This window comes from Perognathus longimembris, chromosome 23 (assembly GCF_023159225.1).
Source record: "Perognathus longimembris pacificus isolate PPM17 chromosome 23, ASM2315922v1, whole genome shotgun sequence".
Classification (NCBI taxonomy): Eukaryota; Metazoa; Chordata; class Mammalia; order Rodentia; family Heteromyidae; genus Perognathus; species Perognathus longimembris.
In genome coordinates this window covers 7722676-7794436 of record NC_063183.1, presented here as the reverse complement: position 1 = coordinate 7794436, position 71761 = coordinate 7722676, and the positions used below count along the sequence as shown (strand labels likewise).

The 71761-nt window shown below is 47.0% G+C and overlaps 1 protein-coding gene across 1 annotated transcript; it reads right to left on the bottom strand.

Annotated features, from left to right (window-relative positions):
• Window positions 1-22152: 22152 nt before the first annotated feature.
• On the bottom strand, window positions 22153-57936 carry Gpr139 (G protein-coupled receptor 139). Its single transcript, XM_048333016.1, has 2 exons — window positions 57822-57936; window positions 22153-23087 (listed from the first exon to the last, which is right to left on the bottom strand). The coding sequence occupies exons 1-2, from the start codon at window positions 57934-57936 to the stop codon at window positions 22153-22155; spliced, it is 1050 nt and encodes a 349-aa protein (XP_048188973.1).
• Between the last annotated feature and the right edge of the window lie 13825 nt (window positions 57937-71761).

Sequence of the window (71761 nt, the reverse complement as noted above, 5' to 3'; positions counted from 1 at the left end):
GGAAGTGAGGCCCTCTCAGAAAACAACCAGTGTGTCCAAACCATTATCATTATTGTTATTATTATTTGTTTTTGTTCTATGTAATCAAATAAAATTTGAGTAATGCGCGATGTTATAAATTAATGCATGGCTATTTGGGCCAGAAACACATGCATGAATAGACCAAAAACTCTTTTAGTTGAGGCTAGTCTGAGATACTTTATTAAAGCAATAAGTACTTCTTACATTCTTTTCTTTTGGTTGGTCACTGGGCTTGAACTCAGGGCCTGGGCGCTATTTCAGAGCTTTTTCACTCAAGGCCAGTGCTCTACCATTTTGAGCCACAGCTCCACTTCCAGTTTTCTGGTGGTTCATTGGAGAGCAGAGTCTCACAGACTTTCCTGCCTGGGCTGGCTTTGAACCACAATCCTCAGACCTCAGCCTCTCTGAGTAGCTAGGATGACAGGCGTGAGCCGCTAATGCCCGGCTTCTGAGGCAAAGTTCCTGGCCCAGGTTAACAGCTCCTGACATCAGGCTTTGATTGCAGACACTGGCTCCTGCCTTTCCACCCTCCCCATGCCACTCTCCCCGCCCCCCCCCCATTCTTAACCATCATGCCCTGTCCTCCACTTCCCAGAGCATCAGCAGAAGGTCTAGGTGTTCCCTCCCCACCACAGAACCTTGGACTTCCCCCAGCCTGGTGTAGGAGACTCTGATTCTGTGGTGAGGTCCCAGGCCCCAGAGTCCCCCCATTTGCATGCCGCCAGTGCCTGTGCTGCCCCAGGGAGCGACAGCCTTGCAGTCACGTAGCGCGGGACCACAGGTGTTCTGCTCCAGACTCTCTTTCAGAAGAAAATGCAATTAGGGTTGTGCAGTAGTAGGCTGGCTTCTTCTCCATTCCTGCCTTGGCAGTGGGATCAAAGGGCAACGTGCAGAGCTGTGTGTGTGTGTTTGTGTGTGTGTGTGTGTGTGCGCGCACATGCCTGCCCCTGTGCATCTGTGCATCTTGGTTAACCCTTGCAGGCCTGAAAACAGCCCCCCCCTCCCGTAGGATTCATGGGGACAAACTGACTGCTCATTTGTGCTGTGCTGATGGCTCAGTCCTAGGTCATACGCCTTGTGACTTACCCTCCCAGGTACTCTGCAAAGCACTTTGTGTGGATAATCTCATCTCAAACCCATCCCAGAATTACTGTTCCCCTCGATCCATGCACCAGATGAGAAAGTGGGCATTGAGAAATGACCTCCACCCAGCCGCCAAGTGTCCAGGACAGACATGAAGCCACATGGGTCACCTTCCGACCTGACCTGGTGCTGCTTGTCTATTTGTTTTTTTAAATCTTTTTTGGTGCTAGTCCTAGGGCTGGGACTCAGGGCCTGGGCGCTGTCTCTGAGCGATTTTTGCTCAAGGCTAGCAACTCTCTACCACTTTGAGCCACAGTTCCACTTCTGGTTCTTTTGGTGATTAAATGGAGATAAGAGTCTCACAGACTTTTCTGCCTGGGCTGGCTTTGAACCTTGATCCTCAGGTCTCAACCTCCTGAATAGCTAGGATACAGGAGTGAGCCACCAGTGTCCAGCTGGCTGTCTAAATTTAAGCAGACTGAACAACCATTGTTTTTTATTTTATACCCACATGTAGACTTTCCTATGCAAATGTTGTGTGTCTTACAAACACTGCTCAGTCACTTTTTCAGTCATTATCGTATCAGCCAGGGCAGACAAAGTTATGCTGCAGTAACAAATACCTCCAAAATATAATTGTTTACCATTCATTTATTTCTTACTCATTTAATGAAAAGAAAGTTAAGCACATTTACTTGTGGGCCTCAAAGTTTCTTATTTATAATGACATGGCTAATTCAATGCCTCTTAATCCATGTTGTCCCAGAGAGCACATAGGCCAATCCTTCCTTCCTTCCTTCCTTCCTTCCTTCCTTCCTTCCTTCCTTCCTTCCTTCCTTCCTTCCTTTCTCTCTCTCTCTCTCTCTCTCTCTCTTTCTTTCTTTCTTTCTTTCTGTCCCTCCCTCCCTCCCTCCCTCCCTCCCTCCCTCCCTCCCTCCCTCCCTCCCTCCCTTCCTTCCTTTTCTTTTCTTTTTGTGCTGGCCCTGGGGCTTGAACTGAAGGCCTGGGTGGTGTCCATGAGCTTCTTTTGCTTAAGGCCAGTGACATAGTGCCACTTCTGATTACATAGGTCTTTTCTGAAAAGTACCTACAGCCACTATATAGCTAGGTGATGGAAAAATATACTAAACAAGGAGTGAAATTCCAATACTTCAAAAGCATTATGCTATGTAAAGGGATGCAGAGACCACTAAATGTACAGAGATTTGTTACTCAGCATCAGAAAGCTCCTATAAATAAGCCACAGGAGCTCCAGGTGACTGGTGGTGTCAGGGCTATGCCTAGCTCTGCCTCTTGACAGATGTGTGGCCAAATTCTGATGGAGCTGCATGGATTGGCCATCCCTGACCTCAGCCTTTGGAGCATTTGTTTGTTGAAGTACTTCCTTTTTGAACCATGGAAACACCAATCACAGTTTATGAATATTCTTGGAATTCCTGCTTCTTTCTTTCCATAGAAATCCGATTTGCATTCGCTTTCTGATACAGATGAACAAAAGACGCTCTATTTAGTGTTTTTCAACAACACACACTCAGGAACTCAGTTTCTTTTAGTCCTGGGTCTGAGAAGGTTCTGCTGTAGTTTGGAACATGAATGTCCCTTTCACTCCCCATCTCCAAAAACAAAAAGGCTCACATGTTCCAGACCTTCTTTCCAGCCTGTAGGAGGTGGGGGAACCTTAAAGAAGTGGAACCAACTAAAAGGAAGTGAGTTCATGGAAGAACATTCTCACAGGGACCCTGGGACCCTGGAGTCTGAACTCTGCTTTACTTCCTGGCTGCCATGAGCTGAGCAGCATTGTCCACCAAGACGTTCTGTTTGGTCTCAGCTTCCCAAAACATGGGTCAGTCACCCAATGACTGAAATCTCCAAACGTGTGAGCCAAAATTAAATATTCCTTCCTTTCAGTAGATTTTTTTTTGTCTTTTTTTATTGGTCACATCAGTGGAAAGCTGGCTAATGCAGGATGGGGTTGATGAGCTGGGCTGCGTTCTCATCTGCTGTCTTGACTGAGGACAAATTCCATCCCTAGTTGGGTCAGGATGCAGCTAGAGTTTATTTCTCTCTAGGCTCAGGGCTGAAGGCCCAGGTTTCTGGCTGCTGTCCATGAGGGGACAGCTCTTAGGTCCTAGAAGACAGTAGCCATCTTATTTTTTCAAAGCCAGAAAGAGTCTTCCATCCAGTCTGTTAAGGCAGAGACTCACAAATCAGAAGGCAATCATGGGAGGGGCAGCCTATCTTCTTCCTTCTATGCAATAACCTAGCTCTGGGAATGATTGCCTTGACTGTGTGGTTAGAATGAAGTCACTAACACCCGGCTGTTCCCACTTAGGTGGAGAAGAAGGCAAAATGTTGGTGGACGGAAGCTTATAGATGTAGAGAATAGAAGGGTACTTGCCACAGCCTAGCCAGGGCGTGGAGGAAGAGGATGGTGAGGAGGGGGTTAATGGGTACAGGGAGGCAGCGGTGTGGGAAGAAACAACCACTAATGTTCTATGGCTTGGTAGGTTTAACTACGACTGACAATAACTAATTGACTTATTTCAAAATAGCTCGTCGAGATAGTTTTGAAATGATAAATGTCTGAGATGATGGATGTGCCAATTACCCCGATCTGATCATTACACGTTGTATACATGTACTGAAATCTCATGCTGTAGCCTAATGCGAATAAAAATAATACATATATGAAAACCCATCTAGTCACAGGTTCTGTGTGCGTTCAAGGGGCAGTGGGTAATATTGTATAAGACTCCCTGGGGATTACTTTCAGATGTATTTGCCACATTGTTGTAAAAAAAAATGTAACTGCACAGAGATTCACAGGAAATAAGAGACCACTCACCTATACAGTATCTTGACACTTCTTTTTCGGTTGAAGTAATGAAACCTGTCAGAAGGAGTTGCTGCTCTGGTGTGTGTCCATTCTCTTGTTATTTTTCTCTCTTGCCTAATAAGTGATCACTATCAAAAGTTTGACATTCAGCATCTCCTTTTGGGCTCTTAAACTATCTCTGTAAAGACTTGTGGACCATCCAGATTTTCCCATTTTATGACTCGACTCTTCACACTCATGACCATCATCTATATTTAAAAAAAAGTCTCATGTGTGCCAAGGTGACCAGCTCTGAGAGAGGGGACGTTTTCCCACCTCTGCTTGGAGGTGATTTGGCTTTGGTCCCCTGGTGGGTTTTTCCTGGTGGCCTTTGTCAGGTGTGGCAGCGAGAAGGTCCTGACAGGTTCTCGATGAGGAGGAGACACCAGCGAGGGAGACCTTGGGAAAGAGGAGACACGAGGAGCAGCCCACATGGAGATGAGAGAGGAATACTCCACATGAAGACAAGAGAAGAGGGATGAGGAACTACCCAAATGGAGACAAGATCGGGCAGATGGAGAACTCGTAAAAATAAATAAATATATCCCATAATCACTTCCAGAAATATCAGCAGGGGACCTGCATGAGACCTATGAACCTGGAGGAAAGAGGGAAAAGTGTAGCCATCGTGAGTAATGGAACATTTTTACTATAGCTCTTCCTGAGCCCAAGGCCCTCTATGGATGATGGTGATGATGATGATGGTTGCCAGTCCTGGGGCTTGAACTCAGGTCCTAAACACTGGTCCATGAGCTTCTTTTGCTCAGGGCTAGCAATCTACCACTTGAGCCACAGCGCCACTTCCGGCTTTTTCTGTGTATGTGGTGCTGAGGAATCGAACCCAGGGCTTCATGCATGCTAGGCGAGCACTCTACGGCTAAGCCACATTCCCAGGCCCCCCACCTCCATATGGATTATTACATTAAAACATTCTTTTCTGGACTGTGAGAATCAGGCTCCTCAGTCCAAAGCAGCTGGACTAGGAAGCTAGGTCCACCCAGTTCCAGACTGGCTTTCAATCTGAAATGATGCAGCTCACCAGTGGAAAGAGCAACAAGCAGCCTGTGTGGGAACGGAGGATCCATTTGTCCATGGCATGCATGCAACACACTCATCCGTGCCACACCCTTGCACGCATCCACCCTCACACTCACCCACTGCACGTCCAACCTTGCAGCCATTTGTGTGTCTATGCATTTATCCATGCATCTGTTTGTTTATTCGCCCCCCCAAAACATGTCATCAGGGTGACTACTGAGAGTCGGGATCAAGGTCTTCAGGAAAAAAACCAATACTATTCTTCTGAGTGATGCAAATGTACTAGAGAATCTTATACCCTCATTTTCAGGCTTACTCATGAATCATCCAGGAAAAAAAATCATAATAAAAAACCAAACTGTAAGTGTGGTTGTTTGGATAATAAAATGGATGCATTACCACTGCATAAAGCATGAACTAAATTGGATATTTATGACTTATATAGTGAAAGTCACCAGCATGTTTTATAATTTTACTGGCTCATGTTTGCATTTGAGGTTACTTTTTAGGCATCTAGGTAGGTAGGTACGCCTACACCTACACACACACACACACACACACACACACACACCACACACACACATACACACAGAGCATTTTTTTCCTTAAAAGCAAGATGATATTATATTACATAAGATACATAATGTAGCTGTGAGGATGGTTGTGTGATCTAACTCCTCATTTTTCTGTTGGCTGTGCACTGTTCTATTTTATAGAGGTTACAATAACTTATTTAGCAAGTTACTGATGGGCGTTCAGGAGAGTGCTGATTCTTGGTCATTACCAAATAAGGCTGAGCTATCTTTGTAGGTCAATCAACAATCACAGAAATACGAATGCTGAGTCAAATGAATGTGCACATCTAAGATGAGAATATCTCTGGCCAGCTTCCCTCCTGAAAGGGTTCTCTGAATATCCATCATCCCAAATAACATAACTGACAGCACACACTTCCCTCATGCCCTCACATCAGGTGTGTGACACAGCAGCAACACACAACACTCAAGAACCATTATCTGTTTGTTATCCTTACTTTTTCCTTTTTCTGTCCATCACCTTGAATGTATCAATTCCTTAGAGTGGGACATGAAAAATATTTGCTTTTGGCTGTTTCAAATGTATATTATTATTGACCATACCCACCAACCACACAGTAGAACACCGGAACATGCTTCTAGCTAGCTATATTTTTGTACTATAATTTCTTACCACACTCTCTCCCTCCTACCATCTCCTCTGCTCTCTCTTGTGGTGAGATCAACATTTAAAAATATTCCTCCTACCCTCTTCCCCCTTCCTTTGCCTTCTTCCCTTCCTCTCCTTTGTTTTGTTTTCTTAGACCGTCTCTTGCCATGTAGCCCAGCTCTCCTAGAACTCAGTCCTCCCGCCTCAGCCCCTGGGATTGAAGTCAGGCACTATTGTGCCTGACCCTTAATTTCTGCCAGTGGGTCCAGCACTATTGACATGACAACCTGGGAGGCCAATGGCTGGGTGGCAAGTAGGGCACAGGGTTTAATAGTAGAGGATGCAGTTTTCTGGAAGGAAGCAGCAAGGCTGGGTGACATCATGGCGGTGACAGGGGCAGGCTGATGTCTCACTACATGTGATGTTGTCAGGAACCACTTTCTGAAAACATCCCCAGCAAGAAGTTCATCCGAGACATTGTTCATCCTAAAATGCTCCAAACAAGTCGGGTTTTTCATGTGTTCTGGGAACAACACAACTTTTTGGAATTGAGCAAGCTTCCTACTGAGTCATTCTTCTTCCCCTTCCCCCCAAATGCCAAAGCCTTCAAAAACATCATTGATTTCTCACAGCGATCATTGTTTTCTGAGGTGGTTAATTGTCTGCACAGCCCTTGAAAAGTTATTTTTTTTTCCTCAAATAATAATCAGAAAAAAGATAGTGTATTCAATGTCCAGAATGTAAAAGTAAAATGTTAAATCTATTAGTGTGAGCAGCATTGTTCTTTTCATCGAGGAAATGATTAGGAGCATAATCAACAATGCCTACTCTGTCGTGATGGGGGAACAAATCAACATTTAGAACCTGTTTACCATCCTCAAAAGAGAAAGCAGTTCCTCTGGTGAGAGTTATCTTTGAATTAATCAAGATTTTCCTTGAGGGAGGCTGGGCTACATAAAATATGATAGTAATTGCCATTAATAGAATGATACATGAGCAAAGAGCCACCATAACCTTTGACATCAAAACAACTATCCAATCAAGGACCAGTGTGAGTAGTGGGCTTGTGTTCAGGGACCAACTTGGAGGAGAGTCTCTCCCGGTGGGTTGGAGGGGTGTTGGTATATGGAGCTATGAAGGGTGGGGTGGGGGGGGTTGATTGTAGCTGTGCCCATCCAATTTCGTCCTCACCCTGCTATCTCCCAGTGAAGGAAATAGAGCTGTACCCCCAGCTGAGGGATACATCCTTAACATTTCTTTCCAACCGATGCATGGTAGAATATTTAAACAGGACTTGGCTAATAAGACTATAGCTGGATGTCAAGGTAGATAGGTCTCTCATTAGCGGAGTCCCTGGAGAAAGATCTTGTCCCATGCCTTTCCTTTGGCGGGGGGGAGCCCTGCTTTTTGGTATCCTCAACTCAGGAGAGCTCAGGGAGGCACCTAGACTATCCATGTCAAGAGAGAGAGAGAAGCTGAGCCTTCTCTCCTGCCTTTCCTCCCTGCCTGCTGACCTGTCTCTCCCTCTGGTGATTTGCCATGGTGACCGCACTCCTTGGAGGAGGGGGAGACCCTGCCCTTTCCCCTCATGGTTGTGGCCTTTCTAAGTCATGTCACGGCACCTCATCACAATGCCCTAGACAAGCAGATACACAAAGAGTCATCCACATCACACACACAGAGTGGCGAGGAGTCATGTCCTCACAGCCTCCTGGAAATCAGATGTTCATAAGATTAATTTATAGCAATAAGGAGCCCTTGTCTCTGGCTGGGGAATATTTCTGTCCTCTCTCAGAGCTAAGGTGCACTTGACCCAGGAAAGGCAGGCGACCTGTAGCAACATTCACCTACCAACAGGGCTATTTCCTTTTTTAAAAACATTATCACAGGAGCCAGGTGAAAGTAACCCCAATAGGATGTGGTAATTGCGCCCCCCCCACTTCCTCCCCAGGGCTAGACAGGGGCTACTGGTGAAATCAGTTGAGAGGAGGAGCGAGGAGAAAGGTGGGAGCCACGTTATTTTTTTTTAATGAGAGTGTCACTGGCCGGCAGCAATGCATGATGGGAGAGATGGCAAGAACAGGACATGGCAGTGTTCTTCCTGTACCCATTCTAGGGATAAGGAAGTAATAATGGATTCTCATGGGCCCATTATGCAGAATTCCCACCGCTTGCTGTGGAAATCAACGCTGTCGTTCCCAGTTTACAGATGGTGTGGCAGAAGCTCAGAGGGCAACTTCTCTAATGTCACTCAGCTGAAAAAAGAAGTGGAGCCGGGATTTGAACTTGAATCTGCATGACCCCATACCCTTTCAAGCTAAGAGCCTGCGATGGTTCAGGCATCTGATTTGAGAACCATCTTGGTTGCTCCCATTTCCCTTTTTGCAATACTGGGGTTTGTACTCAGGGCCTCATGCTGGCAAGGCCAGTGCTCTACCACTTGAATTTGAGCCACGTTCTTAGTCCTTTGCTCTAGTTATTTCCCACATGGGGTCTTGTGGGTCTTTTCTTTACGTGTTTTTTTTTGCCAGTCCTGGAGCACTGTCCCTGGCTTCTTTTTTTTTTTTTTTTTTGGCCAGTCCTGGGCCTTGGACTCAGGGCCTGAGCACTGTCCCTGGCTTCTTCCCGCTCAAGGCTAGCACTCTGCCACTTGAGCCACAGCGCCGCTTCTGGCCGTTTTCTGTATATGTGGTGCTGGGGAATCGAACCTAGGGCCTCGTGTATCCGAGGCAGGCACTCTTGCCACTAGGCTATATCCCCAGCCCCCCTGGCTTCTTTTTGCTCAAGGCTAGCACTCTACCTACCACTTGAGCCACAGAGCCACTTCTGGCCATTTTCTATATATGTGGTGCTGGGGAATCGAACCCAGGGCTTTTTGTATACAAGGCAAGCACTCTTGCCACTAGGCCATATTCCCAGCCCTTTTCATTACTTTTTAAGCCTGAATTGGCTTGGACTTTGGCCTTAGGCTTGTCTTGGACTGCAGTCCTCTTACTTCCACCTCCTGTGTAGCTGGAATTATAGGCAATCTTGACATGCACAGCTTGGTGGTTGAGATGAGATCTTATTAACTTTCTACCTGGTAAGCTCTGTCTCTCAAGTGGCTGGGATTACAAGCATAAGAAGCTGCACCTGACCTGTCAACTTCTGTTTCCATCAAAGAGGAATAGACTGCCAATTCAGACAGCAGTATGTGGTAGGAATTAAGGCAGTCTTTGGTCATCTGCTTTAGTGATTTCCATCTGTCTATGGCAGATAACAGGCCTCCCATTTATGGGAATGATATACTTGAAGAAATAAGCAATTGTCCATCTTGTGTGTCTGCTGGAATCATCTGAGCAGCTTTAAACAGTATTGCTGGCTGGATTCTCTCCTGGGCGTTGAGAGGATTTCTAACACTAATTTAAAGTGTAGGAGAAGCTGCTTTAAACTTTAACATGTGAAGGAGTCAACTGGATCTGGTTAAAATACAGATTAAAAAATTTCTTTTAATGAGGTGGATGGGGAGCTGGGATTTATGGGTGAGGCAGCTGCTGATCAATGATTAGGATTTGAGGTGCAAAATTCCAGTAGAACTTGATTCTGTGATACATCTTGTTTGAATGATTCCCACACAATAAATAATGCTGTCTGAGGCCTTCTTTCATGGGAAGAAGTAGTGTAAGTCAGTGTGTTCACATATAACATTTTCTTTTTTTTTCATTTTTTTCAAATCTTTATTGTAAAGTTGATGAACAGGGGGTTACAGTTACATAAATAATTTAATGAGTACTTTTCTATTTAAACACTGGTACACTCTCACTCATTTCTCCCACTTAGTCCGCTCTAGAACTCCCCCCCAAGTTGTAAAGTTCTTTTCCAACACAGTGTTAAGTGAGTATCATTGTTGCATTATTTCATCCTTTGTCCTGCTGTTTCTGTGATGCCCTTTCCCTTTCATGTATCAGGTAAGCTTATATACAAGATAAAGGGTACAGAAAAATAAAAAAGAAAAAGAAAGAAAGGAAGGAGGAACTGCATACAGGAAATAATAAGAACCTGTTGTTTCCAGTTCTTGCAGTTCATGTTGATATGCTTCATTACACATGATCCTATATACTTAGTAATTGGGCCTGAGATTTCCTGTTAAGAATATCATAATATATTCTACTTATTACAAATGAAGGGAACTATGTAATCTACTTTTCTTTGGGCCTGGATTACTTTGCTTGATATAATTTTGTGCAGGTCTTTGCATTTCTTTAGGAATGGGGCAATGTCATTCTTTCTGATAGAGGCATAGAACTAAATTGTGTATATAGATAACACATTTTCTTGATCCATTCTTCTACTGAAGGGCATCTGGGATATCTCTCTATCTTAGCTATGATAAATAATCCTGCAATTAACCTGGTTGTGCTGGTAGCTTAAAGGTCCTGTTTGTGGTCACTTGAGTATATGCCCAGGAATGGGATTTCTGGGTCATAGGAGAGCTCTCTGCTTAGTTTTTTTGAAGAACCTCCATACTGCTTTCCAGAGTAGTTGAACAAGTTCACACTCTCACCAACAGTGCTCCCTTTTGGCCACATCTTTGCTAGCATCTGTTGTTACTAAATTTCTTGATATTGGCCATTGTAACTGGGGTTATGTGGAATCTCAATGTTGCTTTGACTTGTATTTCTTTTGTGGTCAGAGATGTTGAGCTTTTTTCATGTGTGCATTAGCCATTCTTATTTCCTCTTCAGAGAATTCTCTCTTTAAGTCTTTAGCCACTTGCTAAGAGGGTGGTTGTTTCTTTGAGGATATTTTTTCTCTTTTTATTTATCTATTTATTTATTTTTTCAAATTTTTATTATCAATCTGATGTACAGAGTGGTTACAGTTTCATACATTAGGCATTGGATACATTACTTGTACTGTTTGTTACCTCGTCCCTCATACCCCCCTCCCTCCTCTCCCTTTCCCTTTCCCCCCATGAGGTGTTCAGTTCACTTAGACCAAACAGTTTTGCAAGTATTGCTTTTGTAGTTGTTTTTTTCTTCCTTTTTTTACCCTGTGTCTCTCAATCAGATCGATCTCAAAGTCACGGCCTAATGGTTTCAGAACCCTGGATAGAGGCACTGATCCTACTGTTCAAAGAGCCAGTGCCTAAACTGGAGAAAGACCAAGAATTCAACTTGGTGTTAGGAAAGCATTTGCAGGGCTAGGAATGTGGCTTTGTGGTAGAGTGCTTGCCTAGCATGCATGAAGCCCTGGGTTCGATTCCTCAGCACCACATAAATAGAAAAATCCAGAAGTGGCATTGTGGTGGAGTGCTAGCCTTGAGCAAAAAGAAGGTCAGGGACAGTGCCCAAGCCCTGAGTTCAAGCCCCAGGATTGGCAAAAAAGAAAAAAAAAGAAAAAAAAAGAAAGGGAAAACATTTGCAAAATGATGGCACTGACGACATTTTTGATGGTCATGCAGCAGAGTTTTAAAGCAGCATTTACCTCGTGGAGGGAATCTGTCTTAGGGGATCTACAACCTGTCGGGACATACTCGGCCCGGTTTCTATCGGGGATGGTTGTCCTCTTTAACCTAGCACATGGCTCCGGGAGGGACACACATGGAGTGGTGAGGGATGAGGGGGAGACCCGCCTAGCCAGCCAGATCCACAGAATCAACCCTGGTGATCAATGGGGTGACAGATGTCGCAGCCAGATCGCCCTCACACCCCAGCCTGATTCTTTCAAAGACATAAATTGAGTCATGAAGTTGAACCAGGCAGCATTTTGCCGGGATTATTTTGGATTCCTCATTAACGGCATTAGAGGATGATGTCAGCCTGAATATCAACCTCAGATGACAAAAACAAAACACAAACAAAACCCTTGAGGACCAATTCAGGTGAGAGAGCATGAGATGTCAATGAACACATAGACAAGGCTGTCTATTGAAATGACTCTGGGCTTAAATAAAATCTCAGTTGTTTCCACTGTGATCTTGAGCAAGTTTCATTGACTCTTGAAGCTCAGTGTACCAGCACCCCTTCCAGATGCGCTGCGGGGAGTTAGATGAGAAGAAGAACTTACTGGGTCCTTAGCTGAGACACATCTAAAGCTTTCTCTCAAAGCTGTGAAGGAGTGATGACAAAGCTCTATGCCATTTGGTTCTTGCCTGATCTGCCCTTTTTTGTTTGGCTGGGTCACAAAGACTCAGTAATTCTAAGTCTTTTCTATTTGTCTCACCCACACTCGAGCTCATTCCCATTTCAGGGCCTTTGCTCCGTTTGCCTGCAGTGTTCTGTGCCTGCCTCTCTCCTCTCCCTCATTGTGGGTTGTTTGTTTGTTTGGGTTTTTTTGGTCTTGTCAGTCATGGGGCTTGAACTCAGGTCCTGGGCGCTGTCCCTGAGCACTTTTACTCAACACTAATGCTCTACCACTTTGAACCACAGCAGCACTTCTGGTTTTCTGGTGGCTAATTGGAGATAATAGTCTCATGGACTTTCCTGGCTGGGCTGGTTTCGAACCACAGTCCTCTTATCTCAGCCTTCTGAGTAGCTAGGATTACAGGCATAAGCCACAGGTGCTTGGCTCCCTCTCTCTGTTCTTTTTCTTTTTTGCCAGTCCTGGGGCTTGAACTCAGGGCCTGAGCACTGTCCCTGGCTTCTTTTTGCTCAAGGCTAGCACTCTACCACTTGAGCCACAGCGCCACTTCCAGCTTTTTCTATACATGTGGTGCTGAGGAATCGAACCCAGGGCTTCATGTATATGAGGCAAGCACTCTTACCACTAGGCCATATTCCCAGTTCTCTCTTAACACATAATCTCCTGTGCTACATTATGACGTAGTGACAATGTCCTCCCTTTGTTCCCACTTAGGACTTCCTGGGCTCTAGAATCATAAGCCAAATAAATATATTTCTATCTCTATCTCTATATTACTGGAGCTTGAGCTCAGGGTCTCACATCCTCCCTGGGCTTTTTGCTCAAGACTGGCATGTTCACACCACCACTTCTCCTTTCTCCTTTTTATTTGGGCTCCCTCGGACCTTCTGCGAGTGATTTATCTAATGTTTGTGATGCTGGTTATTTACTGTTATTCCTTCCCAGCACTTATCAGTTCCTGAGATCCCCTCATTTGCTTCCTTGCCTGTGGTTTCTCCCCGCAGAACGTCACTGCTGCCTGTGTTTGCTAACAAATCACGAAGGCTAGAAGAGATCATGGCACACAGGGTATTTTAATAAACATCACTCAAGAAAATAAATGACCAGAGGATTCCGTGGGAACACCGTGGTGATTCAATAAGCACTGCTGCTTGGGGTCCTCTTCATTTCCATCCGTCCACCGATTCAAGGTGAGAGCCGGATCATCGGAAAAGCTGAGAAGTACTGTGAAAAATTCAACCGTGAAGAGTTCAAGCAAGCTTATGAGGGCACAGGACATATCACCCCCCTCTCCTTCTCTTTTTCTTTCTTTCCTTTTCCCCTTCCTTCCTTTCTTCCTTACTCCCTCCTTCCCTCTTTCTTTCCTTCTCTCTCTTTCTCCTTTCTTCCTTTTCCTCTCCCATTCTATTTTTACTTCTTTTCCTTTTCTTACTCCTTTCCATTTTTGTTTTTTCTCCTTCTTTCCTTCCTTCCCTCCCTCCCTCCTTCCTTCCATCCTCTTTCTCCCTTTTTTCTTTTCTTTCTTTCTTTCTTTTCCTTCTTCCCTCCCTCCTCCTCCCTTCCACCTGCCCCCTCCCTCTCTCCTCCCTTTCTCCCCCTCCCTCCCTCTCCCCTCCCTCCCTCTCCCCTCCCTCCCTCCCTCCCTCCCTCTCTCCCTCCCTCCCTCCTTCCTTTCTTCCTTCCTTCCTTCCTTCCTTCCTTCCTTCCTTCCTTCCTTCCTTCCTTCCTTCCTTCCCTTCTTCTCCTTTCCTTCCTCTCTCATTTCTTTCTACTTTTTAACTGTGCAGAAAGATCACTGGAGAAAGTGCTTGCCTACTAACATTTAGGTTGTGTGATTTTGGGGTAAGGGGACCTGGACCCCTTAGGTCTTGGTTTTCTTTTTTTCTTTTTTTTTTTTTTTGAGTGAAATGTGTTCTAAGATTCTCTTTGGCTCTTTAAGGATTTGATGATGGTGACACAGGGATCCAACCTATTCTGGCTATTCTGAAATTGCTCCCAGTCTCCTTCTATCCCTGGTCTGTCCTCCCACAGGCTGGTGCCTTGGGGCCTGGCGGCCATGGGCTGTGCCACCTGCTCTCTCCTCCTGGCTGACTTCTGTCTGAGCCCAGCCAGCGGGAGGCCTCGGCATCCTATCTCTGGTATCCGGTGCCTGACTGCAGGGTGTGGGTCCCCAAGCTGGCAGCCCCTCTGACAAAACTCCAACACACTTCAAACTCCAGAAGCATCCTTTCCTCCACAATCGCAGCCAAGGGAAGAGCAGTGCTCCCTCACTTCTACTCCTAGATGCCCCAGTAGCTCTGCTGGGCTTCCTTCCTCTGTCTCAGAACATCTTTAGTAACAACCACTGGGTTAAAGTCCTGGCACTGAAATCAGCTGAGTGTGACCTGGGACCCTCTAAGCTTCTGATTGATAATGGAATCCATCCTGAAATGGAGCCAGAGCAGCCAGTTCTGAGAACTCCCATAGAAAACCATTGGTGGAGTTAGCCACCCGTGGGAAGAGTTCTTCTTTGGGATCAGTCCAGATTTTTCCTGCTGTTGCCTTTGCAACTCATGTCCTCCTGTTTCAGCTGCAGTGGAGAGAAACAGGTGGCTGTCACTCAGAGCACCATAGCCAGGTGAGACCCCGTGCCAAGAGCTCATGCGAAGGCACCTCTCTCCTCAGTGGCCTATTACTACTTTTAAAAGTAAGAAGTAATTCTTTTCTTCCTCCTCCTCCTCCTCCTCCTTCTTCCTGTTCATCATCCTCTTCCTCTCCTCTTCTTCTTCCTCCTCCTCCTCCTCCTCCTCCTCCTCCTCCTCCTCCTCCTCCTCCTCCTCCCCTCCTCCTCCTCTTCCTCTTCTCCTCCTCCTTCTTCCTCTTCCTCCTCCTCCTCCTTCTCCCAGCACAACAGTGACACATTTCTTTCAACAAACCTAGGAGAGTCACAGTATTTGTTTCTCCCAGGAGACCCAAGCCTCTTGTCCCTTGTTCTGTCTGGCAAGTGCTCAGATTAACTACACACTCTCCAAAGAGGCCGAGTCATCACATTTGGCTGGGTGCCTGGATGAAAGGATCGTTGCACTGTTCAGCCTCCGTCAGCTCATGGTTATCCCACCTCTCTGAGTTAGTGAACAAAATTAATGAAGATTCTCATGGCCATGGCCAGCAACTTCCCTGTGACCCTTCAGCCATGTCTCTGCGTTTCTGTTCTTCCCCTCAACTTGCAAGTCACTTTCAGGCCCTGAGTCGATGCCAAGATGGGTTGTGATGGATCATTTGTGGGTGGCTGTCAGGATTGATGGTGGCTTGTGTGGGAAAACGCACAGTGAGTTTGAGAGCTGATAGAATCCACTAAAAAAAACAAAAAGCTCTACCTTATGGAGAAAGGTCAAGCAGACTGTTTTAATTACAATGCTGCTATAATCTATCTCATGCTTGGATGACCTAGGTTTGAAAAGTTGCAGAGCGATGCAGCATTCTCAGCTCTTCAAAGGACATAAAAAGAAGGTGATCTTTCGGAGAATGACTCAGACTCTTGCAGAACTGGCAAGGAGGCAGAAGAAAGTGTTGGAAAGGGTGAAGTGTTGAGTGATCTGAGCTTCATTTTGGACCAAAATCATTCACCTCTTTGGACTCAGCACCCTCACTGTACATCAAGGGACCACAGGAGGCTTTAAAAAGTTGTGCCACTGTCAGCAGCCAAAGAGCTTCTTACAGAAATTACCATGCACTTCGTTGTGTGGAAGTTGAAAACTCAGAGATTAAGAACGTTGAAGGGTGGGCAAATGCAGTCATTATATTCAATATGTGAAGATGGAATCAGGTAACTTGAGGAGATGGATGGGATTGAGGGAAAATGGAGGAGGATGATAGGGGGTGTGTGATATTAACCAAGATGCACTGTACTCATGATCTGACATGTTGAATGATGGAAACCTCCTTTGTATAACTACTTTTTTTTTTCCAGTCCTGGGGTTTGAACTCAGGGCCTGGGCACTGTTCCTGGTTTCTTTTTGCTCAAGGCTAGTGCTCTACCTCTTGAGCCACAGCGTCACTTCTGGTCTTTTCTATTTATGTGGTGCTGAGGAATTGAACCCAGGGCTTCATGCATGCTAGGCAAGCACTCTACCACTAAGCCACATTCCCAGCATTTCCCAAGGTGATGCAGCTTGCAAATGCAGAGCCTGTGTCTTCAGTGTGTGACCACGAGGACACCCATTTGTCTTGTAGGTAACTGGGAGGAGAGTAAAAGAAAATGTACAGGGTTTTCTAGATGAGGGCAATCCTGCAGAGATCTTCAAGGACTTGTTCAATGACACATATCCGATAAATCTGGGTGGGAATGTGAATCACTGACAATCGGACATTGATGTCTAAGCAGTAGCTGCAATGCTAGATTTCTATGTGTGATTACAGCTGTCCACTGTCTCAGAGATGTCCAGAGGATCGGAGCAGAGGAGAGTCCAGATGTGTACCTACAAATGACCCAGTTTAGGATTTCAGGAGGTAGATCTCTGTACTCTTAAATTTGGAAATGCAGTTGGTGAATTAGGAAGCAGGTGCTTCTCTGATTTCATTCTCACTCCCAGCTTAAGGTTGTAAGTGAAATGTCCATTGGAAAAACTATTGAAGAGTTTTAAAGTGTTCTGAAATTTGGAGGAAATTCTACAAAGTGACACAAGACAGGTACAGACAGACATATGTTATCTAAACGATATGAAAAATCTAAAACTTGAGTGTTTGTGTGTGTGTGTGTGTGTGTGTGTGTGTGTGTGTGTGCCCGTCCTGGGGCTTGAACTCCGTTTCTGGGCACTCTAGCACTTGAACCACAGCTCCACTTCTGCCTTTTTTTTTTTTTGGTAGTTTAGTGGAGATAAGAGTCTCACAGGCTTTCTTGCTTCTGGCTTCAAATTGCAATTCTCAGATCTCAGTCTCCTGAGTAGCTAGGATTACAGGTGTGAGGCACCTGTGCCTGGCTAGAATCTGATACTTTTGAGCTCACAGAAGTAGGAAACAGAATCCTGGTGTCAGAGGCTCAGGAAGACAGGCAGTGAAGGTGTCGGGAGCTGCTGTCCAAGAGGATAAAGATCCGATTAGACATGAGGAATCTGTTCTGCAGTTGCTTGTGTGGTAGGGTGACTGTGGCCAATGATATTGTACTATAAATGACAAAACAACTAGGAAAGTAAATTCCAGCTGTCTCATTGCAAAGAAATGATCGGTGAGGTGAGGTGGTAGGTAGGTTAATTATCTTAATTTAATCATTCCACATTAAATACATATATCAAAACATTACACTGCACCCCATAAATGTACACAATTATAACTGGTCAATTAAAAATAATATTCATAAAAAAGTCAGCATTCTGTAATTGCTTGAATATATATACATATATATACACACACATATATATGTATATGCACAAACCAAACACCAGTGTGCACCATATTAGATTTTATTATAATACAAACAAGTCCACAAACACGATATATGGTCTACTTAGGAAAATATGAACATTTACTCATTTTTGGTGGTGTCCTTCTATTCCATCCTTAGAGCTGCAATGGCTAACATTAGTCACTGATTTACTTCAGATAGACTTCTCATGCTGGACGAATGAAAACCGACTGGGCTAAATATCTTTCCCAATTGCCAAGTGTTTGTGAGATCCATGCCTAGGCCTCTTTCATGGCCCATGGTCTGCCTGTCATCCTCTCCTTCCCCTCCCCACGGCACCATTCAGCCTTCGAATGGTTCAAGCAAGCAGGTCTGGCACACGAGTGAGACTCACCTCAATGTCCACACCAAGGACATGGATCACACAGAAAGGAAGACGTCGCTGAGCACTCTTTAATGGAGGCACCACAAAAACCCAGGCTAAGGCAACTGCGTAACCTCAATAGCAGCTGTTTGCACTTTATTTCTAAAAACTGGCCTAAAAGAAAAGGCCTGCAAATATGTAAAGCTAAAAAAAAAAAAAAACCACAACAAAAAACAAACCCCAAGTGGAGCTGTGGCTTAAAGTGGTAGAACACTAGCCTTGAGGAAATAAAGAGCTCAGAGACAGCTCCGGGCCCTGAGTGCAAACCCTACAATCAACCAACCAACCAATCAACCAACCAAACAAACAAAAAAACAACTTTTCATTGCAGTCCCTAACTATGAATATAAATAATAATAAATTAGATGAGTGTCCGTGGCTTATGCCTATAATCTTAGCTGCTCAGGAAGCTGAGATCTGAGGATCCCAGTTCAAAGCCAGCCCAGCCAGGAAAATCCATGAGATCCTTATCTCCAGTTAGCTACCAAAAAGCCAGAAGTGGAGATATGGCTCAAGTGGTAGAGTGCCAGCCTTGAGCTAGGAAGCTAAAGGACAATGCCCAGGCCCTGAGTTCAAGCCCCAGTACTGGCACAAACATGTACACAGGCACACACACTCATACACACAAAAATAAATTAAAGGTCACTATATGATCTGAGATAAATTTTAGGAGACACCTATTCACATCACATGGTACACATTCATATATATTTTCAGTCAAAGACAGCAATCCACTGGAGTGCTTTCAAAAATCAGTCTTTTTTTTTTTTTAAATGATTATGCTCTCAGAAGGAAAAAAGATGAAAATGCTACTCTTACTCTTTAAGAGAACTCATATATGAGTGTCTGAGGAAAGTTTTTTTCTGAACACGTCCTTATTTTTTTTTATGTACATTTAAAGACACAGAGCCAAGAACATTGAAATTCAGACTTAATTATCCATCTTCCATACATCCGCAAAGAGGAATGATTCAATCTTTAAAGATAGTTGCATATAAACCTCATGCTGGTGGCTCACACCTGCAACCCCAACTACTCAGGAGGCTGAGATTTGAGGATCAGGATTCGAAGCCAGCCCTGGCAAGGAAAGTCTGTGAGACTTTTTATCTCCAATCAATTATCAAAAAAGCAAGACGTGGAGCTGTGGGCTCAAGTGGTAGAGTGCTAACCTTAAGCAAAAAAGCTAAGGACAGTGTCAGGCCCTGAGCTCAAGCCCCATGTCACGCACACACACACACACACACACACACACACACACACACGATATTGCACTTAACTTCATTCCCATCTAGCTCCAACTAGTTCTTTTGTCCCCCCAAAGCTGTGTGTTTTAAAAATAAATAAATAATAAATATATATGTTTGTACATATATATATATATTCGAAATAAGTAGCCTTTGGTCAATGTTCATTCATGAGAGAATGAGGTGGCATTATGTCAAACACATAGTGAATGAATGTATATTTCATCATACACGCTTGGCAAAAAATAAAATAAGAGGGAAAGAAATGCAATGAAAGGCTGTAGGGGACAGGCTCAGGATTCCACTTCCTGATGTGTGTCCTAGGGAGCGAGGAAGATGGGAGGCTGGGAATCTGAGCGTCCAACAGTCCAGCAACTTCTCCAAGCCCGTGAGTGGTGGCCTCCTGCCACACCAAGGTGCTTCTACTCATAGGCTCATAGGTGTTGCAATCATACAACACAGTCCCCATCCCAAGAGCCAGCGCCCTGTGCCAACGTGAGAGCAAGACTGGATGCTGTCTTAGGCTTTTCTCGGGCTTCTCTTTCCTGAAGATTTTGCACGAGAAACTTTGAGCTTGATCAGATTTTTAGTCTTTTGCACTTCACTTTAGGATCAAATCCTTGGGTCCCATGTTCCTCCCTTCCAATCATTTCAAAGAAGTAAAATTCTTGAATAAGCCAGGTGCTGGTGGGGTCACGCCTGTCATCCTAGCTACTCAGGAGGCTGAGATCTGAGGATCACAGATCTAAGCCAGCCTGGGCAGGAAAAATCTATGAGACTCTTATCACCAATGAACCACCCAAAAGCTAGAAGTGGAGGTGTGATTCAAACGGCAAAGCGCTAGCCTTGAGAGAAAAAGCCCAGGGCTAGCAACCAGGCCCTGAGTTCAAGCCCCAGGACTGGCACAAATACAAAAGGAAAAGAAAGAGTAGGAATTTGGAATGTCAGTACTCAAAGCTGCATTGACTTTCGGGTTTGTGTTGCTCTGGGGGCTTTTCTACTCCATTCATTTGTTGCAAACACTCTTAGAAAGATGGAGACATGGCATCCGATTTAGGGACCAAATGCAATAATATTCCAGCCCAAGGAAGCAAGCGCTCCCAGTGGACTGTCTGCTATCTTGATGTGGTCGTTTGTTTGTTTGGGACCAGACAATAACGTGCAGCTACTCTAAAGTCATTTTAGAATATTTCTTCCCAAATCGGAAATGCATTCAAATACTGGGAGTCTGGGGACTTGGTGAACACAAAGCTCACCCCACAAAAGGCTCAGCAGAAATTTCCCTTTCAAAACACCTCACAGGACACAGAGCGCCATCCTGTGTGCAGATGTCGGTGTGTGTGAGCGTGTGTGTCATGGGAGGGAGGGTTCCTGGTGAAGACTCTATGATGAATTTACACACTAGAACTCTTCTTGCCTTGGATAGGCGAGGGGAGAATAAATACATACTTAAAAAAACATTAATCTGGCAAAGGGTCTGTGTGAAACAGCTTCCCTAAGAACAGGCTCCACCCGTTGGGGGGGTCATTTGCATCAGACAGGCCAGTATTTTCCACGGACACCTTGCCATAGCTCCCCCCTTTTCTGTGTTCGTTAGCAGTGCCTTTACTGGACTGCAGAAAGGAGCCGGAAGGAGCTGGATGCCTCTGATACCCAGAGAGCCACCATTCCTGATCCCTAAATATTACATTCAGTTCGCGAAGTCATTTCAAATAAACACCATTTGGTGAGGGTTACAGCAGGCAAGGAGAAGGCAGGGTTGACAACCGAGCATGGAAAAGGCTCCTCTAGGAGGCCTGTGTTGTTCTACCACAAGAGAAGCGGTTTTAAAGGAAGGGATCAGCAACAGCCAACATAGGAACAGACTGAACAATGGCAAGAGAGGGCTTGCTTTTTTGTTTTCTGGGCTCAAGAATTCCTCCTTCCCCTCCCCCTGTGCACCAGGCACAAGGTTCTTTGTTTTGGAGGAAAGAGAGAGACAGCGAGAAAGAGAGAGAGAGAGAGAGAGAGAGAGAGAGAGAGAGAGAGAGAGAGAGAGAGAGAGAATATCTAAACATCAAAGCAAATAGAAAACTGAATGTTAGACCCCCCTGGTGTACGGAGGATAGTTTTGTTGGCTTGGGGACTCTTCACAGAAATCCCAGGCAGAGTTTGGATGGAACTTAGTACACCTCTTTCCCCTAAGGTGCCATTCTGTGCTACTGCAGGACCACCATCATCTCCAGGGCCGAGGGCACCTTGAGAAAAAAAAAAAAGAATCCCAAACGCATTGGCCAGCACTGGGCTGAATGGCAAAGGAGCGCAATGGGTGCCCATCAGCTCTTGGAAGAAGAGTTGTGGCTCAGCCACGTGCCACAGTGGCATGGTGGTCATTTACACCAACAGTTGGGGTCTCCAGTGACTATGAGATGGTCCCAGTGTGAGGTGTGTCACAGTCGAGTTCCTGTCCGTGGTCCTCGCTGCTCTTGGGAGGCTGATGCCACTTCTGCCCCACTTCCAAAGGGCATCTTCAGACTGGTGAGAACCGGCGGTCTGCAGGATTTTGTGAAAGCAGACAAAGATACTAAGACAAGACCCCCATTTTCCTGCTTGGTTTTGGATGTTTTGGGGGTTGTTTTTGTTTTGTTTTCTTTCTCCTGTACCAGTCAGAGCTGCTCAGTCGACGGAGAGAGAAATCAGGCTCGCCCTCTGAACCAGAGCTGTTCAACCATGAGACTAAGATGCTTCTCCACGTGGCAAATGGACGACCCGGTGGCACAAGTGCCCCCGGCTTGTGGAGTCACGGGGAGACTTTGATAGGTTTCCCGTTTTTGTCGTACTGGTACACCAGCATTTTGATGCAGCGTGAGTTCGCCGGCGAGATCCAGGGGCTACTGGTGATGGAAAAGTTATGGTTGGTGTAGAACTGGACGGGTTGCTTCTGGCACTTGAAAAAGGCCCTGAGCGTGGCGGACGCCATGGTGCGGAACCTCTTGCTGATGAAGCAGTAGAGGAAGAAGTTGATGGCTGTGTTGAGGAGGGCCAGCATGTTCGCCACGTCGGACATGACGTGGGCCAGCCAGGGGCTCTGGATGGGCGCCCCGTAGAGATGGTAGAGGATCACGATCACGCGCGGGGCCCAGAGGGCGGCGAAGATGGAGGTGATGGTGAAGAGGATGGCTGTGGTTTTCCCCGTGGAATAGCCGCGGAGGCGGAAATTGCTCTTCCTCCTGAGTTTGTACACGATGATGGAGTTGAGGATGAAGAAGATGGAGCAGGGAACCAGGTACACGGTGACGCAGTGGATCCAGATGAGGACGTGGTGTGCGGAGGTGCTGACGTAGTCTTCCCTCCAGATGTTGGGCCACCAGTAGTAGGGGATGCTGGTGGCGAAGCAGGTGACGTACACGGTGACGATGACCTTCCGGGTGCGCGCTGGGTAGGACACCGTGTGGTACTTGAGTGGGTGGCAGACGGCGATGTACCTGTCGATGGTCAGCGGCACCGTAATCCAAATGGAGGTGTGAATGGAGGAGAACTCGAGCACTTCTATGATCCGATCGGGGACCTGAGGTATGGGGAAGTTCAAGATGAAATCCTCCAGCAGGAAGTCCACAAAGACGATGAAGAAGAGGACCAGGATGTCGGCAGCGGCCAGAGCCAGGAGATAGTTGTAGGAGGACTTCTGCCTTCTGGCCACCAGCTGGGACAGGATGATCACCGTCAGGATATTTGCTGTTGGGGGGGGGGTGGGGGTGGGGTGGGTGGGAAGAGAACTGAGTTTGTTTCTGGAGCAAAGAAGACAAAAGGACTTCATAGGCTACGAGGGAGACCCCAGGCAAAGCTTTGTGTTTTGTTTTCTTGGACACTCCGATGGAAGCCAAGAAAGGACTGAACTAATGATTTCGTGAGGCAGCCTCTCCACTGCACATGGCGGCTCCCAGGCTGAAAGTGCAACACCTCTTCTCGTTCTTGGGTGCCTCTTACAGACATGAAAGGGGGTGGCTACCTCTTATCAACTTCAGAAATGAAACTTGCGGCTCTGAGAGCTGGTGAGACACAATGTCAGTCGCAGGGAGAGGACAAACCCGGGCTCCCGTGGCACGGAGACAGTGAGACCAGGATGCCGTTTCCTGATCTGCAAAGCACCTGGGTGACATGACTACACGATTCCTCCCTCCCTCTCTCTCTCCTTCCCTCCCTCCCCTTCTTTCTCTCCTTCCCTCCTCTCTTTCTCCCTCCACATCTCTCTCCCCCCTCTTTCACACACACACACACACACACACACACACACACACACGCGCTCATGATGAAACCCAGAGCCTAGAGCATGCTAGACAAGTGCTCACCACCCAGTTACAGCCTTAGCTCTGTAAGTTCTCAAGAACCTTTTTACAACTTAGACCTTTCCTCTTGAAGTGGATTTATAACGGAAGGGGAAGAGACGATCATGACCTTCAGATTAATTGAAAGATAAATCACAATGATATTTTTTTGGGGGGGGAATAGGTACTCTATATCCATGGCACATAATTAAAAATAACAGCAGAGAAACACAGCCATTTCTCTTCTACTCCCTCTATCTCTATCTACCTGAATTCCAGTTCCCTTGGGGCCGTCCCCACCACTAAATAACTGATATGCCTATATGTCTATAAAACATGTACGCATGCGGTTTTCTGCACAGAGAGGAGCAATTCATTCTTTTTTTCCCCCTCAGGGTCAGATGTGGACTGAGGAAAGTACGCATTCAATTTCTGGTCTGTTTTCAAACCAAATTTCCTCCTGAGTGAGACTTACACGTGGGAGGCTCCTGGGAATTCGCCTGAAATGCCATTTCAATGAGTCGTTTCTGGAAGTTTCTCTACACCATTGATTCTCATTCATTCTCACGGTCAGCCCTGAAATTTCGGTGATATTAATCCTGTTTCACCAATTAGGGGGTCGTGGACAGCTTATGTCCTTTTGTCTGAGGTCCAGTGGCAAAATTAGAATTTCAATTCTTCTCATCCTGTCTTTTCTTTCTCCCTCCCTTTCATCCTCCCTCCTTCCCTGTCTCCCTCCCTGTCCCCTTCCTCTTCTTTCTTCAGCAGCCATTAAAAGTATAAGAGTACCCACATGAAGCCATCTCATGGTACAGGGTGCTCATCTGTAGCCCTTTTTGTAAGAAAGGATGGGCACTACAGATGCAGCTGAAGTCTCCTTGGAATGGTTCCACTCCCATTCTTTGTCCTCCTTCCCTTTTTCTCTCCCCAGAGTGAGACCACATGCTGTTGTCTTCTTTTATTCCACCCGTGCCATTCTATAGACTCTTGAGGCCTACTTAGGTTGAAATAGGTAGATCTAGTTCACTCATTTTTAATGACTACATAGCATTCTATTGTATGAACTCATTGCAATGTGTTTACCTATAGATCTGTGTACAGTGCCAGTCCTGGGCCTTGGACTCAGAGCCTGAGCACTGTCCCTGGCTTCTTTTTTTTTTTTCTTTCTCTCTCAAGGCTAGCACTGCCACTTGAGCCACAGCGCCACTTCTGGCTGTTTTCTATATATGTGGTGCTAGGGAATCGAACCCAGGGCTTCATGTATATGAGGCAAGCACTCATGCCACTAGGCCATATCCCCAGCCCAGCAAAGACCACTCTTCATGAGCAGTATTTTATTTTATTTTCCAGGACCTAGGGCTTGAATTTTGGGCCTCGGCACTATCTTAGAGCTCTTGTGTTCAAGGCTAGCACTCTAACACTTGAGGCACAGCTCTATGTCCAGCTTTTTGTGGTTTATTGGAGATGAGAATCTCATAGACTTTTCTGCCACAGACTAGCTTGGATCTTCAGATCTCAGCCTCCTGAGTAGTTGGGATTACAGGTGTAAGCCACCAGTGCCTGGTGTGAGCAGTGTTTTTCTAAGTGGATTCTCTGGGGGAGGGAAGGTAACTTACACAGAAATGTATTTATATTTTAGGATATGTCATTTTCGTCTTCTTTAGAAAATGTGAATGTGAATTTACACCCCAACAACAGAATATGAGTGTTATAGTTGCTCCATATTCTCTTAGTCATTGGTACTGTCCATTTTTGTAAGTTAAAAACATGTTACTCTTGCTCTTATCCAAAGCACACTCAAAAAGCATTTTATAGTAGAAGAGAGTAAAGGCACTGTTATATTAACTAGCCACTCTGCAGTCCCAGGAAGCACGCTCACGCCGCAGATTGATGTATAACAGTGATATTTATCCCGTTTTACCAGCTTTGTCACCCTGCACTCCTAAGAGAGCAGTGGTAAGTCTCCACACGGTTAAGCCTTGAGTTCAGGACATAGGCTTCCGAAAGCTGAGTCATTTATATTTGCAAACCTGGCATTTCCAAAGCTTATTGATGCATGTAGCAATGTGACCAGGCATCTACTCTGAGTTCTGTCCTGGGGAGAAATGCTGACCCAAGCAGACATTGCTGCCTTTACTAGGGAGAGAGAAATATTAACCAAAAACAAACCGTAGAAGAAAATGCTTAACTCCAAGGTATGTGTTAGGAAGTAGTGATCAGAAAGAGTTGTGCTGAGAGAGAGAGAGAGAGAGAGAGAGAGAGAGAGAGAGAGAGAGAGAGTGGTATTGAGCTTGGAGAACAAGTAATGAGGTAAACAGACAAAGAGTGTAGGAGGAGATAGCATTTTAAGCAAAGCCAGTGTGTGCAAGAGAGAATCATGAAGCATTAGGTTTATTAAAGCAAAGAACACTTATATTGATTTCGCCTTGCTCTGTAAGCTGGTTTTTTTTTTTTGCATTTAATAGCTCTCTTTTATTAAACAGCCTTGCCATGTTCTGTTGAAAAGCATTTCAAAATGTTTTATTCATCCAGAAATCCTTTCAGAAAGTGTTTAGCATCTCCCTTTTTTGAGGGCCCAGACTGAAGGTAGCCACAGATTGACACTGCAGACATTTCAGTGTCTCCACTTAGTGTGCAAATAACATCAGCCTGGCTGAGTACTGAGGAGAGAAATGAGAATGCACAGAGACTCTGGGGCTGGTGGTGACCACATACAGGACAAAGAACAAAGGCTTCAGAGGAGAATGTTTTGTTGGGGGTCTGGCTCCCTGGCTCTGCCATTTCACCTAGGGAGAGCTCCCCAGGTGTGTAAATCACAGACACAGCATTCCTATGGTGCCCCAGGGGTGGGGGGGGATGGGGGGTGAGAGACCCAGTGCCTAAGCTTGTGGAACCTGGGCTGAGCTCCCTGGGGGTTGAGTTTTGACTCTCTTACTTGCTGTTTCTTTGACTTTGTGCAACTTCATTCCATCTCTTTATGCCTTGGTCTCCTTCCTTATAAAACGAGGTGGTTCTGAGGGAGTTTAAAAAAAAAGTCAAATGAGGTAAATGTTTATTGAGTGGCTGGCATGTGGGAAGTGTCCTCTGAGCTTTTGCCTGAGAGTGCACTCATTCCACAGATACTAATTTGGCACTTACTATGCCTGGCATTGTTTAAGGTGCTTGAAGATATAGGTATCAGAGACAAGGATAAGTTCACTATTGTCGAAAGGATTATAGTTAAGCCAGTGAGATTGACAGAATAAATAAGTATATAAATAATACACAGGAAAATACACAAGAGAGTTTCAGATGGTGATATCACGAGGAACAGAGCCAAAGGATGAGACAAATGGATAGAAAAGAGACATTTGAACTCAGAGGTATTTGCCACGATGATAAAGGATTATAGGTAGTGGGGCTGGCAAGTGCAAAGGCCTTGGGGTTGGGAATAAAGATGTTTGGGATGTTCATAGGACAGAAAGAAATGGAATGGCTCTTATTTTTTTTTACAGATAAGAAAGACTGAGGCTTGCTTGTTTTCATGTCATTTGCCCAAAGTCACAGACTAAGCATATGGGAAAGCCAGATCATGATTTCAACTCTGACATCATATCCTGTTAACTCTTGATGTCCATTTGGTTACAGGAAGGGGTTCCAACTGGTTGCCTCTCAGAACCTCTTTTTCTCCCCATCCGTTGAACAATGCCCACATTCCCTTTCTTCTCCACCCCCCCCCCCCGCCCATAAGTAGGTAGGAGTCAATCAATGCTAGGGGTGTCCCCAGAAATAGAGCCAAAGATATTCTGCAGAGTGACTTTTTTCAGGGTCTCTTCCTCCGCAGCTGAATTGTTTGAAGCGTGGTGCTAAAAATTCAGCATATCGCAACTCTTTAAACATGTTCCGGTCCCACCTAATTAATGCTTGAAGTCAGGCAACTCATCAACTCCACACAAAATTGCTGGGTATTCATATCTGACATTTCCTCAAGTTCCTAGTAATTGCCTCTCTTGAGAAACGAAGCCAGCGCACGCCGAATTTCCCATTTCTTTTGTACCTGTGAAACTCTTGACCCCTCCTCCACGGCAACCTCAAAATACCGTGGGAGAGCTTGGGGTGGGAGGGGGGTGAGCTGGAGAGAGCCAGAGGGGGATACAAATTGCACCTGCGCACGATGTTTGTTTTGAGAGATGAGAAAGTAGAGACTTCCACTCTTAAGTCTTGACATTTGCCAAACCCCGGAAGAGGAAGAGTGATGTCGACAGGGGCTGCATATGTTTGTTTATAAAGGGGAAGTGGGTGAAGAAATGCAAGCCATCACTGTCTGGATTTGCCCTTCATCAAAGATTTTCTCTCAAACGGGTAAATGGGCCCAGGGGCTCTGATTGCTTTCACCCAACCAAGGCAGCCCCATGCACGCCACCAGGAGAATGTCTGTGTCCTCTCAGGGACAGACCTCTTCTGGCCATGGTACTGATGCACAGATTTAGGCTCCCAGGTGACAGAAAGACCAGGTTCTGCACTTACAATGCCTCTTGGCTATTTCCTGGGCATGTGTGTGTGTTTGTGTGTGTGTGTGTGTGTGTGTGTGTGTGTGTGTGTGTGTGTTTTGGAGGGATGGGAATTCATTTCCTGAACTTTATAGTTTACTCTGCACAAACCTGAGAAGATTGAGGGAGTGACGGAAAGACTCACACAGGTTGTGTTGTCAGACCACACCACCGAATGACCTGCTGGCCCAGGAAGAGAAGGTCAAGTCTTCAGAGCTGTTTCCTGTGTCTGTGGCCACTATGGGAGAGGGGGTCGCTCAAGGCTCCTTGGAAATGTTAGCTAGATGGGGAGACAGACCACACTAGCTGGGAATGCTAGATTCTTCACATCTCTTGGTTCTGCTAGGTTCCCTTTGGTTTCTTTTTTTTTTCTTCTTCAAATTTTTATTATCAAACTGATGTACAGAAAGGTTACAGTTTCATACGTTAGGCACTGGATACATTTCTTGTACAGTTTGTTACCTTGTCCCTCTCCCTTTGGTTTCTTAGTTTTGCTATTCCTTTCGTCTTTGACAATTATTTCTTTTTCAGCGACCAAATTATTTCATATCTAAAAAGTCAAATGCTCTATCAGTGCAGAATAATATTTGCTCATCTTTTTTGTTATTGTGGATTCCCGAGGCTTCATTTTCTGTGTTGTTCTAGTTATTCATATCTCTCCTTGTGTGGTGAGTACCACGCCTTAAGAGCCTTGGGATTCAGAGAGGTGAAGTCTCTTGTCTGAGGTCACACAGCTTGAGGGTAGTGAGCCAGGATATCAAGGCAAGCTCTTGGTCTCCTAAGTTTATGTAACTACTGCATGAGAAGTGAGACAGGATGTCTTTTCAACCTCATCTTTCACAGATGACCATAGCAGCTCACCCCACAGATGGTCCTTACATGGTCCTCTTGCTCAAGTTGGAACTGGTCCAGTAATAATAGACCTACTACGTGACAGGAAAGATCTGATCTGACTGCCCAGGCCTAGGCTGTAAGGAGCCCTCTGGGCCAGCTTGCATGCCCAGGTCCATGGAGCCCCAAATGTTGTCTGCAAATCCCCCATGATCCACCTATCCAGGCACTAGGACAAATATTCACTAATTACTGCTTTGTTTTTTTAGTTTCCAAGTTTGCGCATGTTTTGCTATGCTGCAGTAGATAACCAGAGCAGATGTTGGTTAAGCCATTTGGTGTTTATATCCCCAGCACACTTATGCCTACAATAATAATACAATTAGAACAAATGATCTCCCCAGATGGGATTATTGAAGAATATCCTTGTGCAGATTGGTATTTGTACTTAGAAATAGAATAATAGATTCCCTCCACCCCTCACACCATGTCAATAACATTGATGAACTATCTCATATTGGGGGATATTACCTATTATTATTGTCTTACTAGGTACTATTTTACTATTTACTATTCTTATTATTACTATTTTTGGGGAACACTGTAGGGTTTCATTTTAAGATTTTTTTGGTGCACTTTACTAGGATAAATTTCCCCTTATAATACTGTGGGTTTTGCACGGTGATATGCTTTTCTTCCTTCCTTCCTTCCTTCATCTCTTTCTTGCTCCAGTTTCCTCCTCTCTCCTTCTCTTTTCTCCTCCTCCCTCCTTGTCTGTTCTCCTCCTCCCTTCCTTCTAACGACAGCTAAGAAACTTTGTAAGCAGAAATGAGTTCAAGCTAGAGCTATAAAAAGCTTCGGGTTCGACACCAAGAAGAACTTTTCGATTGCAACGGCAATTATGTGAAGAGAAGACACTGACGGTGGGGCTGTTCCATCCATGTAGCTCTTAAGAACCGGAGAGAGAATTGCTTATTGGAGCTAATTAAATTCCTGATATAACCTTTTGCAAAGTCAGTTTCTTTGCATCTTAAATTGCATTCTTGTGAATTTCCAAAAAAGACAGCCCTTCGCCCCTTCCAGTCACCTTCCCTTGTAACTGACGTGCACTCCCACCCCCAGAGTTGCCCATCTTTCTCACCAGAGGATTTAGCATCCCTTCCTTGCCCACCCCTTGGACTCTCCACCATAGATGTGCAGGCAGAGCAATTTCTCAGTCTCTTGACTAGGAAGAGGTCAATCCTCTTATTTAGATACAGCAGGAAGTAGGGACTGAATTATGTGTCATCTCTGTCACTGAACTTGGGGTGATCTCTCTGGATCTTGGGGTGAAGGGAGAGGAAAGGCAAAAAGATGCAATTGATAAGTCTTCAGTCTTCTGTCTTCTGCACACAGTGCTAGAACAGCCTTGGGGTGCTGGTGTGAGCTGAGAAGGAACTAGATGGTTCTAGGGGCAGTTGTTCCTTCTCTGCTGGTGTATGCAGTCTCAGGTGCTGCCACCTGGCTACTGGCCATCTTTATTTCCTGTGGTTCAACTCACCCCAAGTCAGAAACCCTGGAGTGGGGAGCTTTGAGAGGCATAAAGCTATGAATGAGTGAGGTGAAGGTTAGGCAGTATGGCCCTACTGCACATGAAGGATTAACTCCTGGAGGACAGCTTCCAGATGCCTCCTGGGAGATCCCTCATCTGCCCGCTCTTTACAGGCTGAATCTCAGCCCCAAATCTGTGGATACTTAGGAACATTTGCTGGTGTCTGAGAGGGCAGACGGCTGAGATTCAGATCCCAAGAGAACCATTTCTCTAGTGGTTATCAAGTAACCTAATCCTCCAAGCCTCAGCTTTCCCCTCTGTGAAATGGGCACTTGACAAGCAATGCTCTCTTAGGTTATTATAAGGAGGTAGGAAATAATATACATACAATACATTGCGGAACTTGTGGAACATGGTTAATACTAAAAAAAAAAATAGGCTATTGCTACTTTTCCCACTCAGTTACTCAGAGCAGCAAACAATGATTGGCATCTAGAGTCTAACTAGAGGTTGGAGACCATGCTAGCTGGAGAGAGGAGTAGGAGCGAGTCCTAGTTCTCAAGGAATCCCAGAGAAGATTCTGATTTCCCTAGATGGCTCATTCCAGGCCCTGACAATCCTCTTAAATCTACCAGCAACCTAAGCCACTAATGACCACTGCTTGTGGCCCCTGCTCCCAGCTTGCTTCTCTGATTGGTAGAGAGCATTGATCATCACACCCTTAAGAGCCACCAGTGCATCATCACCCTGTGTCTCTCATGCAGCTTCTGAAATAGTTTCTGTTCTTAAAACAAATTGGTTTTACCAGATACCAGTGGCTCATGCCTGTGGTCCTAGCTACACTGAGATCTAAGAACTGGGATTTGAAGCCAGCCCAGGAAGAAAAGTCTGTAAGACTATTATTTCCAGTTAACCATCAAAAAGCCAGAAGTGGAGGTGAGGCTCAAGAGGTAGAGTGCTAGCCTTGAGAGAAAAAAAATGTCAGGGACAACACTCGGGCCCTGAGTTCAAGTCCCAGGACCAACCAGCACAAAACAAAACAAAAATTAGCTGCTATTTTGACAGCTCTTCAATTTTCTTTGAAGTTTCACTACTGTGACCTTTTCTATCCTTTTTCTCTGTTCCTATGGATACCATATGTATTTAAAAAATCACATTTTAGCCCTTGAATGATACTTGGTTCTCCCAAACTGGAGTTAGTGGTTTTTTGTTTGTTTTTTTCTCTTATCTCCCTTATTAGGGCCTCCTATCTATTTCATCTTCCATTGATTAATAATGGCCATGGGTGCCATGTCGCAAAGTATGTTTTCCATCCCGCCCGAGCCTAGTGGGGCTGGGATGAATTGATGATGTTTGTCAAGGTAGAACAAATGTTGTGGGTTTGTCCTGTAGATCTTGAGCCTGGGATCCGTAGTTCAGAATTTTCCCCCCAGAGATGAACAAAGAATGAGTGTCCAGTGCAGGCTAGTTGCAATCTAGTGCGTCTTTTCTTTGGTGATGAACAGGCTGCCGTTGCAGGGCAGGTTGACTCAGGACCACTGAGCTGTGATTCAGCCTTGCCAATCAACTGACCTTCTCTAGATAGCAAAATCTGGTTCTGGCATTTGGACCAGGGGCAACTTCCCTGAGTAACCATGACAACTGTAGGCTTTGATCATGAAACCACATCCAAGACAGCTAGCAATCTCAAAAGCTTCCCAGATGTACTTTTCAATGCCAAGGTCATTCTCTCAGGACTACCTTCTTACTATGTATTTGGCAGCTTAGCATAGATGAGATGATTTGGAGGGATTTGCTGATGAACAATTTGTGTGTGTGTGTGTGTGTGTGTGTGTGTGTGTGTGTGTGTGATAGTCCTGGGGCTTGAATTCAGGTATTCTCCCTGGGTTGCTTTGCTCAAAGCTGGTGCTCTACCACTTGAGCCACAGCTCCACTTCCAACTTTTTAGTGGTTGATTGAAGATAAGAATCACAGACTTTTCTGCCTGGGCTGGCTTTGAACAACCATCCTCAGATCTCAGCCTCCTGAGTAGCCAGGATTACAGGTGTGAGCCACTATGGTAGCCCAGCTATGATAAACATTTTTAACTGTGGAAATCACATATGTAGTGTCACTGTACTAGAGGGATGTTATTTTCCCATTTAAGCTGATGATATACAGCTGCTTATAAAATAAGCTTAGCTAATTGAAAAAGCGAGTTGATTTAAAAGGGAACTGTGTGGAGATGGCAGAACAGGTGGTACGCAGGTTTCTGGTCTCCACTTTCAAGTGAAGAAATTGATATTCAAGCAGAGTGAACCACCTGCCCAGGACCGCACAGCTGGGACGTTGAAGAAGCATCATGCCAGCACTTGATGGTGTCATCCTGGGTCAAGTTCTCTACCAAGTGATGGATGCATCTGGGCCTTCTCAGCTCTGGGAGTCTGTCACAAAGACAGATGGGGCAGGGATTTATGGGAACAAGTCTTGGGCAGACAAGTGCCTCTCTGGCAATCTTTGGGAGTTACCTAAGTGACCAAGATGCTTAAAATGAGAGTGGTGCTTTGGGGAGTCTGGCAGATGCAAGTTACCTCCTGGAATTCTCTCATTCCTTCTCTGTCTCTCTTTGTCTCGCTTCCTCCTTTCTTTCTTCCTTCCCTCCTTCCATGTCCCCTCTCCCTTCCTGGTTTTTTCTTTGTGGCAATACTGGGTATTGAATTCAGTCTCCCCCTTGCTAGGCAGTCAGTCTACCACTTGAGCCACGCACTCAGTCCTTTTTGCTTTGGTTTGTTTTTCAGATAGGTTCTCATCTTTTTTTTTTTTTTTTTTTTTGTTGTTATTTTTGCCTGGGGCCAGTCTGCCTCTTTACGTTTGCTTCCTCAGTAGCTTGTATTACAGGTATGCCCTACCATGCTCAGGCTCTGGACCTGCATTTTCTAACTGACATTATTAGTGAAATCATATAAACACAATGGGCTTCAAATACCTCACTAGCACAAAGAGATGGATGACAGCGCCCGGTGAAGGGGTGGCTGTGAGGTAGGATCTTTGGAGTGTGTGAATGCATTTTCAGTGTACTGTCCTCCCAGTTTATAATGGGTTTCTGAGGATTATCACCATGCATGGCCACTGTACATGAAAGAACATTTGTGCTAAATGCCAAGTACTTTACCCTTACTGAAAGTGGGTGTGATTTTCTTCTCCTTACAGAAGAGGAACACTGAGGCTCAGAAGGGTCACATTCATGCCTAAGGTGTGAACAGTGGTGCTGATGCCTCCTCCAGCTCCATCAGCCTCTGGCACAAGTTATATAGGCGCAGGGCAAGGCTGGGAGCTTAAAACCAGTACCTTTTAGTGAGCACTTACCTTGAGCATCTCCCTCGGCAGAAGTTGTACTTGTATTCAGTTTAACCCTCTCACATCATGAGATAGGTATTGGTAGCCTTACTTTACAGATGGGAACACTGAAGCTCAATGAGGTTGAGGAACTTGCTCAGATCAGACAACACGAGCGTACTGGATCTGGGCATTGGTGGCTCACGCCTGTCTGTAATCCTAGCTACTTACAGAGGCTGAGATCTGAGGACCATGATTTGAACCCAACCTGGGAAGACAAATTCTAGACACTTCAACTAACCAGCAAAATACTAGAAATGGAAGTGTGGCTTAAATGATAAAGTACTATCCTTGAGTGGAAAAAATCCAGGCAAGAACCCTGAGTTCAAGCCCCAGTATCACTACTACATGTACGCACACATACACACACACACACACACACACACACACACACACTATACTGCATTCAGGATTCAAGTACAATCTATGAGACTCTCACACTGCTTGTCAGATGATTTTATAATCAGCTTAGGGAACGGACCACTAAACAGAAATGGTCTGATTCTTCCTTTCCTTCCTCTATTAGAAGTAAGAGGGTATCAGTGCACACATGTGAATGTGAGGTGGGGAGAAGAATTCCTTTGGATGAACCCAGTATGGCCTGAGGCCCCTGGGAACAAGGGAAGAGGAGATACCGGGGTCTGAGGTTCTAGCTGCCTTCTTGAAGCCCCATGTATATAGCAGTGGCCGTTTCCCACTGTCCCTTCCAATATCTGGGGAAGTTCCCTGCTGGCTAATCTCCACCACACTCATCCTGAGGACTCGCTTTCTGTCCATTCTGCCTGTCTGCCGACATCCAGCTGCTGACACCCTTGGGCAGTGGATGCTCATTTGTTTTAGCTGTTTTGTGGACCCAGGGTGATGGTCATTGGGTGCCAAGGGACCAACAGGAAGCCAGAGGCTTTGGGGCTGTTCATCTGGAGTTCATTTGGGGTGTCAGAGGCTAATTGTGGCTCTGCTTGAGTTGTCACTGTTTGATTAAACGTCTTGCGCTAAGCGCCATTTGTCCAATGGCTGCTGGGGGTAGGTATTTTTAGCTGTGGGCAAATAGCTTATCAATGGCGCATACAAAATAGAGCCAACGGAAAGCCATCATTTTCTGTGACCCTGCCTTATTCTTCCATTCAGGCAAGGACAATGAAAGAATTAAATGAGGTTGGGGTTTATTCATTCAACAAATGTCTTCCAAGTCACCTATCATGCAACAGGCACTACCAGACATGTCTCCCTGTCCATGGGGCACCCACGTGCTACTCTGAATTCTGCACTGCAACCTTCTAGCAGCCCAGAGACCATAGCTCTGTGGTGCACTTCTCTGGGTTTGCTTCTTTTACTGGAATAGCATGGGCTGAGTATGCATCAAGTGTTGTCCCGAAAGTCTGTTGATGAAGGTTGACTGGTCTCCCCTTCTCCCATTGCAAGGAGGCAGGAAAGAAAAGAGGCCACAAGACCAGGCAGCAAGTAGTCTCCTCTAAGGAGGGTCTCTGACTGCACAGAGACCAGAAAGAAGAATCTGAGAGAGAGAGAGTAGACTGTCTCTCTCCCAGTCCAGGCCCAGAAACAGCATTAATAAAGGCCAGGAACCATGAGTGTCATGAAACAGCAGAGGAAGTAAAGTAAAAATAAAAAATTCAAGCTATCTAGCCTCCAGGCTGCTCTCTGCTTGGGAGTCACTTCCTAGGGACAGCTGGATGGCTGGCAGCTAGCCATGTATAACCTGCTGAAATCCACTCTCCATTGCATCCCTGGCTGCTTCCTAGTTGGAGGGCTCAGATGTCTTTCTTACCCATGGAGTGCTGGATGGACCATTTCTTCCCCATTCACAACCCTCTGACCAGCAGACTTGCTTAAGCCTTCCCTGAGCTTGCTGTGCAGTTAAGCACCTCACTGGTCAGAGAACTTGACAGTTTTGTGGTGGTCCATCTTCAGTTCTCTGCCACGCTTCACTGGGAGCGTCCAGAAATCATTTTCTCTTAATATTGAGGGCCTATCACAGGGCCGTTAACAAGTATGCAATCCAGAAATGTTTGTGGAATAAAAGACTTATGGATGGATGGATGGATGGATGGATGGATGGGTGAGTGAATAGATGGATAGGAAGATGGAAGCATGGGAGATGAATGGATGGATAGAGAGGGAGATGGGTGGATTCCTCAGGACTGTGGAATGAACATTCATGTGTTTACTTTCACCTTCCAAGATATTTTATTCTACATATAATGATCAACTCTACTCCTTCCTTCTGCTTTCTTCTCTCCAAAGCCTGTGTCCCTAGGTAGCCTCTCAGGGCAACTTAACATACACAAAAGTACCTGGCATGCAGTAGGTGCTCAGAGATAGGATTCATTTCCCTGCCGAGGGTGATATTTTCCCTTTGAGAACAATGAATCAGCCGGAAGCTGGTGGCTCATGCCTGTAATCCCAGCTACTCAGGAGGCTGCCATCTGAGGGCTGTGGTTGGAAGCCAGAGAGTCACGGGGAAGCCAAGCATGTCAGGGGGCGGGAAGGAAACGTACAGAGGGCCAAGAGGCAGGAGGCAGGCTGGAAGCCGGGCATCAAAGCGCGGTGGCAGCAGGGCGCCTTCTGGGGCGAGTTCCGGGTGGCAAAGGCGTGTCTGAGGGTTTATTTTTTTGCCTTAGTTACCCTATTTACAAATTGGATATTTAAAGCCTAACCTAGGAGGGGCCACACTGACCCCACCCTTCCATGTCACCCTCGCTTACCTGGTCTGCGCGGGCCCAGAGCCGGTGGCTGGTGCGCATGCGCAAGAGGGGCCGGGGGCGGGGGCGGGGGGGGGGGAAGACTCTGCAGAGGGACTGGGGAAGTAACAGCCGCACTGGTGATCGCTTCTCTGCCTTCTTGGAGTGGTTTTAGTCTCTAGGCGCTGAGGAGTCATGGCTTTACTAAATAAGAAGCTTATAATTTGAATCAAACCACAAGCTTGCGGGGGGGGGGGGGGCGGGGGTCGAATGTGATGCGTGCGCATGCGCATGCCCCTTGGTGCGCATGCGCATGCCCCTTGGTGCGCATGCGTGCGTGGCTGTGCACTCATGTGCGCCTGTATGTGCGCAAGCGCAGGCAGCTGTGCGCCCCTGTGCGCATGCGTGTGTATCTGTGAGCATGTGTATATACCCTGTGCACGGGAGTACGCATGCGCCTATGTGCCTCACTGAAGGACGGAGGGACTCGCTTCCATCCCAGCAAAGCCTGCACGCGTGGTGGGTGCAGCCTCACGCATCCTCGCCCTTGCAGGTTGACAGGAGAGGGCAGGAATGAGAAGAGGCGACATCTTCTCACGCAGTGCATGCAGCCCTCCCCTCCTGGGGTAGCGGAGGGGAGATCTGGATGTCCAAGAACACCAGAAACTTGTCTGCAGACGTTCTGTTCCTCTGGATGTGCTGTTCCTCCCGGGAGCCCGTGTCCACCTGCGGGGTCGCCGGCGTAGCTGCCGGTCGTGGAGACACAGGGAACAGCCATGCCCCCAGCACAATGGCTAATTACCCCCCCCCCTCCGCCCTTGGGAAGCTATTTGCTGTGGTTGGAGAAGTGTGTGTGTCTCCAGCCCAAGCTCATGGCTGAATGACATGTAGGTCAAGGAGGCCTAATTATACAGAAATGGCTTTGTCTGGGAACTTCTGAACGAAAGCCTGCCTTTGCTCCCTGGAAAGTGGCAGAGAAAGTGGCATTGACTCTGCCCAGTCCGCATTGAGCAGCAGAAAGAATACGGGATGACTTTGGGGGGATGGCTTCTCTTCTGGCTTTGGGTCTGTGCCCTCAGCACCACAGAGTGAGTAGAAGCATCGCATGCTGGTGCTGTGTGGGTGCTGGGTTCAGATCTAGCCCGTGCCCACTATACAGCTGCTCTGGTTTGTGAAGATTCTTGCGCTGAGAGCTTGCGCTCCACAGTCTCAGCACTGAAAGGAGTGGGACCTTTAAAACCCTCCTCTTGAAGGGATTAATGCAAGATTCACAGGAGTAGAGGAGTACCTGTGAGAGTGGGTTGTTAAGGAACATCCTGGCCTTTCCCTAGACTTTTATTTTCTATATCACAATGTGTCTTTTCTCTTCCTTCTGGGAGCATCTCTTTCTGGTCCCTCTTTTCTCTACTGTGTTTTCATCCTTGCCAGATGTTGGTGCCATGATGTCTGGGTCCCAGGCACCTAGGTCATTAATCAGGTAAACCTCTTTTCTTTTCCCACCATCCAGCTTCAGTTGTATTGTCATAGCAACACAAGGTGAACTATGACACCAACCCTGGGCACACTGCTGAAGTTTCTGTGCCTCTGTTTCCTGGAAAATGGAAAAATGAAACAGAGCCTATATCATAGGATGGGTGTGAGGAATAAATAAGTTAATAGCATTACTGTGAGCTGCATAAGAAACACCACTGGATATTGACCTTCTGCTTGGGTCTTCTGTTTCACTCACTACTCTTGCCTACCCCAGGCAGCCTTGAATACGCCCCCCCCCCCAAACAAGCCACACTATCTCTCTCCTCTCAGTCTTTGCCTTGGATGTTCTGTGTTCCTATAACCCATTCCCTGCTCACTCTTGTCTCTCCACGAACCTGCGCATCCAGCCACCAGCACCGAGAGACTGCTGTCTTTTTCATAAACCAGATTTATGGAAAACAAAAGGAGTCTGCTTCCATTTTAGTCTCTGATGAAAAATACCATTCCGAAGTTAAATATTAAACATACCTGTGGGAAAAACAACTGCCCCCATCCATTTAAAGAATAAGAATAACTGCAGCAGGAGCAGCAGCAGAGATGATGATGATGATGATGATGATGATGATGATGATGACGACGATGATGACGATCCCACAAAAAAATAATGGCTTCCATTTAGTAATCCCTTGTAAGCACTTTACACTTAACTATTGATGCACCCTGACTTTGAAGGTGGGAATTATGAGACCCTTTGTCTAGGGGAGTGGATGTTGAATTAGGTGTAAACACTTGCCCTACATTACACAGGAAGTTGCAGTTCAGGATTTGAACTCAGGTACACCCAACTCCCAAGTGTCAGTTGCCACATTTCTTTTAAGTCTTTGAGGACCATTGCTCCTATTAACACCCAAACTGGTTGCAGACACCCCAGTCTGCTAGCCCAGTCCTGACCCAAATACCATCCTTGCATTTTCCCATTCAAGGGGCCCCAGGCCCGTCCCTGTTTGCCCAGCATTTCTCAGAACGAACAGGGCACTTCTGTGGTTGAACAAGGAAAGGATGCGCGCCTTGCTTGGCCACAAGAGCCAGATAAGGAAGTGTGAAAGCACGCTGTGTTGGCAGAACTGTCAGAGGACAGGCTCTGCTGGTGTGGGAACCGCAGGGAAATGAGGGATGAGAATTCAAGGTCCCAATGTGATAACCTTCGTGAAATTGCCTTGCAGACTCCCAAGGTTGTCGTGGGCCATAGGAGATAATGCACGTACGGGAAGCTGCTTTGCAAACTGCAAGAGCAACCGGCCAATGTTAATTATCATGCGATATTTCAGAGATGGCCTGATTGGTATGGGACACGAGATAGCAGACAATGAGAATATCTGCTCATTTCTCTTGAATCCGTGCTCAAAAGCATTCATACATAAAAAAATGGTTGATTTCATGGCTCACATCCCCCCCTCCTTTTTTTTCTCCCCTAGATAAGTAGATTATAATAGATTTCAGAAGCGCATAAAAATTCAGCCCGTTTCCTGGTTTTTATTGATTACATAACCAGGGTTAGAGACTTGGCATAATATTTTGTTGCCTGTCCAAGACCTTGTCCAGCTAATTCTTTACTAAAAGATCTCTCAGAGGCACACTGGCTTGACTCTTTCCTGGGCTGTGCTGGGAGGAAAAGCCCATCCAACTTGTTTAGAGCCACATTCTCAGTCCTTCACATAGTACCTGACACACAGTAGGAACCTGGTGAGTATTTTCTTTGCAGCCACACCCAAAGTCTAGATATCAGTGTATCACTGTGGGGACATCTCTGTTCTGTCTTGGCCACCCCATGTTGGTCAAAACCTGGGTTCCCTTTTTGCATTTGGGTAACACACTGTAGATGAAATTAGTGTAACCATTACCAAACACTAATGCTGTTAATAAAGAATCTAAACCCACAGGCTATCCAGTTATCAGATAGAAAACCCAAGTGAGAGGTGTGGCTGTATGGGAAACCAGAATGGTTAGGACTATTTTAGGCAGGTGATAAGAAAAAAAATACAAGATGCAGCAAAAAAACCCCCAAAAACTGCTGAGAGGATCACAGCCCTTAGGGGTCCACCATGACTGATGAGAAAGTGGGATGGGAAGAAGATTCTAGACCCACACTTCCAAGTATCCACAACTGAAGACCACATTGGAGGCTGGGGACAGTGACTTTGTGTCTATCTCTGGGTTGGACTTTGTATCCTGGGTCCTCAGGTAGCTCAGCTCCTGTCCACAGTCTCAGAGAGATGCTCACATTTCTTCCCTAGAGTTCTAGCATTTACCAGTGGGAAAAGCACCTTTCCAACCCCATTTGTCTAACATCTGTTGTGAGGATGACGGCCGGTGACGTTTCTACCAGTAAAATGTCAGCAATCCTGCCCTTCAAACCTCTGCACTGGCTTACCTTGTGAGGACATGGTGGTAGGAAGACTTCAGTATTTGCCTGTTGTGCTTATGACTCATGCCTGTAACCCTAGCTGCTCAGGAGGCTGAGATACTGAGGATCTTGATGTGAGGCCAGCATCGATAGAGTTCACCAGATCCCTTCTCCAAAATAACCAGCAAAATATCTGGGCTGGAGACATGGCTCAGAGGGTAGAGTTCCAGCTGAGCAAGCAAACTGAACAAGTGTGAGGCCCTAAGGGACTGCCACACACACACACACACACACACACATACACACACGTGCACATGTGTGCACATACACAAAGTGAAGTATCCAATCATCAATTTGGGGTCTGAGATTATCCTGAGAGTTTTCTCCAGAACAGAGATTTCCCTGTGTGATAATATGTTAACCAATATACAATGGATGTTGTAAAGGTAAAGGGAGAGGGGGTCACATATTGACTGTTTGATAGAGTACACCTAATAACTTTTCAATTTACTGGTTTTCTCAACTAGACAGAATTTGTCATACAAAGCATAGGCAAGGTTAGTTATTGTTGCTCTAGTCCTTGGCAACTTGTGTCTATGCAGTATATGCTGGTGATAGAAAATGAAAACATATGATCAGGACAGGCCTTGCTTGGTGAGGGGGGGGGACACTCAGAAAGGAGGAGAGTGACCAGGGCTGGCAGCTCATGCCTGTAACCCTAACAACTCAGGAGGGAGGAAGGAAGGGAGGGAGGGAGGAAGCCCACCACTGGGATTAATGCTCTTCCTCTCTGGGCATTAGTACTCTGGGGTTCCTTCTAGCACACCATGCTTAATCTTTACAGTGACATAGCTAGATCATCTAACCAACTCGACTGTGCCTGCCTGAAGGGCAGGGACGCAGGTTTCTCTGTGGTGGCTAGCACACAATTCAGAGAGACACCCTAGCAAGACTCAGAGGTTATTCCACTTTGTAGGTCAGTCCTGCGTGGACAGCTTTGTACACAGCATGGGACACTGAGCCCTCACTTTGAGGTCCAAGAACTTTGTTTGTTTTGTTTTTTGCCAGTCCTGGGTCTTGGGACTCAGGGCCTGAGCACTGTCCCTGACTTCTTTGTGCTCAAGGCTAGCACTCTGCCACTTGAGCCACAGCGCCACTTCTAGCAGTTTTCTATATATGTGGTACTGGGGAATCGAACCCAGGGCTTCAGGTGTAACAAGGTGAACACTTTACCACTAGGCCATATTCCCAGCCCAAGAACTTAGCTCTGGTATTCAACTCTGCCTCAAGTAGTAGCTTGGGAAACCTTCAGTCTCATAATGGATGAGTTCTTGGTAATTTTTCATCACTTTGTATTATCAGTCAGCCCTATATTAACATTAATGATGACTACTGATGATTCTGTATAAGCATTCGGAATGGAGTCTGGCACGTAATACCTGGTCAATAAACATCCACTACATGAACTGGATTCAGAATTCTGAGTACTTGGCTGACTTTGAGCCCCTTGGTGCTCATAAAGATAACCTTGGAAGGACCCGGAAGAGGACAGATTTTTTTTTTTTTAAGGGGAATTGTTTCATCCCAATCTGGTAGTGTAAGAAAAAGAAACAACTCAATTTCTACTTTGTAAGTTAGGTATAGAGAGGAGAGGAAATTCCTATATACTTGTCCTTACTTAAAAATAATTTCAAGTAATTAAGCCATCTGCTTGGGGAGAGGGCAGAAGGGAGACTGGAAGAATCTTCAATCACAAAGGAAGACATAGCCCCTGGAAATGCCCACAGAGACCAGGCAGGGTGGATGACCCAAGACAGAGGTCAGTAGACGCAGCATTTGTCTCATCCTGTGCCTGGAATAGCAACGTCGGCTGCAGACCCAGCTGGGAGCACGGAGCCCAAGCAGTGACCGCAGGCTCAGCCCACTGCAGCCCTGCTGCGCACAGGCTGAACGCCCGGGAAGCGGCTCCCCTGTGCCGAGTGCCCCTGCCCACCCTCCCCATTTCCTTATCTGACAAATGGGTGTGGGAGAAACATCAACCCTGCAGGCACCACTTGGGGGATGAAATGAGGCTATGGGGAGCAATATGCTCAGCAGACATCAAGTATGCAGCAAATGGTACAGGATGATGATGATGATGATGATGATGGTGGTGGTGGTGGTGGTGGTGGTGGTGGCGGTCAGAATGTCTTACGTCACTTTAAGGCCAGTATGAAGACTATATGTATAAGATTGAGAAGGCAGTCATCCATCCATCCACCTATCCATCTACCCACTTGTCAGTATGTCCACCCATCCTTCCACCCATCCATCCATCCACATATCCATCTAACTACTCATTTGTCTATCTCTCCATCCACCTGTCCATCCATCCATCCATCTGTCCATCCACTATCCATCCATCCATCCATCCATGCATCTTCTATCTACCCATCCATCTACCCATCCACTGACTTTGGTCTTCCACCAACCTGACCATCCAAACATCTATCCACTATCCATCTACCTATCCATTTATCCACTCATCAACCCATTCAGCTCCTTATCATGTACCAAGGCCCACCAGAGGTCACTGGACTTCACGCCCATGTCTACTCCCAAGGGTTCATAGTACAATTCAGAATCTTTTTTTTATGAGAGTTAACTCCTTCTTTTGAGTCCCTACAGGATTTTAAGTACCTCAACCCCTCCATAACCTTGACTCCAGTAGAAAACACATTACATAGTATAATGACTATTCACGTATAGTTATCAGTCGTGCTCATCTTGGTCTTTTCCTCCTATATGATTTCCTCATCTCAAAGTAAGTCCTCATGAAATGGAGCCTGGTTCTGAATAATGGAGCCTTATGAGCACAGGTGGGGGTCCAATATGAAGTTCCTTCTCAGCATACAAAAAAAGGTAACAAGAAATGTATCCAATGCCCAACGTATGATACTGTAACCTCTCTGTACATCAGTTTGATAATAAAAATTTGAGAAAAAAAAGATATTTAAAATAAAAAGATTAGATTACAAAAAAAAGGTAACTCCTATTTATTATGCACCTACTGCATGCTGGATGCTTTAGCTCACACACTCCCTTTCATCAGGTGAACGCTAGCCTTGTTTTATGCATTGGCTGCCAGGGTTTGGAGACATCAGCTGTGTACAGCTCTGAAGTCCAGAAAGCCACTTGCTACAACTCCCTTCTTATAGGAAAAATTGTTTAGAAGGGTTGGAAAGCAGAGATAAGGGTCAGATGTGTGTGTGTGTGTGTGTGTGTGTGTGTGTGTGTGTGTGTGTGTATTGTAGAGAGACAAATTCAAAGACACCATCGAAACAGTTATTTCAAATTCCTACCAGGGCAGGGCAGGGAGGCTCCCATGAGGGAAAAAACCAGGCCAGGCACAAGAAAATTCTTTGTGCCAGGGAGCAGTCAAGTGACGTGGGGCATCTGGAGGGAGGGAGGTGAGGATGACCGGGTTGCTGGTGACAGTTAAGCAGGGTCCAGTTTCCAGGCTTTAGGATGTGCCGAGCTATGCAAACAGTGGATTTTTACATCAGCCTGTGACTGTTACTTAATTGGAAAGTAATGTCTTAGAGAGAAACCTTCAATGGAGTCTTCAAGGTGTCCTTGCACAAAGTGGCCCAGAGGGTGTTAACCAGCATGTCTCCCTCTGAGCACCATTTTGAGGGAATGTTGAGTGCTTACTTACAGTACTAAGCACATGTCTTACTATCTCCCAGTGCCATCTTCTTCTGCCCAGGTCTATTCTGAGGAGATCTGAGAGGCACCCAGCTTTTCCTTCCTTCCTCTCCAGGCCAGCTCTGCCCATTTCCCAGCCTTCCTTGGAGTCTGCAGCTCCACTCTTGGGGACACAGCCTCTCTCTTGCTGCTGGGTTCCGTACCATCACAGCTGAATACTTCCAGCATGGTGACAGGACCCCTCTGCCACGCTCCGTCCCCATCCATTTGTCACTGACAGTGCTGAAGGTGACCTTTCTCATCTCGTCGCCTCTGTCGGATGGCAGCCCGTCCCAGCTTCTCTTCACATTTAATTTCCATTACAGCTGGATCCTGAGCAGGACTTACTGCCACAGACAAGATGCCAGTGTTGTGCTGTAGTGTTTCTCCGTTACCTCTGCCCCTGCCCCAGGTACAGGTGTCCTTGAGGTCGAAGGACACCCATAGCTCACTTAGCTCTCTCAGTGGTCACTGTCTTACCTACAAATGATGGTGGATGAGGCTGGAATAGGTGATGAGAGGCTGGCCTTGAACTTGACCCCCGACCCTGCTGTGTGCTGGGTGCTATATGGGCACCCCGCTGGGTGTCCTTTTCTCCTCTCAGTGCCTTGAAGTCCCTCTTTCTACAACAGCTCCCCTTCTTTATATTCTTTTTGTTGGTCTAGGACTTGAACTCAGGGTTTGGGCGCTGTCCCTGAGCTTCTTTTGCACCACTTCCTGCTTTCTTGGAGTAGTTTATTGGAGATCAGAGTCTCACAGACTTTCCTGCCGGGGCTGGCTCTGAACTGCGATCCTCAGAGCTCAGCCTCCTGAATAGCTGAGATGACAGGCACGAGCCACCAGCACCCAGCCAGGGTCCCCCGTTTTCATTTCCCTGTCCCCACTATCCGCCTGGCCTTCAGAGCAGCAGCAGAGCTCTTTGGATAGTGCTTCATATGTCAAAGCCTTCGGTGTCCTCTGGCAACACTTGGCAGTGCCATTCCACGTTCTCGGCAAGGACCTCATGGCCCTCATCATGGAGCCCGTGCCTGCCTCCTCCTCTCCCCTCCCTTCTCTGGGCGGCTCTCCCACTCAGAGTGCTCCCACCAGGCCTCACCTCGGGGCTGCCACCCTTGCTGTTCCCTGGGGCCAGCAGCTTTTTCCCCTGTGCTGTCCTGGCTGGCTCCTGCTTCTTAGTCAGGTCTGGAGAGTTATTCTCCGACATCCTGTCTAACCCAGCCCCTTGTCACCCTCTCCCGTGACCCGCTCTCCCCACACACACCAGCACCTCCAGTGATCTTGTTTGTGTGTTGGTTACCCGCTGGCTGTGGGTCACTGGGGGAGCTCCCAGTATGCCTTGCTTTCCTAGCCTAGAAGCAAGTTTGGCCTGGTCAATTCTGAGACCAGTGTTAGTTCCCCACTGCCCTCTCCTGGGGAGAAGGAGTGGTCTGGGATGGTCCTGGTGCACAGGGTGGACAAAACACGGGCACACATCCCATGAGGGTTGGGAGTTGTTGAAAGAAATGCCTGGCCCTGCCTGGCTAATGGCAACCCCACTGGAACTCTCTCTGAGCTCTATAGCACTCTACCACACTCCAGGAAAGACAGTGATTTTCTTTCCAGAGGCAGTTCTGTGGAGCTGCATCATGGGTGTAGGTGGGGCAGAGATGTACAAAGCAAAGGGCTGCGGCCAGCGCAGCACTGTGAGCCATGCCACATGTTTAGTGGTGACGGTGTGTTTGTGTGCACATACATGCTGGTCTCTGTGTGTCTTGGTGTGTGTGCTGAGTGCCTGTGTCTGTGTGTGATGTGTACAGGTGTGCATGCTTGCACCTGGTGAACGCATGTGGTGCGTGTACACTGTGTGTGTGTGTGTGTGTGTGTGTGTGCTTGTGTGTCTGGATAGAGTCATTCATTTCAGCCCTGTGGCTGATAGCTGGCTTTACATTTGGCTGAAACAATAAGAAACGTCTGTGGCAAGAAAGCAATTCCCCCAGCTCAGCCGACTGCCAAGGCTTCTGGCAAATGAGGGGACATAAAAGAAGTCACTGGTGGCACGAAAGCCTCCGCACTGGAAAAACGTGTTGTCAGATTCAGCACCTGTTTTCCTGGCCTGTGAAACATGCTGGCTGTCCATGACACTCAGCGGTATCTCCCACTATGGCTCCTGTGTCACTGTGTCACTCCGGCCCCTCTGGCCTCTCCTTGCCAGGGTGTTCACCAGCCCCCTTCCGCCTGGGGTTGTAGTGCAGGCACTTTGCCCTCTCCCTTCCTTCCACCTTTCCCTCCTCCTCCTTTACTTCCCAGTTGCTCCTTCCCACGGGGACCTTCCCTAGGCCTCTCAAGGTCAAATTCCCTGGTGAAAATGATCATAGCTCATAGCACCCCCCTCTCTCCCTCTCTCTCTGTCTTTGTGTCAGTCCCGGGGCTTGAACTCAGGGCCTTGGCCCTTGTCCTTGAGCTTTTTGTGTTCAAGTGCTCTACCACTTGAACCACAGTTCCACCTCCAGCTTTTTTGATAGTTAATTGGAGATCAGAGTCTCACAGGCTTTCCTGCCTAGACTGGCTTTGAACCACAATCCTCAGATCTCAGCCTTTGTCCTCTCTTCTTGATTGCTGTGGCAACGAACTTTTATGTTAGATTGGTTTTTGATGTGTGTGTGTGTGTGTGTGTGTGTGTGTGTAAGAGAGAAAGAGACACAAAGAAAGTTATAAATGCCACACCATAGAGAGTAGCATTTTTTCTTTTGGCTCACGTTGTGCTAGCTCAGTGCCTGGCAGTAGTGAGATATTTAACGTTTTTTCCTTTCTGTACTATATTTTCAAAATCTGGTGTGGAGTCTATACCTCTAGGACGTCTGTCTTTGGATGCTAAGTTTTCCTTGACTCCTATTTAGATGTCATGAAATGTATAGTTCAAAGAGAAGATCCATGGACCCAGGTTGTTCCAAAGACTTGTTTGATGGAATCAGGAGGATTCAGAAAACTGGAAAGGATCTCAGTGCTGGTGGCTCACACCTGTAACTCTCGACACTCAGGAGGGTGAGATCTGAGGATCTCCACGTGAAAGCCTGCCCCAGGCATGAAGGAATGTTCCTGTAAGACTCTTATCTCCATTTATCCACCAAAAGTAGGAAATGGAGCTGTGGCTTAAGAAGCAGAATACCAACATTGAGTGAAAAGGCTCAGGGACAACACTCAAGCCCTAACTAAGTTCAAACCCTAATATAGGGGGAAAAATACTGGAAAGGGATTCATGGTGCAGACTTGTAACCCCTACGAGCATCCTGGATACCAAAACAGCAACTCCTGAATGAAATCGAGCACTCTGAGCTCTACCTCCATTTCTGCTGGCCCTCTTCTCCTCTCCCTTCCGGCTTGCCTCTCAGAGGCCATTTAGCACTTCGATTCTTTTGCCAAATGGACTAGGAGAACAAAGAGTCCGCCTTCCTAGATCTGTACCTTTGAAAAAGGTCTCATATCCCCCATTTTGTAACACGAGGAACGTTGGACTCATCAAAAAGTGAAACTTATCTGGACATCAGTGGCCCATGCCTGTCATCCTAGTTACTCAGAAGAACAGGAAAGTCCCTGAGATTCTTATCTTTGATTAACCACCAGAAAAAAAAAACAACCACAAACCAAAACCAAAAGTGGAGTTATGGCTCAAGTGGTACAATGCTAGCCTTGAGCAAAAGAAGCTCAGGGACAGTGCCCAGGCCCTGAGTTCAAGCCCCGGGATCAGCACACACAAAGAAATTTAGGATCAGACTAACGAAAAACCATTTCAGCAGCCATGGAGGGCCAAACATGGTGCCCTGTACCATCTCCCTGACACCTTACCATTAACCCTGTGGGAAAGTCTACCCCAACTTTCTTTTTTTGGGGGGGCGGGGAGAGGCCAGTCCTGGGGCTTGGACTCAGGGCCTGAGCACTGTCCCTGGCTTCTTTTTGCTCAAGGCTAGCACTCTGTCACTTGAGCCACAGTGCCACCTCTGGCTGTTTTCTGTATATGTGGTGCTGGGAAATTGCACCCAGGGCTTCATGTATAGGAGGCAAGCATTCTTGCCACTAGGCCATATCCCCAGCCCAACCCCACCTTTCTACCTGCTGAGCACTGAGGCTCAGGGAGGGAAAGGAATCTTGCTAGAGTCCTGGCAACAGGAAGCCAAGAGCCTGAGACATGGGGACCACTGAATGCCCGTCCAGTGCACCACGCTGACAGATCCCTGCTCCTGATGGCAAACTGCCTACTGCAGTATTCTTTGTCCAGCTGTGGTCACCTGGGCCTCAGGATGGGCCAGCAGGTGACAGAGGTGAGTCAGGTGAACTGTGGAGGGACTGTTAAGAACCAGAGTGCACATTTGGAAACAGGTGGTCATCAAATAATGTTTGAAGCAAATACACAATGGAATGCTATGTAGGTGGATAAAAGAATGAGCACGAGAGAGAGAATCAGTTTGATTCTTTGGGTAAGTGGAAGGTTTCTCTTTCTCCCTTCCTTTGCTGGCATTGGGGTTTGAACTCACAGCTTCCTGTGCACTCAGCTTGCTTGCTCAGCTGGTGCTCTACCACTTGAATCCTACTGCCAACCCTGCTTTTTGGGTTTTTTTTTTTTTTTTTTGCTGGTTATTTTGGAGATGGACTCTCAGGGACTTTTTTACTGGGCTGGCCTCAAGCCACAATCCTCTTGATCTCAGCCTCCTGAGTAGCTAGGATGACAGGTGTGAGCCACTGGCACCTGGCGTAGGTGAAACATGTCTTAAACCTAGGTATATTTGATCATCTACTTAGCCAGGGTGTGCCATTTCCTTTCCAGGTGAAGTAGAACGGTGCACTCATGGAGAAGACTTAAGTGGCCAGTGACAGGTGGCTCTAGGGCCTTTGTGGGGCCTGGCACATGGACGTGTTAGGCAATAACACAAAGCCAGTTATTATTTGTGGAGCTGCCACAATGTGTGAGAAGCTCGGTGAGCCGTGGTGTGTTTTAGCTCTAATCACCGCAGCAACATGCAAGGCACAGAAGGTTAATGACATCGTTGAACTTGACGTGAGAGAAAACACGTGCCAGGTTGGTAGCAAGCATTTCTATATAGCTTCATTTCACTCCCCCGCAGCCCAACCACCTTGAGGCAGCCACTAACATTATTTCATCTCATGGCTGAGAAGCTGAGACTACAGAGGATGAGAAATGTGCCCAGATTAGCAGGTAGGGAGTCGAGATTCAAACTCAGGTAGCCTGACCTCAGAAAGTACTAGGTTCCCTGCTCAACTTAGAGGTCCACCTTGGTGGACCTGCACCTAGGGCACAGAGAGTTGGGAGGTTACACCCAACATCACACAGCAAACAAAGCTAACAACATACAGGACTCAAGTCCACCTGCAGGCCCAACGCAGCACATTTTCACTCAGAGTCACAAAGCAGAACTCACATGATTGTTATAGAAACTGCACCATGATTATAAAATGATTGTTCCCAGCCCAAGGCCAGCCTAGGCAGCCTCCCGCCGAGCTACGTCACAGCCAAGGACCATGTCTCTGCCTACTGCAGAACAAGCAGGAGCCTGGCTCTGATGACTCCACGGAGAGTGGATAATCTGCCCAGCATAGTGGCTCATGCCTATTATCTTAGATACTTGGAAGGCTGAGATCTGAGGATGGCAGTTCAAAGCAGGAAAGCCTGTGAGACTCTTAGCGCCAATTAACTACCAAAATGTGGGGAGTGGAGGTGTGGTTCAAGTGGTAGCGCACCAGCCTTGAGCTAGGCCCTGAATAAGCCCCAGGACTGGCATAAAAAGAAAGAAAAGAGTGAAACATCCTGGCTGGGCATGGTGGTACATGCCTGTAGTTCCAGTTGCTTGGAATTATAGAGATTGGGAAGACTGAGGTTGAAGGCTAGTCTTGGCAAAAAGTTAGCCAGGTACTTGTCAACAAATAAGCAGGGTATGGTGGTACATGCCTATCATCTCAGTGAAGAGGGAAGTGCAGGCAGGAGAGGCCAGTCTTGGGCGAAAATTTGAGACCCTATCAGAAAATGAGCTAAAGGAAAAATAAATGGGTTGGGGCCACAGCTCTGGTAGTAGAGCGCCTGCCTAGCAAGCTTAAAGCCCTGAGTTAAAATCCTAGTTTTGAATAGACTCATGACTTATATCTAAACACCTACTTTGTTTTCATAGGCAGTGAATAATTTGAATATAAATTAAACTGCACAAAATCCAAGATCATACAGCGAGTTATTGCCAGGGCCAGCCTGTAGCCCAGGGTGCCTACTGCAGTATTCTTTGTCCAGCTGTGGTCTCCTGGGCCTCAGGATGGGCCAGCAGGTGACAGAGGTGAGTCAGGTGAACCGTGGAGGGACTGTCAAGAAGCAGACTGCACATTTGGAAACAGGTGGTCATCAAATAAGGTTTGAAGCAAATATGCAATGAAATGCTATGTAGCTAGATAAAAGAATGAGCACACACATATTGTATAATTATACATATTCTATCATATAAATATAATATATATATTATTCATATATATGGAATATATATATACATTATATGGATAATTCCTATGTTAAGTGAAAAAGAGCAAATGTAGACCAGTATGTACAATGTACTCATTCTAGGAAGAGTTTATGCAACAAGGTGCTCCAACGTAAGAAGCAAAGAGCTGAGGAACCCCAGTTGGGAGCCACGTGGCAATGGATTTGAGAGCTGGTAGCCTGGGAAGCTGATGGAAGGGAGACTTTGCAGAGGGTTGCATTTTCTGTTTTCAGAGATTTGAACCTTATGACTGTCACTGTCTAAATGCCAAACCCCAAACTAAACCAAACATGTCTCCCTCAGCTCAGGAGGACTGATGCCTCCTGGGGGATGGTGTGTGTGTGTGTGTGTGTGTGTGTGTGTGTGTGTGTGTGTGTGTGTGAGTGTGATGGGGGAGTAGTGAGCCCACTGTGAATTCTTCTGATGTTATAGGGGAGCTTGGAAATCTGTCTTATTAAAACATTTCCTTCCTTCCTTCCTTCCTTCCTTCCTTCCTTCCTTCCTTCCTTCCTTCCTTCCTTCCTTCCTTCCTTCCTTCCTTCCTTCCTTCCTCTCTCTCTCTTTCTTTCTCTTTCCTACCTTCTCTCTCTTTCTTTCTTCCTTTTTCTCTCTTTCTCTTTTTCTTTCTCCCTTCCTCCCTCCTTCCCTCCCTCCCTCCCTCTAGTTGTGTACAGTGCCACACGAAGGCTTGAACTCAGGGCTTGCCTCTTTCCTATAGCTTTTTATTTTATTTTATTGCTCGGGGTTTGAGCCACATCTCCCACTCCCAGCTTTTTGCTGGTTCATTAGAGATAAGAGTCTCACGGACTTTCCTGCCTGGGCTGGCTTTGAATTGTGATCCTCAGATCTCAGCTCCCCCTAAGTAAGCTAAGATTATGACTATGAGCCATCGGTGCCCAGCCACAATTTTGCTAATTTTCAATTTTAAATTATTCACTGCTAACATATAGAAGCATGGTGGGTTTTGTAGATGCGAATCTGAGTTTATTCAAATGCTGGAGTCATTAATTGGTTCTTAAGACTTTTTGTGGGGTCTGTAATTTCCTATGAAGGCCATCATGCCACCAGTGGATAGACACGACATATATTATTTTCCATATATCTTTTATTTCATTTTATTTTCTTATTGCCCAAGCTAGGACTTCCAGTACAATGTTGAGGTGGGGAGAGAGCGGACATTGTTGCCTGGCTCCAGCTATCCAGGGTAAGCTCTCAGTGTTTCATCACAAGCATATCGCCAGTCTCCTGGGCTACTCCTGGATGCCTGTTTCTTTAGGCTCCTGGTCTGATTATATATATATATATATATATATATATATATATATATATATATATATATATATACATTATATGTATATATTTGTGTATATAGAATGGATGTTGATTATTGTCTGTTGCTTCTTCATCTATTGACAGGGCTCATTTGCATTTTCTTTTAGCTTGTTAATGGGCTGAATTCTACCGAATCGTTTTCACATGTTGAACCAGCCTTGCATTCCTCAGGTAAGATGGAGTGGGTCTTGGTAGATTATTCTTAGTAGTGCTGGGTCAGCTTTGCAATTTCTTGAGGACATTTTTGTGTCTGTGTTTATGAGGATTGTTTGGGGCTATAGTTTTCTTTTCTTGAAGTGTCTTTGTCTGGTTTGATAGTAGGGTAAAAGTAGTGCCATTAAACAAATTGGATGTGTGTGTGTGTGTGTGTGTGTGTGTGTGTGTGTGTGTACGTGTATGTGCTGGTCCCAGGGCTTGAATTCAGGGCCTGGGTGCTGTCCCTTAGTTTTTTGTACTCAAGGCTAGTGCTCTAGTACTTGAGCTACAGCACTACTTCTGGCTTCTTGGTAATTAACTGGAGATAAGAGTCTCATGGACTTTCCTGCCTGGGCTGGCTTTGAACTGCAGTCTTCAGATCTCGGTGTCCTGAGTAGCTAGGATTACAGGTGTGAGTCACCAGTGCCCAACAGCAAGTTGGACTTTTATTTTGGTGGTATCAGGGTTTGAATAGCAATATCATCAAGTCGTAGGAAGGCACGCCACCCTAGAGCCACACCCTAAGTTATTTTTCAGATAGTGGTGTACTATTTATTTATTGCCAGTCCTGGGGCTTGGACTCGGGGCCTGAGCACTGTCCCTGGCTTCTTTTTGCTCAAGGCTAGCACTCTGCTACTTGAGCCACAGCGCCACTTCTGGCCGTTTTCTGTATATGTGTTGCTAGGGAATCAAATCCAGGGCTTCATGTATATGAGGCAAGCACTCTACCACTAGGCCATATTCTCAGCCCTAGTCCTGTACTTTTTGTTCAGGCCAACCTCAGACTGCCACCCTCCTACCTATGCCTTAGTACAGATATGCGCTACCAAGCTTGGCTTGTCTGTTGAGATGGAATCTTGGTAACTTTTGGCTTGTGGTCATCCTCAAACCACACGATCCTCCAGATTTCCTTTTCCCACATTTCTTGTCTTACAACTGTTAGCCATTGTGCCAGGCCACAAGTTGGAATTTGTTTCCTAATTTTTAAATGATGAAAAAGAATTCACAGAGAGCTTACTGTGTGGGCCAGGCAGCGTTCGCTACTTAACTCAATCCTCAGAAAGCATGGGTTATTATCATTACCACCCCTCTCCCACTTTACAGATGGGGAAACAGAGGCACAGAGGAGTTAAACTCATGTGGTATGGTTATACCACTTGTAAACAGCAAAGCCAGCGCTCAACCGCTCAGACATCCAGCTCCTGAGTTTGTAGTCTTGGGCTGCTTATGACAACAACTCCTCTAATCAAAGATTTTCATGGGTTAACATTTTTTAAACGTCATAACTGCAGAACGCATTCCTGCCAACGGGCTGCCAGTGCTCGACGTCTGGTTAATAACCACTGTATCTAGCCTGTGCCAGGCACACACATTACCTGTGAGGCTATAAACTATTTATTTCCCTTCCTCTCCCCACAAACCCCAAAGGCATGGGAGGCCACAATTCCTGTCAGTGGAGGGACATGCAGTTTCAAACTGTCACCTTCCTCCTCACTTTGTCTTCCTGAATATCTGTGTCACCTTTCACAAGAAAAATTAAAAAAAAAAAAACAAAAAATCAGCCACAGCAATCACTCACATCTCTGTCTCATTTGGTGCCCTTCCTGCCTTATCAGGTTGGTTCACCTATCATCCAGCTTGCTGTTTCCCTGGGTGCTCAAGTTCATCTTTTCCAATCTGCAATGCCTTTCCTTTCACGCTGTCTGTGCTACACTCAGTCAGTCAGTGCTAGCTCTGATGTGTCTTCAGATGGGAGAAGCATCTTGCATATAAAGAAGAAAAAGAGCCGGTTACTAATGGCTCCTGGCTGTAATCTTCCCTACTCATGAGGCTGAGATTGGAGGATCTTTATCAAAAGCCAGCCCAGGCAGAAAAGTCTGTAAGACTCCATCTCCAATGAACCAGCAAAAAGCTGGCTGGAGGTATGGTTCCACTGGTGAAATGCCCAGCCATGAGCAAAAAGGCCATGTGAGCTCAAGACCTGGTACCTGACAAAGAAATTAATTAATTTTAAAAGGGAGGAAGAGAGCACTGGCAAAGCCCTTGCCTAGCATGTGTACAAGGCCTTGAATTTGACCTGCAGCACTGAAAAAAATGATGACTTAAAAGGGGGGAAAGAAGAGAAAGATAGAGATGGCATTTTGGGGGGACTCTGGTGCACTACCCTCTACTAAGCCCAGAGTTCAAGGACACACAATTAGTTAAAATAACTTCTTGCCAGAACTGGTAACTCACGTCTGGAATCCAAGCTACTCGGGAGGCTGAGAGCTGAGGATCATGGTTTGAAGCCAGCTGGGGCAGGAAAGTCCATGAGACTCTTAATCTCCAATAAACTCCCAAGAAAATCAGAAATGGAGCTGTAGTTCAAGTTGGTAGAGGGCTAGCCTTGAACAAAAAAAAGCTCAGGGACAGCACCCAGGCCCTGGGGTCAAGTCCCAGGACTAGCACAAAAACAAAATGAAACAACAACAACAACAAAACAAACACCCCACCTTCTTGATGAAAATGAACAGAGAAGTCAGATTTGTTTGCCTACATGTCTGTGGGATGATAGAGCCGCTCTCTGCATCCTTGCTTGTTCCTTGTTGAAAATGGGTTCTGAGTCATGAACAGGTCACAGGGGTAGAGCTGAGATGAAGTAACAGAATAGGTGCAAAAGGCCTGGCATGCAGTGACTGGGTCCAAAATGTTTTCCTTAGGCCAAACACTGTGCTGAATTAATTGTGTTGCTCAGGTGGATCTTAGACTTGTAGGATAAAATAATTCTCCTACCTTAGCCTCCAGAGTAGCCGGGACTACAGGCATGTACCCTCATGCTAGACTTGACCACTTTTTTTTTTAACAGATTAATTTATTTAATAGGTTCTACCTGTGTGGGTTAATTAGCAACTTCTGTTAACCCATTTTACCAATGGGGAAAATTGTAGAACTAAAGAAGTTTTTTTTTTTTGACAATTCCTAAGTTCAGAGTTCTGTCCACATTTCATATTAGAATTCCTTGCATTTCACTCCAAACCAGTCATCTTTGACTGCGTGGGGACAATTTTTTGAAGCAGGAGATTGGACAAATTGTTTTTCTCAAGCTTTTCCTCCCACTTAGAGCCTGTATGACATTCACCATCGCCCCCCAGATACTTCGGTGCAAACAACCCCTTCATATCTACCCTGCATTCTCCACTCACATCTCCAACATCACCAGAGGGATTGGAAAAATGAGGATGAGCTCACTGTTGCGAAGAGGACTCAATTAAAATCTTAAGTTTTCAACAATATTATCAAGGCCTGCAGTTGTTCCCCTTACCTCACACCTCTGTCAGAGGAGGGGATTGGGCAGAGACACGGTGGTGACCTTCCCAGAAGAATAGAACTCACCCAGCAGACTGCTCTTCTCCGGGCCCCTCCTCTTTGCTTTCAGGGCACCTATTTTACAGATGTGGAAACTGAGGCCCTGGAGCCATGAAAGACCCACTGCCTAATCCTGACAAAGGCTAGATGAATCCTCCTAGCCCAAACTCCTATCTGCTTTGACGCATGTGTCTCCCTGGATGGCTTGATCAATAGGACTTTAGGACTTTTGTCTTGGGACCAACATTGGGGGCTCTTCACAGAACCACCTGTCAAACTCCCTTAGGATGCTCAATCCTGCTGCTGCTTATCGTATCCCAGCCCTCCACCAGGGAGCTCCTCAGACTCCGGGCCCACCCCTGAGAAGCCTCCCCACATCCCTTAGCATCCCTTAGTACACACAGTAGGTAGTCATCACAGTAAGTGGTCAAGATGAAGGCTTTGAGTGCCTGGACACAGCAAGATCCTCTAGATCCCAACCCCAGCTCTTCCTTCTTTCAGATCTGCAAGTCTAGGAGTAAACCTATGCCTGGCACAGTGCCTGGAGCACAGTGGGTGCCTCGCTGGCGTGAGGCAGGTTGTGAGGGTTCAAGGCATCTTGACACCTGCCTTGAGGTTCTTGACAATCTGTGCCTCTTCTCCTCCGCCTGCCCCTGCTTGGGACTCTTGAAGGTCAGTCTCCTGCCTGTCTTCTGGGCTCTGTTGCTTTGCAGAAGAATGGCCCAGAAAGGTGGGTAGGGGAGGAAGTGGAGATGGGTGGGGGAGGGGATGCTGTCACAGCCCCCGAGGGGGGGAGGGGAGGGGGCTTCTCCATTTTAGCAAACATCACCCATTTCTGTCCCTCTCAAAAATTTGCAAAAACTTATTTTCCAAAAGAGCCAAAGGAGGGGATGTTGTCTCCTGGATGGAAATCGAATCCCTGCTCTCTGGAATTCCAGGCTGGTGCTACTGTCCTGTCCCTGCCCAAGCACACTGGAGGCCAGGGACTTCAGGGAAGGCATCCTGGAGGAGTCAAAGCCTCAGCCCTGGCTGGGGCAGGGGTGTGTGTTAAGGGTGAGGCTCCCAGATTAGGAAACTTGGACTGTCTTGTGCCCCCTAAATTTGGGAGGGGGCCTGACTAAAACAACCCCTCAGGGCCTTCCTGCTACCCAGTTGGATGCTTTAGGAAGAGAATCTCAGCAAGACAGTGGGAAAGCCAACTCGCAACTCCATGATCTCAGGATGGGTGGGTTCTCAGACTAGAGATGGGCAGGGGAAGGTTACATTAGATCTCTGGTTCTCTCTTTCTCTCTTGCTCACCCCGCCCCCCACCAAGTAGTCTCCAGGAATTTTTCTGCTGTAGAAGCTGTAGAAACTGTAGAAGAAGGGGGCTAAAGTGTTAGGGGAAGACTTGTCCCCCACCTCACTGCCCCTCCCCCAGCAGCTCAGCTCTCTTCAGGAATTCATCCAAAGTATGGGCCACACTTGGGAGAGGACATTATGATGTGAGGCCTGCCAGGTTTGTGAGGAGCAGGGGAGAGGGTAGGGGATGAGGGCAGGGGTGAGACCGGGGAGGGAGGCAAAGCCAGGGGGCTCTGGCGCATTCTCAAGGAGACAGTGACCCCCGAGGTAGCAGACCGATCAACCTCTGCACCCTTGCCCTGACCGAGGTGCAGTCCCGGAAGCAGCCCTGGCTCTCTTACCACCCCAAGACCCCCTGACTAGGTCAGGGTGGTTGGGGGTGTGTGTGCGTGGCAGCACCCATTCTTGGGTGCTCCAGCTTCATCTCCAATCAGGTGGGGATGGGCCGAAGGCCGGGGTGGCTGAGGTGTCTCCAGACATTGCGTGGGGCAAAGGGAAAAGTCCAGCCAGAACCTACGGGCAAGTCACCCACCGCCTTCCCCGGGGCCGCTCGGAGCGCGGCTCCTCCAGACGCGCGCGCAAGTGTGCAATGAGATCCACGCGCGCTCACACGAAGGCACACAGAGGTGTGCACACATGCATACGCGCACACGTGCACAATCACACGCGTACACACACACACACACGACTTCTTTCCCCCTTCATCTGGAAATCTCCACAGTTGCATTGAGACTTCAACTTTTTTTTTTTTTAAAGGGGAGCTCTAGGGGCGTGCGAGGGGGGTGGCGGCGGGGATTCTGCCGCGGGTCTCCCCGCACTCGGGGGCCGGGTCCCCCCTCCCGCCTGCCCCTCACCTGGTAAACCGAGGCACAGCAAGAGGCTGTAGTAGACCACGGGCACGAAGCCCAAGCCGCAGCCGGCCGACTGCGAGCTGTTGTTGGCGGTGAGGTGGGCGTGCGAGTGCTCCATGGGCGCTGCGCCCCTCGTTCCCCGCGCCCCTCGTTCCTCTCGGGGCTGGGCTGGGGGCTCCGAGGCGGCGGCGGCGGCGGAGGCGGCGGCACGGCAGCTGGGGAGAGCCGCAACCTCTCCCCAAAAGGACTTGGCTTTGGTCCCCTCTGCACCCCCACATGCGCCGCCGCCGGCCTGGAGTCGGGGTTCGGCCCTCCGGGAAGGCTCAGGGAGTCGGGGACCGGGAGCCGGTGTGTGCACCTCCCACCTCCCGCCCCAGAGCCGGGGGGCCGGGACGCTGCGCCCCGCAGCCAATCAGCGGCTGCCTGGATGCGGGGTGGGGGGGGCGATCCGGTGGACCGGGCCGGGGAGGAGGGGGTCCCGGCTGCCTTTCCCGGCTCCACTTCCAAGGGAGAAGGTGGGATGGGCTCAGGGAACCCCTCGGAGGAAGACTGGGGTGCAGAGGCCCTCGTGACCCCCTCCGGCTACCCTGCGGGGAGGGGCGCGGGGAGGTGCGGCTGGCACGCCTCCCGCCGTCCTCAGTTTGCCTCTCGCTCCACGCTCCTCCCGGGGCTCCAGAGCCTCGAGTCCGGCTTGGGATGGGGGGGGGGGGGAGGGCGGGTAGTGGGGGAGCCGGGCGGCGGGAGGCTGGGGGCGTCGGTCCGCAGGGCGCGAGCATCAGTCTCTGTGAGTGCGTGTGCATGCGCGTGCTTGTGTGCATGCGTGTGTGTGTGTGCGCGCCCCCGTGGATTCTGGGGTGCGCAGGGCCGGGAGCAGCCCCTCCAGGCCGCCGCACGCGTGCCGCTCTGGAGCCTCGGATGGATAGGGACAAAGACGCACAATGCCCGGCCGAGCCCGCCGCCCTCGCGCGCTGCCCCATCCCACGGACGCCCTCCTTCCCCGCACCTGACTCCACGCCGACCCTGCCCACCGCAAGGACACCCGCCCCTCCCCAGCTCCCAAGGCGGCACGAAGGGGAGATGGGCAGAGCCGAGAGCATCTGGGTGCACGGTGCCCCTTCTCCTCAACAGTCCGGGGAACACTTCCCTAGGAGTCCCCACGAAGGGGACCGGGAGGGCTGCCTGACCCAGAGTCCCAAGATGCTGCTGGCTCGTCTCGCAGCCATGGGGGTGTCTGTTGGACTCGGAGAAGCCCGGGACCCCCAAAGCCCTCCTCTGCAGGTCGTCTGTGCTAGGAAGAAGGACCTCTTCTCTCCCAGGCCTTGGGAGAGGGGGACCCTCCCCCCCCCACGCCTGCCAACCACACCCGATCTTTAAGGCTCCATTAGATTTTGAAATTTTATTGTGACTTCTCTCATTTGACACAATAATTGTGTGTCTTTGGGGGGCAAAGTGAGATGATTCTGTGCATGTTTCTGTTGACAACGTGTCAGGATCGAAACTGGGATAAATGAGCGTATGCATCCCCTTGATTGGAAATGATTTCTTTGTGGTAAGACCATTCAAAATTTTCTCAGGTAGCGATTAAGGACGTGACCATCCCCAAATGGTCACAAAATGGGACCATAGGGTGCGGATATAATAGCAATTCAAGTGCCTATAGATTGGGTTTGCCTGTGGGTAGCTACCCTGAGCCGTCAAGTTAGAGGTGGGGAGGGGGTATATATGATTTAGCAAAGCCTTATCTCTTCTCAGAGACTTCCCCTTGTATTGTGAATTGTGGAAAGGGGGGGGGTTGGGGGAAGCATCAACTAGTTCAATTTATTTATTTTTGCCCGTCCTGGGGCTTGAACCCGGGGCCTGGTGCTGTCTTGGAGGTTCCTTTGCTCAAGACTAGCATTCTATCTCTTGAGAAACACAGCCACTTCTGTTTTTTTTTCTGAGTAATGTTTGGAGATAAAGAGTCTCACAGACTTTCCTGCCTGGGTTGGCTTTGAATTGCAGCCTCCTGAGTAGCTAAGATTACAGGTGTGAGCCACCAGTGCCCTGCTCATTTTTTAAAAAAGAAAAATGTAGACATTTTCCTGCCTTTTGCATGGCAGAGGCAAGCACAAAACATACCTATCACTTATCATCACCCGGTTCTGCTTTACTCAGATCCTCAGCCTTCTTAGAGGATTCTTGCAATCCAATATAAAGATGGACACCCATGTGCTTGGATTTACCCATGAACCTCAGAGCCTGAGCAGAAGGAAGATTCGGGAACAAGTCCTGGAAAGGATTTCCATACTCTGCGTGGTGTGCAAACCTCAGCCAAAGTCACTTAGAGTTGGATTTTTGTAGACAGTCCTACCCAACCCACGGATTGGCTAGGTGTAGCTCATATATCCAGTGACAGAGCCATGATAAAAGAATTCACATGGCTTGTGAGAGGAGGAGGGGTCTTTATCCAAATCGGAATCAGGATTCCATTGTGGGAGAGGTGGGGTCCAAGCTGGGCAGGTCTGCAAGCTGAATTTGGCCTGTGTGATGCCAGTTTATACTGCTCTGTTAGATCCAATCTAGGTTGTATCTTTCATTAAAATACATACATACATACATATGTACACACATACCTACATAAATGCACAGAGCCTGAAGTGATGGCTTGTGCCTGTAATTCTAACAACTTGGGAAGCTGACCAGAGGATTGCAGTTCAAGGCTCACAAAGCATGTAGGAGATCTCATCTCAATAGCAAAAAATCTGGGCATAGCGGTGCATGCTTGCCATTTTAGTTACAGTGGGATGTACAAATAGGAGAATGGAAGTCTGGGCTCATGGGAGAGAAAAATTGAGACTATCTCAAGAATGAGATCAAAACAGATAGAAGTGTGGCTCAAGTGGTAGAGCACCTGCCTAATAAGACCAAGGCCCTGAATTTCAACCCCAGAACTATCCCCAAACCAGCCAATCAATCAATCCTCTTGGAAAAGCAAACACCAAAGCTTTAATTTTCAGAGTGGCTTTAAATTTGCTGCAAAACTGGGCATGCCCTCCATAATCACATACCCTCCCCGGTAACAAACATACTATGAAGGTGCACCTGCATAGTAGACAGCCTCATGGTATCATAACAAAACACGGGAGGCAGCCCTAGCTTATAAAGAGAAAAGGTTCTGTTTCAGCTCATGGAAGATCCATTCCAACATTGGGTAGATCCATCACTTTGGGCCTCTGTTGAGGGCAAGCATGTCATGGCAAGAGCACGGAGCAGAGCAAAAATCACAAATATCGTTGGCAGAGAGAGAGAGAGAGAGAGCTATTGGTGTTTCACAATCATAGTTCATAAACCAGCCCGGGGAAGGAAAATCTGTGAGACTCTTATCGCCAATAAATTACCAAAAAAAAAAAAAAAAAAAAAAGCCAGAAGTAGAAGTGGAGCTGTGGTTCTCTGAGGGAGAACGCTAAGCTTTGAGCAAAAGAAGCTCAGAAACAGTAACCAGACTCTGAGTTCACACACCAAGATTGGCAATAAAGAAATAGATAAATAAATACATATATTAAAAACAAATAGATACATTGACTTTGTAAACTCCCTTCTGTTCTTACACATGCATGAAAATTCTCACTCCTAAGAGATAGGAAAGATGGTGTTGCATAACATATTGTGGTCAAGTAGCATTCTTACAAGCAATTGAATCCAACACCTCCTTGTGGCATTGCAATTCATTTTGAAATTCAACCTTTCAAGTCATTGCAAAGATGGGCTCCTTCTCTGCTATTAGGCTGTCAAAACACACCTGATTTTTTTCCCTCTCCTGATGCTCTTGGTTTAGTTCGCCAATGACCTTGGCTTGCTCTGCTCCAGCTTTTTCCCTCTTTTTTTATACCAGTTTCTTTTGTCTGCAAGCCCTTATTTGCATCCCAGTAAGAATGATAGCTGTGGCTGTTCTCTCTGTATTTTCTCTCCGCCTCACGCATGGCTCACTGTGGAGGAAGCCTGTGGGAGCAGCTGTGGATCTGTTCCTGAAGTCCCTGTAACCATCGCTGGCTACAGCCATTGTCCATGGTCATAGACCTTGGGTTGAACATTTTGAGGTCTGTCCTGGACCAGTCAGGGTGGTGGGGAGATCCCAGAGGAGGATGGGAACACCTCTTCAATCGTACCCTTCTCTATGGGAGAATTCGAGGTGCTCCGGGGGCCGAGTGCCTACAATGGAGTGAAGGAGGTGAAGGAGAGGAAGACAAGGCCTAGATGAGTGCATGAATACACACTGTGTGATTGTGCATAGGTGTGTATGCATGGGTGTGTGTGCTCGTGCGGGCACTGCAAGTATGTATGTGTCTGCTTGCACGAGTGTGGATATGCGTGTGTGTGCATGTGATTGGGGGGGGGGAAGCTGGTGCTCCCTGATGCTGGTGCTCCCTGATGCTGGTGCTCCGGGAAAGCTTTGCCCTCTGGTTCAGACAGGACAAGAGACTTAAGCATCATCCTTCCTCCTTCGAGGCTCATTGGCCTTTGAGAAACCTTCCCTGACAGTGGGGAGGACTGAGGAGACAGAGAAAAGAGGTGGAGTGAGGGGATGGAAAGAAGAGGGGAGGCAGAATGAAGTGGGGAGAAGGGGAAAGTGAGGAGAAGAGAGAGAAAGGGAGGAAGGAGGGAGGAGAGGAAAAAGAGAGGAGGTGGAAGAACACCAAGTCCCTTCCTTTCCGTGGGGTGGGGTGGGGGGAGCCCAGCATGGATGGCAAATGGAGAGAGAAAGAAAAAAAAAACCCATCCCCCGAGGGGCAGCCTGCTGTGATTGCTTAAGCATTTAGCTAAATCTAGGCAGTAGTTAATTGGCATTTAGAAGCTCCCCAGAATCTCATTCTCCTTCCCAACAAGTCCAGGGTTTCTTTGGGAGAGTGAGTGGGTCTCCCCTTAGCCCCACGAATCCAGGAATGACTGTGGATTTAGATTCAGGCCACCCTGAGGGCCAGGATCCCTTGGGGACCACTGGGTCAGGCCAGTGGGTGACTTCCGCCTGTTGGCACTCAGAATCCCAGAAGTAAGCGGAGGGGAGGAGATTGTATGGTTTTCTCCATGAGGATGGGGACCATCCACCAGCCACGGGGTCATCTGCGCTGGGTCATGGTGTGGCCTTTGCTTCTTGCTCTGTCCTTGCTGGTTCTTTGGGGAGTCCCTAACATCTCCTCACCCCTTTAGTTTGTTGTGTGATAGCTAACACGTGGAAACAACCTGGCTGTCCACCAACAAAAAGATCAACAACAACGACAACGTGTAAACACACACACACACACACACACACACACACACAGTAGAATACTATTCAGCCTTCATAGAGAAAGAAATGCTGCCGTGTGCAATGACACTGATGAACCTGGAGGATATTGTAAGCAAGCCCAGGTGTCTTCACCATGGCTATAACTTCCCTTTGCACACAGTCTAACCGTGTATATCATTATAGTTTAATCCCAATCATGACTCACAGGAAGTGACCTTGGGCTGACAATCATCACACATGAGCATTCCGTTGCTGAAAGAAAACAAGCAATGTGGGTTCACAATTTCCTGGGGTTTGAGAGACACTCTCAAAGAAGGTGATTCCCTATCGGCTGTTCCCATTTGATAGGCAAGAAGACAGAGTCCAGGGACAGCAGGTGAGGATGTGGAAGGTCACGCAGAGTGCCGGAGCAGAGGCGCAAGCCAGTGGTTTCCAGTTCACCGTCTCCCGAGGGCCAGGCCTGGGGTGAGAGAGAGAGCACCAGTCCAACCAGATGGGCAGTGATTTACAGTGAAGATCAGCACGGCCCTGCACTGGGCACGGGGAAAGGTGAACAGACACCATTTCCTGTGGGGTGGGTCCGGTAGCAGAAGCCAGGCACATCTGCACACAACTTCCGGCTCAGCCAAGTTGCCCAAACCAGAGGAGAGAGAGAGTTTTGGATATGTATTCCCCTCAATTTGCCCTGAGCTCCTTCCCTGATGCTCTGGGTTGTTGTTTTTTTTTCCCCTCTCCCTTCAACCACTGCATCCAACTGCCAAAAAAGTTCAATTTTCTTTAAGAGTCCCAGAAATAGTCCTGGGAGGGAGGTAGAGACTATTAAGAGCAGGGAGAGGGAAGGGAAGTACTTACCGGAGTCCTCCCCGCAGAGATAAAGCTTTGAAATGCACAGAAAGTGTGACTCAGCCACCATCAGATACATAGAGGACAAAGCCACACACCCTCAGTGTCCACGGGGCCAGCAGGCGGGCAGTCCAGCAGCTAGGTGGGGGGACACAGCTCCTCTGAGCCTGTCCTGCTCTGGAAGGTTCCAGAATGCCTTGGATACTTGGATACCAAGGATTCCTCTTCAAGCCTCCATCTTTGGGGAGGCAATGTAACAGGGATCTGAGACTAGCTTACAATCAATGCACTGGGGATTTCGGTGTCAGTGTGGCTGTGTGTGTGTGTGTGTGTGTGTGTGTGTGTGTGTGTGTAAGTTGCTGCAGGAGAATAGAGAAAGCCTTCGGGGCTTGCAGGTGAAGGTGGATCATACAGCTCCTGGCTGATTTTGAGAGCCAGCAGGTCAATTGCTGCATCCGAAAGGGAGAGACACCCAGATGGACTTCCCAAGTTGATGATAAGCAAGCATTGTGATTGGGTGGCATGGGAAGATGTCGAAGGCCTGACCTCCATAGAGCTCAGGTTAAGGGGTCAGTGCGACCTTGGCCAGGTGATTTCTTGTCTCTGTCACCGTGCCCGCCTGACAGACAGACACACTCGAGATACAAAATGGTGGCTGCCACATAGAATTTCTATTCAGGTACAAAGAAATAATTCAACACTTCCTAGAATCCAGCCCCCGGAGGACCACGCACACATTTATTTTTGTTGTTGTTTCGACAACTTGTGCTTTCGCTTACATGACATTTCTGTTGAAATTGATTTATGTACAATGGACTACTTAAATAATTGTTTAAAATTTTATTAAAAATTAAATGTTACGGTACATATGCCATTGCTCTATAAAGAAGGGAGCCATTTTTTTTTAACACGGGGGAAAATAACAAAAACAAAAACAAATGCCATTAAAATTCTAGCAAGTACCTTAGCCTGCCAACACTCCGGGAGGCAGGCTGTTCATTCTTTGTTGAAGGCAGGCATTAGCAAATGCTAGAGGGGTGACAGGGATGCATTTGCACCCCCATGCGTGTTCCTCTTGGAAAAGGAAGAGATGAGCTCTCTCTCACTACGGGGTTTAGCTTTTTTTTTTTTTTAATCCCACGTCTGGAAACCCCTAAAACAATCTCCTCTATGGAATATCCTGATGACATTTGGGGCACAATATTGTGATAGCCGTGCTCACTAGATGGGATTATGGTAGATTTTTTTCCTCTCCTTTGGTTGCTGTTTTGGTGCCAGTCCTAGGGCTTGAACTCAGGGCCAGGGTGCTGTCCCTGAGCTTCACCCCCCACCCCTACTTCATCCTGATGCTCTATCACTGGAGCCACTGCTCCACTCCTGGCTTTTGTGGGGGTTTAATTGGAGATAAGTGTCTCAAAGACTGGGCTGGCTTTGAACTGTGATCCTCAGATCTTAGCCTCCTAAGTAGCTAGGATGACAGGCACAAGCTACTGCCACCAGCAGCTGAAACTCACATACTTTAACACTGGAAATGAGATTTCGTTTTCAGAGCTCCAATTCAAACTCATTTTAGTGTTCAGAGTTCAGCCAGGTGTCTCTGCACACAGAGAAGAAACTATGGGTGAAAGCTAGGTCCACACATTTCCAAACTTCATAGTAACATGAATAATTTCATATTGCACAATGTTTCTCACTGGTGGTGTCCAGCCATTGTAAATTCCATGCTAATTCATGAGCACCGCCCGCTGGACCTAGGAAATTGAAACATGAAGGGAAGCAAATAAATGGTTGCTTGTTGTTGCCTGAAAACTATGCTCTGTTCTGTAAGGAATGATTGCTTTTGTGGTTTCAGAGTGGGAGGATGTGACAAGTTAATTAATTTGTATTTTTCCTTACCTAAGTGTTTTCAGTGCAGAACTTTCTCTGCCTTCCAGAACAATGTTTGTTCCCCAAATCATCAGGGGTGCCATAGACAATTCTTTTGACATTTAAAGATGAAGAGCGAAGGGGCCAATGGCATTCATCATGACAATGGTCATTTAGGGTATGGCTGTTATTGTATGGGCACCGAGTCCTCATCTCAAGAGCTGCACTCTTTCTTTTCTCCCTCCCTCCCTCCCTCCCTCCCTCCCTCCCTCCCTCCTTCCTTTCCTTCCTTCCTTCCTTCCTTTCTTGCTATCTTCCTTCCTTCCTTTCCTTCCTTCCTTCCTTCCTTTCCTTCCTTCCTTCCTTCCTTCCTTCCTTCCTTCCTTCCTTCCTTCCTTCCTTCCTTCCTTCCTTCCTTCCTTCCTTCCCTCTCTTTCTTTCTTACTTCCTTTCTTTCCTTCCTTCTTTCTCTCCCTCTCCCTCCATTTCTTTCTCTTTTGTAATTTTTCTTTCTCTTTCTTCCTTTCTTTCTCCTTGCTCTCTCTCCCTCTCTCCCCAAGCCACTCCTTTCTGTCTTTTGAATCTATCCTGGGGCTTGAGTTCAGGGCCTGAGCACTGTCCCTGAGCTTTTGTGCTCAACTAGCACTCTACCACTTGAGCGATGGCTCCACTTCTGCTTTTTTTTTTTTTTTTTTTTTTTGGTGGTTAATTGGAGATGAGTCTCATGGACTTTCCTGTCCAGGCTAGCTTCAAACCTTGATCCTCAGATCTCAGCCTTTTGAGGAGCTAGGATTACAGGCATGAGTCACCAGCACCTGGCTCTCTCATATTTCTTTTAATTTGGTTTTGTTTGTGTTTGTGGCATGTGGGGATGTCTAAATTGTGAACCCAGTGGGGAATTCTCTAGTTGGGACCTACTAAGGGTGGTGGTAGCTTATAGACCAAGGAGGGGAGTGGCTTGAAGAATTTGTAAGAAGCAGGGCACTGTCATGCCAGGGCCCTGTTATTCCTAAGCTTTTGCGAAGCAAGCGCTCTCTTGATTCTTCGGTGGACATCTGGTTGGTTTACTTTGAATTAAATTTGGGCTGGAGTTATGGCTACATGGATTCAGAGGCTATGATTCCTTTCAAACAGTGCTACACACACACACACACACACACACACACACACTCACCTTAAGATATGGCATTGGATCCAGGAAGCCTAAGGTGGAGCATTGTTGATGAGCTCTGCAGGGTGCTGGAAAGGAAAAATGACAAGTGGAAATCTCTTTGGTATTAAGGGCAGAGAAAGGTGAGTGTCCCCGTCCCTTTTGGGTTTTACGCTGCTCATTCAGGATTCTGTATCTTCCAGACTCATAGGATTGGGGGTGGGGTGGGGGTGGAGGTGTTGGGTCTCTGGGAAGAAGCAGAAATGGCTCCTGGGTTCCAAATCTCAGAGCATTCACACCTCAAGGTCACACACCCGGGTGGACACAAACGCTGTGGGTGACAAGGGTCTGATTGTTCAAGGCTGGCCAGTGCACTTCTGACTGATGGCTCCTTATCAAGAGACAATTATTCTCTGGATGTGAGTTTCTGCACCACTGCTCCAGGCAATCCCCACCCTTTTGGACATGCGCAGTGTCTGTCTGTCTGGGTGTGTATGGAGGCACGTAGGCCCAGAGAAGAAGTGATTCCAATTAGGGGGATGCATTTAAGATGCAGATTCTGATTGGTCCCTGCAAATAGCATCTGTGTCAAAATGACACGTGCCCGGAGGATGTGGCTGAAAATTCAATCTGTGGTGATGTCAAGGAAGGGCGCTGTCATCTGTTGTCCCAGAGCAAAGTCACCTGGGGTGTTGCCTCAGGCTTGCAGGAAATGGATCTGAGGGACCCGGTCTCTGGCTCTGTGTCCGCCATTGCTGCTCCTTTGAAACCTGTCTGGCGCTCTTTGTTTGCTTCTTCATTGTCTGCCAGGTGACATGAAGGAGAGTAGACTTCAAGGCTCTTTGTCTCTAGCCTTTGATATTTCCCATCCCTACCTCCTTCTCCACTGCACCCCCCCCCCCAACCTCTGGAGGTTAATCCAGGCTCTGAAAGCATTGTTCTGTTTTCAGAACCAATTTTAGAATTCATCTCTTTAAAAGGGAAGCTGTCATCTTCCTCCTTTTCTCCTCTTCCTCTTGCTCCAGTTCCTCCTTGTCTTCATTAAGTATCAATAATCTTTATTCCGTTCCTCCTCCTTCTCCTCCTTCTTATCTCCTGCCTCCTCCTGCCTCCTCCTGCCTCCTCCTGCCTCCTCCTCCTCTTCCTCCTCCTTTCCTTCTCTGCTTCCTCCTCCCCTTCCTCCTCCTCCTTTCCTCCTCTTCTTCCTCCTCCCCTTCCTCTTCCTCCCCTTCCTCTTCCTCCCCCTTTCCACTCAGTTCTGTATCACCAGTATCTATCATGGCTGCCATTTGGTTGTTGTTGTTATTGTTATTCTCATAACTGTTACCACCACGTAATGTTCTTTGAGCAGGTCCTAGCAGCGAGAGCCACATGCCTGTGCTTTCCCTTCATCCTCTCCACAATTTAGTCCATTCTCCATCTTGCTGAGTCTCAGAGAAATGAAGCTGGTTGGTTGCCTGAGGTCTCAGAGTAGAGTGCTGGCATGGGGATGGGAGGTCAAGTTTATCTTATCACAGAGCCCATAATCGTCTTCATCTTCTAAGCTTCTCCAATCATAGAATCAGTGGGGCCTCCCGGTGTCAGGTCAAGGGTTCCTGCTTCACTCTCTACCAGGCCTAGTGCATATTACATGCACAACCAGCCTGCGGAGCCTGGCGTCCTATTCCCAGGATCTGTCACTCACTGATATTAAAACTGGGAGCAAATCTTCAAAGCAAAATCTTTCTTGCATGGATTTGCTCATCTATAAAATGGGGACAAGAATCCCTTCTTAGGATTTCCCATGAAGATTAGATGGAGCAATGGAACATTCTGGAACAGTCTCAGTCTGTATTAGCTCTTATCCTCACTTCAGTTTGGCTACTTCAATTGCCCCTTTCCTAACAAAGTATCTAGTTTGTTTGTTCGGTTATCAAGCCAGTAAATAAGTCATGAAAGATACAGATTCTTCTTGACTTAGGATGGGAGGTGGGGAGAGATGTCTTGTCCCCAAACACTGATCCTAAGATGAAAAATGCCTTAAAGTAAGACATGCATTGGCCACACCTAACCTTCTTCTGCACGTCCTGGCTCAGGAAGACAGTGCAGCGGAGAGCACTTGTGATCATTTACATCACTGCAGCCAGGCTGGCTGGGGGAGGCTCTGCTTGATGGCCAGTATGAAAACACAAGTACTGGACCACCTGTGGCTAGCCCAGGAGAAGATGCAAATCTAAACTTCCAAGTATGGTGTCTGCGGTAGGTGTCACAAATCCCAAGAGGGAGATCACCCTCAGGTTTTGAGAAATTAAGAAAGATGATCAGGATTCCCCAATCAGATGGCAAAGACGGTTGGGTTTGTTTTTTTTTTTAATAAAATAAAAAGACTTTTGCATACTATTGATGGGAAGGTGAGCCAGTCTAGTCTCCATGGAAACCAGTACAGAGGGCGCTCAAAAAATTAGCAGTAGGCCAGGCACTTACTCCTGTAACCCCAGCTACTCAGGAGACTGCGATCTGAGGATTGCAGTTCAAAGCCATCCTATGCAAGAAAGTTTGTGAGACTCTTATCTTCAATTAACTACCCCAAATCCAGAAGTGAAGCTGTGCATCATGGGATAGAGTGCTAGCCTTGACCCAAAAAGCTAAGGGCCAAGACCCAGGCCTTGAGTTCAAGCCCTAGGACTAGCATGTGCATATGTGTGCGCGCGTACACACACACACACACACACACACACACACTAGAAGTAGAACTACATTGTGATACAGTTGTGCCATTCATACTCAAAGGAGTCAAAGCCAGGTTAGAGATACTTAGGTACTCAAATTTATTGTAGCATTATTCACAGTAGTCAGCCTAAGTGCCCATAAGAGATGAATGAACAAAGAAAATGTGATCTATACCCAATGGAATATTATTCAGCCATAAAGAAGAATGGAATTTTATCATTGGCAGGAAAGTGAATGGGCTGGAGATAGTCATGTCAAGCAAAATAAGCCAGTCTCACAAAGACAGTTATCACCTGTTCTCTTTCATGTGTGGAATTTAGGAAAGTTAAAAAGGACAGAAAAGTAACAGAGGAACATTAGGGAGGTGGAAAGAAGACAGGGGGGAGGGCAAATAAGAGAGGAAAACAGGTCGTAAATATGATCAAAGTACTTTATAGACATGCATGAAATTAATATTCATGAGTATACGTAGAACAAACATTGTTAGAGCCATCAATAAAAAGTCAGTGATGGGCCTGGTGCTGGTGGCTCATGCTTGTAATCCTAGCTACTCGGGAGGAGGAGATTTCAAGGTATGGTGGACTTTAGGATCTCTTTGAGCTTGGAGACATTCCTTCCCTCTCTAGTATTTGCATGTTCTTGGCTATGGTATCTGTTTGCAGTTACTATCGAGCAAGATGGAAAATAGCTTGGTTTTTAAGTGGTTTCTCATCAGTAGCCACAGATGTTTGCAGAAGGCAGAATTGGTCGTCTGTGAGTCAGTGTCTGGATGATAATGTAAACACCCATTTGAAGGTAGAAAGAGGAGCTTTTGTTTGGGCCATATGTGCTTCTGCCAAGAGGTTTTTGGTAAAGAGGGATGGGAGCTTTCTCCTGTAGCTCAAGAAATTGGAGCTGCTATCCAGAGATTATGCAAGCTGTCTCTTACTCAGATAAGAGCAAGAAAGTTTTGTGATTTGGGATTAGGAGGCCTTTAAGACATTCACTTAAGAAAATCCCAACAACAAAAGGGACAGAAAAAAAATACCTTTCTTATAAGCTTTATCCTCTCTGCCAGAATTCTGACCTTAGGGACCAGTGCTTCATTAGCACAGACCATTCAGTATTTGGGTATTTGGTATCTTGGAATTAGCCATGATGGGTTCATTAACACCACCTGGCAGGTTTCCCTGTGGGATGGTTTACCAGGGAGCCACTGGTTATGATAATGGCTGACATTCCTGAGTTTTGCCTGTCAAGTCTACATCCCTTACCATTTCTGGGTGGTCATAAGTTTCACTCATCTCTGATCTTGTGTTTGTCAACATGATGGAACCATTCCCCCAGGTCAAAGTGAGTATAGGACTCAGGCTTGGCCAATCAGTGCTCCCCATCCTTCGGACCACAGTGATTGGTTCACAGATGGCCAAGTGACACATTTCAACCAATCAGAATGAAATTACTTGTTTGTAGTACTCCAGGCAGGAGAGTCTTGCTTCTTGGTGAAGGAGAGGCATTTTAAGTACATGGAAGAGTACCAGAGAGCAGAAACTCCAGGTGAAAGCTACATAAACAAGTCATGAGAGGAGTCAGGCATGCACCAGCTATGCTTGAATCCAAATAGCTCTGAACATTGATGTGGATAAGTCCAGACCAGTGATGATGAGAAAATATCTTTGCTTGGAATAAACTTATGTTGGCTTTCCAAGAGTCCTAATTCTTACAGAGCTCTTCTAGCATTCACACTCTGGGTCAAACCCCAAGGAAACATGCAAGAAAACAGAGCAGAGAGTATGTGAAAAGGAGGTCAAGAAGAACTTCCCTCTCTAATGCTTTCTTAGAGCACTCACACATACTGTGGCTTCCAGCCTCCCTCTCCTCTTTACCCATCTGCCCAATATCTGTTCATATTCCAGCTTTGGTAGTAGTCTTTTTTTTTTTTAAGCTACTGAGCTTGGAAAGCCCTTACACTTTTCTGAGCCTCAGCTTCTCCATCAGAAGAGCCTACTGGTTGATATCTGACTCCCATGATTAGTATGGAAAAGCAAATGAGAAAATTTCTAAAAGTGCACAGTATTTTGTGCAGAGCAAGTCATGTGTTACTAAAGTTATTGGCCAAGTAAAAATGTGTGT

Coding starts and splice junctions, on each gene's coding strand:
- Gpr139 (XM_048333016.1), bottom strand. CDS start 57,936: ATGGAGCACTCGCACGCCCACCTCACCGCCAACAACAGCTCGCAGTCG. Junction 23,088..57,821: donor GCTGTGCCTCGGTTTACCAG/GTGAGGGGCAGG, acceptor CCCCCCCAACAG/CAAATATCCTGACGGTGATC.